This window comes from Amblyomma americanum, chromosome 1, assembly GCF_052857255.1.
Source record: "Amblyomma americanum isolate KBUSLIRL-KWMA chromosome 1, ASM5285725v1, whole genome shotgun sequence".
NCBI lineage: Eukaryota > Metazoa > Arthropoda > Arachnida > Ixodida > Ixodidae > Amblyomma > Amblyomma americanum.
In genome coordinates, this window is record NC_135497.1 from 33,824,703 (window position 1) to 33,896,791 (window position 72,089).

Here is a 72,089-nt window from a genome sequence, read left to right on the forward strand (position 1 = left end):
GCAAGAGTTATGTCGCTACTGGGCCGCCTATCTTCTTGATGATGATGAGAATGATGGTGTCCTCAGGCTGAATACCATCATGCATATGCGTTCTTCTTCTTTGTCCTCTTAAGACATGGCACATATCCACATAGGGGGATAGGACAAGGAAGTGCCTGCTCCTTTTTTCTTCTTATCGTTTACATTTTTTCTCATCTGGTACCTGCAACATTTGCGCTTCGCACGACTGTGTTGTTCAAAGCACACTATGATTGTTTCGCTTGCCTAGCCTGCCAGGCGCGATGTCGTGTTTATAAGTTAGGTTTCGCACTCATGCATTGGCTGCGAGATCGCGGAATTTTTGTGCCAAGATCGTGAAAGCGCGCCTTGTGATATATACCAACGCTGATGGCCTGCATTACAAAAAAAAAAATCGGCCAAATTGACAACTGTCAGGAGACCGTGTTCACACCCCGCATAATTTTCCTCCATTTTTCTGTCGCGTTCCATCGCTTGATTACTGTCGCGTCAGCACGCAGTGCAGCTGGTGCACACGTCGATGATGGGCATGCACGCGTGCAGCAAAATGGAATAGGAAGCCGATGATAAATGACTTGCAAGTTTTAACTGCTCGTCAAAAGTTTTTATACGTGTTGTCTCGTCGGGGAAGATCAGGCGGCCTTGCTGAAGAAAGGCAAGCGATAAGCAAGGCTGGTCGGTCGGACAAGTATGACATTTAGCGCAGCAATAGCATTCTTAAGCAGTTGCTAAATGTTTCTCTGATGGATGGAAAACTCTAACCGGCTAGGCGTTGGTTAAAATATGCACGTATACTCCATAGCGAATTACCAAATGTTTCATCTGGTTCAGCATCAGGCGCGCAAAATGTTTGATGCGTTGCTTTTAAACTTTGTTACCTCGCCGCATGTGGCACGAAATAAATACGCCAGATAGACTGTGCTGGACGCTTGAAGAACGGCGATTGAAGTCCGAATTCTATGAATGATTCATAGATGTTGCTAAGACGTTCTTGGGATGCGAAAGGAATATACAAAATGTTAAACTCTAAATGCGAAGCACTGTTGTAAATCTATGTTGCTAAGGTCGAAAATGTTGTGGCATCTTTAGTGCCACATGGAAAGCGGACGCAACGGATTTGCCTTTTACCTTCGGCTTATAAAATGTCGTCTATGAAGGATTGGTTGGAGGAACCCCTGCCGGAGTTTTTTTGGCGAGGATGAACTTCCATGCTTTGCGACAAGTTGCACTATGCACCAATGGTATGACCAGTCTGCACTTCATTGGTACCAACTCTTGCCAAAATGCATCCTGTCTGCCTGTTCTGGAAAAAAAAACGAAGCACGTGATGCGCTGTGTCTACGGCTAAAACTGCATGCACTAATAATACGTCAACGACTCCAACCTACAAAGCTCTTGCTTCCAACGCCACGTGGTAAGAAGATTGTACAAAATTACCGGTTGTAAACCGTACATATAATCTAATAAATCTCGCGTGTCCGAAAAGAATGGATAATAATTTTTGTGGAGGGGCATATGGCTATGTTCAGTGTCATTTTCACATGCGCGTATTTATAAATAATTCACTCCTTGTGTCCGCAGATGTGCTGTATGAGGCTCTCAGTGCTTGGACACATGAATGAACATAGTTTTTAGTGAAAGCTCTCAGGTCTTGAATGTGTAAGCATGTGACTGTCTAACGTTTCCTTCCGAGCCGCTGAATAAGAACACACTTCACATTTGTGGGGCCTTTCTCCTGTGTGCTTACGCATGTGCCGAGCTAGGTGGCCCCTTTTAGGCGCTGCATAAATGCACTTGTCGCACTTGTAGGGTGTTTCGCCTGTGTGCGTACGCTTGTGCTCATCTAGCTTGCTAAGTGAAACAGCTGCAAAAGGACACAGGTCACACTTGTAGGGTTTTTCACCCATGTGCGTACGCTTGTGCTGGACTAGGTTGCTAAGTGAGACAGTTGTAAAAGGGCAATTTTCGCACTCGTAGGGCTTTTCTCCTTTGTGGGAGGTCATATGCCTCTTAAGGTTGGAGGACGTAGAAAACGAATTCGAGCACAGGAAGCATTTAAATTTCTCTGCCGGGGCATGGGATTTGATGTGTCTCTTAACATCGGCATATTTCGTAGAAGTGTACGGGCAGTGGTTGCACCACAACAGCCATACTGCTCTGTCAGGGTTCTGATACGTAACAGTATTTTCTTCATTCGTAGCCAGCGAAGACCCGTGGTGCTGCCGGTTTCCATGGATCACACATCCGGTCCGAGATGTAGACGATGATTGTAGAACGGAACTCGCGAGAGAGTATTCAGGACTGGATACAACATCTGGAATCAACGTTGATAAAAAGTGTACTTTAGGGAATATCAGTTATCTTCGTACATCCACATTCGGCAACGTTGGCGAGCAAAGGTGAAAAAATGCCACACCATTTGGCACATTGCACTTAAAGTGGTGATAAAAAACAATCACTGTGGAGACACACCGAGAAAATGCACCACATCGACGAGTACTCAAATTATCGTAATAATTTTCAAGCGAGGACATCGAATCTGAAGCCGTGCTACGCGCACAATCGATAATGCGGTTTGGGCTGCCCGGCTTTCAAACGACACTCCGATAGCCCTCGAAAGTGGACAGCTTTCGTCCCATTGCGCATAACGCGACCACGATATTTCCGCCGCCGTTTTATGTTTTGGCACTGTATGTAGTCCTAGGCTGCGTATATGCCCATTAAAGCGCGCTGAGTATTTTCTGGCCTCACTTCAAATTTAGACCTTACACTGGTTACGTCGTATGGAAGCCCATCTGTTCCCTTTGGTATTAAGGGGTTTACATGCCGATGCGTCTTGGGTTATGAGGGACGCCGTAGTGAGGGGTCCGGATAAATTCGATCACCTCGGTCTCATTGCCGTGCACTGCCATTACACAGTCCAAGGGCCTGCACCGTTCGCCTCCATCGAAATGCAACCGGCGCTTGCGCGATCGAAGCCGCAGCCGAGCTCCACAACTACTGTGCAACCGCCGTGGCACACTTGCATGATAACATAGAACTTCATTCTAAATAAACACCACTTAATTCATATTCCCACTTTGTAAATCAGTATTGTACCTCAGCACATCAATATGTCTAGGCACTTGACACAAAACCTAGAGACGTCAGAAATTTGTATGAAATGCTGTAATGTACGATCTCGGAAAAAAAAATTACAGCCAAGGCATTCATAAATGAAAATCTGTACACTGTCAATATAAGTGACAGCCGAAAAATAGTGTAGTAGTGGTTATAAGAAATGTGCAAATTATCACCAATCATGCAAGGAAAAATTAGGAAGAATACACGAGATTTATATGATTTCGAAATCACATGCGTTTCAGCGAACACTTTCAAAAATCTTCAGAAACAGGCTTTTTCTGGTAGAATAGGGATTTTCGGGCATATATTACCAGTCTTGGCAGACACGGGAACAGTGGTCAATCGTCTTAAGTACTAAGCTGGTTAACTAATTGTTAATAATGATCTTTTTATCTAGTAGAGTTACGCGCCCAGTTGCAATTGGATATTTGTTGGCGGTCGTTAGTAGTAGCTATATCAGTTTTTAGGACTTTGAAAACGCGGTTACTCCCACCGCTGTGGCTCAAAAATTTGGCTGCATCGGGCGAGAATACATGTGCTTTCGAAAGCATGCATGCAAAGCAACCCCTCCAGTGCGAGCAGTTATTCGGAAAAGCCGATTTTTTCCTTCAGGGTGTCCCGTGAAGAGAAAAGTCACAGCGCCAAGGGTAGTCGCGTTTTCAAATATCTGAAAACTGATATGGCTGTTACTAGCGACCGGCTACATATCTCGAATTGCAACTGGGGACTTCACCTTACTATTTAAAAAGCTAAATATTAAAATTTGTTGTCCTTCTTACTGCCTTAAACGATTGTCCACTTTTCTGGTGTACGCCAGCACTGGTAATACCATGCCGCAGAAGTCATATTTTTGCGCCAGACTAGATTTTTGAAAAGTTTTGAATGTGTTCGCTGAAGCACACGGTATACATCCATATCATTTAAGTGTCAACGAGCGAATAAAGTACGAGCTTAAGAGAAAGGATATGTTTTCTGCGTAAACAGGAGAGCTGCTTCAGAAGTATTTACACAACAGCATCTCATAAAACAGCTGTGAAGTTTGCGTTTTAGCAACAAATGCAGGCCTCTGCTTCGTATACATATGCACGAATCGACGACGCCAGGGTGAATGGATTGGCATATAGGACTAGACTGGATAGACGTATTCATACCCGATGTCTAATCTTCGAAAAAGTACGATATATTCTGAGAAGCCATATTATCCATGGTCGCAATTTCTCGTGAGGTTATGAACATTCTTAAGACTTCTATAATGCACTGAAGGCACCGCACAAAGGCACATTTAAGAGTGACGAATTCAGAGACATTTTGTATAATATTACAGTACAGCCTCCACGGCTCAGATGGTTGAATGTGGCAAGACCAGCTACATATCCATAAAAAAACAGCGAAAATTTCAATATGTGAACAAAACAAGAGTTTCTAAGCGAGATGTTCCTGTGATGTTCCTGTACGTGACAGTGCTAAAAATTATACCTCTAAGAAAAATCATTATATACACATAAGCTCAGTATACACGTAGTTGTGGTGCTTAGAACAAAGCTCTAGCACACGACTTCCGCAGAGAAAACTGTCCGCGAGACAAGAATGAGCCAGGGATTGGAAGCTAGTCTTCGGGACGGCCACTCCCGCGAACATTGGGTAGCCGGAATGTCGCAGAGCGTGGTTAAAAATTTGTCTTTTCTTTTTCTACGCCTCACTGATTTACAGGTGCACTGTTGCACAATCTCTTCGTACTCTAGTTTTCTCAAGTACTGGTTTGCGTGCGTCACTCCGTTTTGCAGAAATTTGAGCGATTTGTAATATATCTAAGTCGCGTCCCTTTTGTAAGTGTGGTTCAGTGAACTTTTAGATCACTGCGACCCATTCTCAAAGCCGAAAGAGGCGAAAGCGACTTCGCCCCAAAATTCTCGTCACCGTTTGTGACTTGGGGGTTAGTTTTGGGCTGATATTTCATGGTAGTTCTTGTTAGGGCTTATGGGAGCCCAATGGTTACTGGTTAATTACACCACCCCTGCGTATGGTGAAAATCCGTGATGATCTCTCGTCTTCTGGTTGCGGCCCGTGAATACCTGAAAAACATGGAAATGGAATATTCTCAGCGATGAGATTTTTGCGAAGTACAATTGGCGCGATATGTTGAAGCACCGCACGAATGGGTGAAAAACATTTTCTCGCGTTGCCTGTGAGGCTGCTTGAAAGGCAGCTGGTCGCGTTACGTCTGAGAAAGCGGTTTCGTTTCATGGTTACACGCCATTGTTGAGGTAATAATAATCTTTTTCAGGTCCGGGGCACCCGCAAATTTGTGACACCTGGAGTACTTAGTCACAATAAAACACCACTCCGTTTTCACGGGAGCAACTTTCTCTATACTTAACACACAAACATGGGTCCATCGCAACCGTAGCAGAGCAGCAGTCAATGTACTGTTCATCTGTGGAGATGCTATAAAGAGAACACGTCATTCTTCAAAAGGAAAGCCCACCGTTGTGGGCAAAACATAAACGCTCTTTCAAGAACTGCAAGTGGCACCGCATTGAAAACATCCGCAGGGGCACTGTTGCCAAGAGCGCGCTAGCCCATGAACGTATCCAAAAGATGTAAACGCCATCAGCTTCTCACAAGTAGCCTCCACATTCTCTAGTTCTACACAGTTGCGCTGGTGGTGAATCGAGTCAATAACTATTTTCAGAGAATGCAAAAGAGCCTTATCACTGATAGAGCAGCAGTGGGAAGACATAAACAGTTAAGCACTTGCATAGCGAATTACAACATGCGAAGCTAGAACTGATTACGTTTGATGTTAACATTGCTGCCGTTCTCTTAGAGAACCGTAAGAAGATTCAGCATTAGTTTTGAGCCACGTTTGTTTCTTGCGTACCTCTTGCAGTGGTCGTTTTCAGAAAGATCTAATTCAGGCATGTAAGGCATTGCCCACTCCCAGGCACATTTGCAAGGCACTCCTTAAACAAACAATAAAAAACTTTTCTTTTTGCATATAGTTAGCTATGGCGGTTTTGTCGGGACAACAGTACTTCCGTGATGGATTAAGAATGTGACAACGAGGGATAAACATAGGTAGCAGGAGCTTATATTTCCCGGATCTCCTCGAGAGTAGGCTTCACAAGACTACAGTCCTGGTTTCGAAGCTTCTACAGCCAAGTCAGTTGCTTTCCCTTGATTGGAAATGAGATGTAATAATTCACTTATATTTCAACAACTGCCGCGTTTTTCTTCTGTGTTTTTTATATAAGATTCATTTCGGTTCAATGGCGCACAACACTTTCAATTCAATTTCAGAGTTGGGAAATGACACGAAACGTGTCCTCTTTCGCTGCAAGTTTAGGTTGCAGATGTTAGTGCTCAAGGATATATCGCTGATAACATCAGGAGAAACAAGTTATCTTTCTCCGAAGCGCTGCGCCACTTTCAATTCCCTATAATACGCCCACCTACAATATGAGCATAAAAGGCGTATACCGCGTGTTGGGTGTTTTTTTGCGAGCTAAAGAACATGGTTGATAAATTGGTACCTCAAAATATCAACCATCATTCATCTAGGTACTATCGGCAAAGGAATCAAAATCTGCGCTCATTAATCCCACAAATGGGTTGGCGCTTGAGAGGGCATGTGCTAGCGTTACCCCCCACCCTCTTATCAAATCCAGCACTCTCAAATAAAGATGGCGCCGCTGGAGGAATTATATAAAGGTGATCATACAGCGACAATTCTGTGATTCTGAGAAATACCAACTGGAAAGTTCAAGCACGTCGTTCGATGTGACCTTCTAATGAGATGAGCGCATCTCGCCAGATTCGCTCCAGGACAAAAAATGAGATGCTACCGGCGCTGCGTATGTGCCACTAAATGCACCATATTCCATAGGAAGCGCAGGGCCTGCAATCATAGAATAGTGCTGAAAGCGATGTGTCGGAAATACTAAGGTCGAAAGAGCATGAAAGGAGCAAACTAAGAAGTGCTTTTTCATCGCCCTCCGCACTTTCAAAGATACAGGCATGAAATGATTTTGCCAGAGAAAGCGTGTGGAAGGATTTCTGCGTGTAAAAGATGCATGCTGGTCGTAAGAAAGAAAAGCTCATACCAAGCTAATGTTTTATTTTGCAGTGCGATGGTATACCTTGACCTGCGTAAAGGTCTTTCCGGAGTGGCATAATGTGACGCCGGACAGGAATCATCAAAGAGACACCAGTTGCAGAATCTTTTGACCTCGAAGAAATGTTTTCGGCACTCTCCTACTCTCGATGCCTTAAAATATCTGCAGGCGTGGGCGTCTCTACGAAGCCCGGCGTTGACAGAACGGGCATCTATGTGGACGTGTATTTTGTTTTCATCGCCCACGTGCTCTTCTACATCTGACAGTTTCGTGTGAGGTGTTCATCGCCTGTTACATTTTCCTTCTGCTAAAAGGGACCCCCTCTCTTATATCCTTGACTGCGCATATCTCTGGTATTCGAGGCGGATCGGCTTAGCAGCCTTTGAATACCTGGCAAGGTGTCTCATGAAAGAGAAGCGGACCTGTTACTGATGCTTATGAAGTACGATAAGTTCGCTTCGATCAGAAATTAGCATATAGAAGTATCGGATACGAAAATACGTTTTTAGACATGGTAATGTTACTGAAGCGGAGAAGAGTGTGTTGATCCGTGGGAAAATTTTTGGCATCTCAAGATAAGCTGGAATGTACGGATTCTTGATTCCATGGCTGACATGCCTCAGCTACACTGGATATTTCCCGTTACGTGAACCAAGGTTTCTTAAGTTCCTGGAAGTCGTATTGCGCAATACATAATGTTTTTCAATTTCGGGGAATTATTTACTAGCCAAAAATAAACATGCACATATTGTATCACTTATTTTTGCGCCACTCGTGTTTAGTGAAGTTCTAGTGGGTTAGTTATATTGAGTGTAATGGCGCCACAGCAACTAAGGCTATGATACGCCCAATAAAAGGTTAGAGATTTCTGCTAAAGGTGAAGCTTTTTATACCTACAGTTTGTTTAAAACATGCTTTTCGAGCAACTGAAAAATGTACAAGTCAACAAGTGCCTGATTACCTAAAAACAACTAGGTATGTCTACTGAAGTTCTATACGAGATCCACTCAGTTTTTTTCTTTTTGCTGCAGTTAGATGAACCTAAAAAATATGAAGAAAAAACCGAAGTCAATGGGCTCCATTCGAGGACCGCTATAGCACTGTCAACCGTATCTTGGAAGTGCACGCGCTGCGCCAAAATGAGCAGCGGATACCATAAGCATAGCCATCAATGTGCTTCAGCAGCTTCCTCAGAAACATTGACAAGAACGCGTGCCGTCGCTTCTGATTAGTGATAATTAGGAGACCTAATTTTTTTAATCCAGGGAATTCAAGTTTCCGGAAGAAATTCAGCCGCTTTTATCGTCTTTGTATTTCCTGTGATCGTGTCCTTCACTCCGTTCAAATTTGCATGAACCAACTATCCCTACAGCAAGAAATACTGCGAGGCAATCTGAAGCGGGCTGAAATTAGATTTTATTCGGTCATCACATATAAAAAAAGAAAGAACTTAAATGGGTGCACTGCAGTTCTTCAAGGCAGCTGTAGTAATTCTTTTTGTGTACACCACTGCGCAAATCTTCGAATTCGGTGGCGGTCGCTCTCATCGATTTGGTTAGCCCACCAGCTTGGTTCGGTAAAAAAGTCAGTTGTCTTGGCTACAATACTGCAACGCAGACAACATGAGACTTCGTCCATATTTTGCAAGATTTTATTTAAAATCTCGCGAAAAAAACACAGATAGAGTCCGTCGGTGCGAAAAAATGAAGTCGACTGGTCCGCAACCTCTTCCACTGTATTAGTAAACGCAGTCGGGCGTGTATAAACAGAGTTGAACCTCTGTACAACGAGGTTCATGGGGTGCGGCGAATAATTCTTTAAAGCCGTTGCGTCGTCATAGCACGGCTAAGCCGAGCTTCTAAGGAGAATCATCAAGCCTTCGTTATTTGCACTATTTCGTTTGAAGCCATTTCGTTGTAACGAAATTTCAGTGCAGTGCTATCATCGCAGTGGTATTACCTAATTTCAAGAGTGCAGGTTGTTGGGCGAGTCGGTTGTGCATCGCTGAGCAAAGGTACTGCGCAAAAAAATACAAACACTGACGAGGAGGGCACAATGACGGGCGCAGATTCACGACTCGGTTTATTCAGAAGAACAGCGCATACTTATAACTTCCACACAGCCGTGTCAATCACTAAGCCCAAGCCATAAATCTGCTTTCTGTCTGACAAAGTCTGATCGAGGTATCACTCACGCAAACATCTATTTTGTTCCTTATGAAGAACGCCTCGGCAAGTTCACACGCCATCTGGTCACGGCTACGCCTCAAAATCCTCGTTTTCGGCAGCAAAGGCAGTGTTAGAAGTGGGGCTTCTATCCCGCCTGCTATCGGGATGGCGCGTGAACATGCCCAGGCTTTTCATAAGGAATAAAAGAGACGATCGCGTGAGTGATACATAGATAAGACTATCAGGTAGAAAGCCGATTTTTGGCTTGCGCTTAGTGATTGACATGACTCTGTGGAAGATATGAGTATGCGCTGTTCTTCTGAACATATCCAGTCGCGTGTCTGCGCGCGTCCTTGAGCCGTCCTCGTCCGTGTTTGTATCATTTTGCGCAGTACTTTTACTCAACAGTATTACTGAATGACACGACTGGCGGGATTTAATATTATCTTGGATTGCGCATGTGGAAGGAAAACAAATCTAGATAAGGCGTATCTCTTTTTTTATAACTTTGGTCCAAGCCATGTGTAGTCACTGAGTTCCTACCTGTCTCAACTTTTATTCGTACAATTTTTGCGTAAGCTGGTACACTATTGCTGGAACTTTTGGCTTTGGATTTGCGAATATTAACACCCTATTCAGTGCTTACATACTCATTATCAATACTGACAGGCTCCTCTGCACTTACTTTGATCTAGTATATTATATAAAAATAGAAACGTCTTTGTAAACACGTTACTCGCCAAGAAAGCGAAAGGCTCTTCTGCTAATGGTTTGGTCCAGTACAATATAAATGCAAGGAAGGCCTGTATAGCGTGAGATTTGCTCGTGTCCAGCCTCTGCCACAAGGAAACAGCAGGCGCTTTTGTCTAAAAAAAGAGAAATTTGTCCTTTAATGCGGCTCACTGAACACCAGCGTCAGTTATTGTAACACACTAAAGATTTTTCACTTTCACACGTTCAAACAATGCTGTTTTTTCGTGCACATTTATCACTGAAAAACTGTGCGCGTTCTCGACCCTTTTCTTGTAACGACTTGATACTCGTAAAGCTTTAATTTCGGTCGCACACTATTCCCGTAAGGTGAAATGATGCAGATAGAAAATTGCTTATGGCTTCTACTTGCCAAATGCGCATTTCAGAACGCTATGAAGCGAGAGTTTTTACACGCTTCGGCTTTGAAAAATTGCGGCTTTAAACTTTTTATTAGTAGCGTGTGCACGCGAAATAGCGTTAAGAATTTTTTTTCACTAGCCGCTGAAGGTTTATAGAAATGAATCCCAGGTATGAACTTGTATGTATTGCGTTTGCGGTAGAATACCTGAAAAACGAGTCATAAAGAAAAGATGTCGCATGTTTCCGGACGCTTGTTCCGCTTTTTGCAGCCTCTCGCAGTCGGAGCGGTTGGAAGGAAACCGTAACTGTGGATGCAATTACTTCATACACCTGTACGCAGCACCTCGCACCTACTCGACCGCAAGCAGACAACAAACAACGCGAAGCAAGTGAGCTGTGAAGAGCTGTGGTACTCACACGTGGTCTTCCTGGAATTTCGTCCTTGGGGTTCTGGTCCCGCCTGGTCCTTCAAAGTGAAGTGAGTTCTTCAAGAAGCGTAAAGGCTGCGCGTGTGCAAAGCGACCATGGAGCGGCTGGGCACTCCGGCAAAAGCCAGCCGTTCAAATGCCCCACCCTTATTTCGAATGACCTCTTCATATCGCCACTCCCATGATGCTTTGGATTTCATGTATCGCCACCTGGCGTGATCCAGGCGAACCGAAAGGTGACGGTTCATGTATGCCATCCTTAATCTGACTATTTCCGAAATGTACTAAAAGACCGATTGCTGAAAATCCAGCTCCCTGATTTCTTCAGAAGTATCTCATATCTGTGCCAGAATTAGCTTTCATGCTCGGATGAGAATTCCGACGGAAACAGTTTCCAGCGACATTAGCCTTGAAAATGCTAGCGAAGAGCAACTGGTAGCAGGATGGCCAAAGAGCCATGCTATAAATTTGTTGAACGAAAAAATCTGTTGCTTTGCACGTTTTACAAAGAAAGAAACATTAAGAAAACATGCTTTTATAAGCTGAAGTGAAGAGGTTTATTGGAATTTATATTTTGATATTTGTAACTTTATAGAAAATCAGTTTTCGGGCTCCTATTAATTACTTTCTGTGGCTGCCGTCAGTTTGCAGATATTCTTTAATAGCTGCGGTATTCCTACGCTATATCAATTGTGTGGCTCTGAACAAGCGCAGAATATTTTCTCTGTTGATAAAATGCGCTGCTTGGGATGCATTAATTCAGGGCACGCATTTCTTGAATGCAAAGTTGATCACGACACTGAATAAAAGATGACTGCCTTCAACACCGACAGCCGATCCCTTCCGGAATTGTATCTCCGATGCAGGTATTAGACAGAGAACCAAATTTGATTTCTGTTTTATGAAGTTAACGCAACATTATGGATTCTTTTACACATCATTGTGTTCATCAGTAGGCCTATGCATCACAATTTCATTCACTGAGTTGGAAGCTAGCCTTTAATGGAGAACGTGACTACATAATAAACTTCAAGCTGTTTTCGTGTATTACTTCAGTAATTATTGGGTTGCCTTGGCTTTTTTCCTGCAATCAATGGTAGAAGGTAGATGCGCTTTGGAAAGCGACTTGTTCCACAATCACAGTGACTAACAGACGTTCGAAACCCCACTTCCTCCGTCGGAACATCGAAGAAATCCAACAAAAACAAAAGGGGCGTTAGATTTTATTGCACTGCAGAAGTCTTGATAATCACCGTTATTTCTATATTACGTTTTTTTAATGGTATTAGGCAAAAGCATGTGCTGACACCGCCGTTTCGGAAGAGCCCCGCGGTGCAGCAGTGTTATAAGCTAAGCAAATAAAAAGATCCTGCCTACAGGAGCAGGCGAACTTTTGGATGTGTTGCATTTTCATAAAGAAGTAGAGCGTCTCGTTTGATCGAAGCATATTTAAGTTCATTAGGAAAATTGAAGTTGCCCTAGGGCCTCTGGAGAACAGGTTGATGAAGCGGTTGCTTCTCCAAACGAAAGTCATGCATGGACTATGACATTTGACGATGCCGCAGAACATGGCCGCATACAAAGTGAAAAACAAATGTTCTCTAAGGTCATGAGCTTTATGGCGGAAATATCATTATGGTTGGCAACTGCCGCAAACCGAAATCGGTGTAATAAGTTGTTGGTTCTGTACCACAGTGATGAGGCCGTGTCCTCGTCCCTTCAGGCAACGAATGTGATGAAGGGCAATGCATGCCTCGTCTATCTACCTAACAACGAACGCATGCAAAAGGAATAAAGACGGGCAAACAGCCTTCGCGTCATTTTTTCTTAGTTGCATTCCACACCTTTTTTCTGCGGACTACCGCTTGAGCGAACGCTGCCGGGCGAAAATGTTGCCCACAGCCGCTTGAAAATGTGCGACACACTGTGCTTTGAAGACTGAGTATCCTCAAGGTTACTTTACTTTTGATAAGGATACTCCGACTCATTTTTGGCAAGCGATACATAAAGCAATGAACAAAACTAACCAAAATCTATTTTCGAAGCTGCGGTAGCTTCGATGCTCTCTATGCCCGGTTGTGTGTCTGTTGTGCTGCGTACTTAATATACCAAGCGGCAAAAATATGTGCGACGTTCTGTTTTTCGCTGCAACTTGGCCATGCTGCAGTTCCACGGTGAAGGGTTTCCAGTTATTGCGACTCCGCTTAAAATTTCCAGCAACCTTTTTCTGGAAAGGGTGTTTGGACTTGCAGTCCGATTTGCTGCTGTTGAACGTGTGAGAGCATTACCTCTGCATTACCTCTGTGAGCCTCTGTGAGCCTCTGCAATACCCTCGAATATTGGCGTATCCTGGTGATAAGGAAAAGAATCGATTCTAAATCGTTGTATCATCAGTTCACGTTAAATGGGTTATGCTGTACTACGTTAGGACCAGCAAACTGCTCAGGTGAATTTCTCGACAGGCCTATAGCAGCGAAACTGAAATATCCACTTAACCTAAACTCACCAGCGGGTGCTTAGACACGAACGGTTCGTCGCGTCGCCGGCGTTCTGCTTTCAGCTGAAATGCTGTTGAATTATTTCCGACAAGCTATTATTTCCAGTTCCATAAATCCATCAATAAGGCCTACAAATTAAAGTAGGCAATTCAGATACCTCAAATACCTCTTTTTTTTAATTACACTCTTGCGTAGACAGTGAACATGTACACTTAAGATCAACAAACAAGAGCAGCAACAACAAATAAAGAAGACGACAGTGTCAACGCAGAGAATATATACACATTACTGTTTTGTTATCATTTTGTGTGGTTCTCTAATTATGAACATGTTGAAAATTACTGGGAGTCCGCGACAGTTGAATAATACACCTTACCTTCCGGCTTAAATAGTATCTTGATGCAAATCATGAGGCACGTGCCATTCCTCAGCAGCAGAACCGTGATCGAATTCCAGATTCCATCAAATATTCATAGAGGTTGCTAACATTTTCTTGGAATGGAAAAGGAATATAGAAATTGTTCAATTGTAAATGCGAAGCACCGCTGTATTTCCATGATCTCAGAAGAACCAGAAGAACTTTATTTTGCAAAAATTTTTTTAACGTATTTATGCAGTATCCTGTCAGAGTCAATGACGCACAAGCAGAGCAAAACAATCTATTGATACGACAATGACTCAGCATCTAAATGAAGTGGCAGTGGCAACAAGCAAGCAATAACCAAATCAGCTCCTTAGTATAAAATATCAAGGAAAGAAAAGAAATAAATGAATAAAAAGGAATGTGAGGATGAATTGCCAACAAAGAACGCGCCATAAACAAGCGGAGATAAAAACATGGTCTTGTAAGTCAAAACCGATAAAAAGAATAACAGGCATAAAAGTATAACGAGTTTAAAGGCTAAAAAATACAAGGCAAAAATAAAAACCAGCATATAGAACCAGGTAAACTATAAGATGTGCTCAAAGGTGATGAAAGTTCTAAAAACAGTACACATGGTGGGAGGGTTGCAAAGGTAATGCTTGGAATTTCGTGTTAGATGATAAATTGCCGTGTCGCCCACCTTGTTTCTGGTCCTTTATGCTTTTTTCGCTGGTTCTTTTGAGATCATGGCTTACCAACAAGCCCAACAACAAGTTTTGCTGTAATTCCATGTAGCTCAGGTCAAAAATGTTGCGGCAAATTTAGTGCCACACGTAAAGAGGTAGCAACAGATTTGCCTTTAAGCTGCGGCTTTTAAAAGGTCGTCTGTACAAGAATGGTTTGAGGCAACCCTGCTGGCGTTTTTGGCTGGGATGAAATTCGCGCTTTGCCAGAAGTTGCACTCTGAAGCAATGAAAGAGCTTACGCTAAACGACCGCGGTATTCAGAGTCTCCACTTTATTGGTACCAACTTTGGCCACAGTGCAAACTCTGGCTGTTGTGAAAAAAAAACAAGAAAACGAGGCACTTGATGCGTTGTGTCTGCTGCTAAAATAACATGCAGTATTCATACGCCAATGGCTCGAACCTACAATGTTCTGGCGTCCAACATCTTGTGGTAAGGATTTTGTACAAAAATGCCGGGTGTAAAATGTACATATAACCTAATACGTCTCGCGTGTCCGCAAAGAATTGACAATTATTTCTGTGGAGGGGTATATGCCACTGGTTCACCGTCATCATCACACGCACATATTTTTGAGGAATTCAGTTTGAGTGTCCAATTAAGTGCTGATTGAGGCTCTTTGTTTGAACACACGAATGGACGTAGAGTACAGTTAAAGCCCTCAGCTCTTGGATGCTTAAGCATGTGACGGTTTAAAATCTATTTCTGAGTCGCCGAATAAGAACACACTTCACATTTGTAGGGCTTTTCACCTGTGTGTGTACGCCTGTGCAGAACTAGGTTGCTACCTGTAGCCGCTGCAAACGGGCACTTGTCGCACTTGTAGGGTTTTTCACCTGTGTGCGTACGCTTGTGCACAACTAGGCGGCTACTTGCAACAACTGCAAACGGGCAGTTGTCGCACTTGTAGGGTTTCTCGCCTGTGTGTGTATGCTTGTGCACAACTAGTGTGCCTCTTGTAGCCGCTGCAAACGGGCAGTTGTCGCACTTGTATGGTTTTTCGCCTGTGTGCGTACGCTTGTGCATAACTTGGTGGCTAGATGAAACAGTTGCATAACGGCACTGGTCGCACTTGTATGGTTTTTCCCCAGTGTGGGAGGACATATGCCTCTTAAGGGGTGAGGACGTAACAAATTACTTTGAGCAGAGGAAGCATTTAAATTTCTCACCAGGGGCTTGCGATTTGTTGTGTCTCTTAACATCGGCAGATTTCGTAGAAGTGTACGGGCAGTGGTGGCACCACAACGGCTCTCGTGTTATGTCAAGGATCTGATACCGAACAGAAGTTCCTTCATTCGCAGCCGGCGAAGGCCCCTGGTCCACCCAGTTTCTATGGATCACACATCCGAGCCTTGCGCTAGATGTCAGTTGTTGAACATAATTTTCTGGCAGGTACTCGGGACTGGATACAGCATCTGGAATCAAAGGTTGTAACAAGAGTGCGTTAGTGAAAATCGGAAACTTTTTGCCTAATTGCTTGGAAACGCTTTTCTTCTGCAATGAGTTAAGAATGCCATATCAATTATCTCATTCGCTAATTTGCCTCTGGGGCTGATTAACGTGCACGGACATTGCGCAGTCTAAGGGCCTCCATCATTCCGCCTCCATTGAAATGCGACCTGCGCCTCCGTGATCGAAGCCACAGCTGAGAACCCCAGCTACTGAGCCGAACACCACAATTGTGGCGGCGCATTTATAAAGAGAGGCAATGGCTCCTGATTCTACGTAAACACCTCACAATTCATATTGCGACTTTCCAAGTCAGTATTTTTCATGAACAGGCGTCTAGGTACTTAGCATGAAACAAAGAGACGGCCGAAATTCGCATGAAATGTAACTTATGGTCGAGCACGTAAATGAAAAAATTTGATAGCAAAAACACCCAAAGCAGCAAATATACACTCTCAATTGTCAATATAAGTACAGGGCAGAAAGTACAGAGTAGGTGTAGATATAAATACTGCATATCATCACCATTAACGCGAGACAAAATAAAGACAAAACCGTACTAAAAGAACACACGTGATTTATATCAGTTCCAAATATGCATCCACTTGATTTGCGTCAACCAGCGAACGGTACGCTGCAAACTGGGAAAGAGACCACCCCCCGAAGCTCCTCACCGTCTGTCACTTGGTAGTCGCAGACCGGCTGAAAGTCCATGACGTTTCCTGTTTGGGCTTGTGGGAATAGCTATTCTGGTGTATGGGCGCCTGGTCAGGAACAGCACCCGTAGGTATGGTGAAAATCCCCGATAATCTCTTATGTTCAGGTTACCCACTGTGCACGCCTGCGAAGAATTAAAATAGAAATTCTGGAAAAGCACACTTTTTGGGAGGCACACCTCACGTGAAAGGTTTACGCGGAACACAAGCTGAATATAATGTTCTCGTGTTCCCTCTGAGACTGCCTGAAAAGCAGCTGGCCGTGTTCGCGTGTATATGTCTGAGCTAGCGGTTTCCATTCCCGCATAAATGGAATAGTTGAGGGAAAATAATCATTTTCGGGTCAGGTGTTTTGTGGCACCTGGACCAATAAAACAGCGCTCTGTTTTCACGTGACTACCTTTCTCTAAGTTGCGTTAACACGTTTTGGCGGGCTAGTTGGTTAAGCATCTTGAACAAACAGCGCGAACAAAGACGAGCACAAAAGACAAGAAAGCGAACGACAGCGCCGTGTCGTTCGCTTTCTTGTCTTTTGTGCTCGTCTTTGTTCGCGCTGTTTGTTCAAGATACCTTTCTCTGTTCTTAACGCACAATCATGATTCCAGCGAAAACGCAAGAGAAGCAGCTGCCATAGTACTTCTTTGTGGGGAGTCTTTAAAAAGAGCGCGCCCTTGTCTAAACGGAAAGCTCATCATTGTAAGAAACAAAGAAACGCTGCTTCATGAACTGGGAGTGGCGCCTTTCTGAAAGCATTCAAGGGGCACTCTTACCAAGAGTGTGCTAGTCCATTATTTTATCCAAAAGATGCAAACACCTTCAGTCTCTCTCATGTAGCATCTGCATTCACCAATTCTACACAGTTGCGCTGGTGGTGAATCGCATCAAAAAATATTTTCGGAGAACGGAAAAGAGCCTTATCACAGATATAGCAACAGTGGGAAGAAAGGAATATTTAAGCGCTAGCATAGTGAATTACAACCCGCTCTGCTGGAACTGATTCTGGTCTTTCCGGGAGCACATGGCTGAGGAGAGGGCATGCGCTGGCGTGATGGCTTTTTAACCGAGTTTGCACTCTCAGAATTAGGATCGGCCGGCTAGAGAAATTACTTAAAGGTGATCGTACACTGACAATTCCTGTAATGACGAGAAATGCACACTCAAAACTGGAAGCAGGTTGTTTGACATAAGCTTCTAATAACATGAGCACCCCTCACCAGATTATCTGGTGGAAACAAAATGGGACATTATAGGCGCAGCCTGTGTTCTGCTCACTAGACTATCTTGCACAGGAAGCATTGAACCTAGAAGAATAGAATAGTGCTTAAAGTATTGCACCAATAAAAGTACGTTCATGTTACAGAAGCGCAGAAGGGTGTGTTGATGTGTGGGGAAAAAGTTGGAAACAAGAGATAAGCTGTACTATATACGAATTCCAGATTTCGCTCTCGTCACGCCTAAGATAAGCTGGGCATCGCGCGTGACATGAGCGAAGGGTTTTGAAGAAGTCTTTGAACCTAGTTTTGCGTTCGTAGAGGCTTCTTTATTTTCTTGTAGATATTTGCTAGCTAAGCAAAACTATGCGCTCTTTGTTATTGGTGTTTGTGCAACGCGTGTTTAGTAAATGTCTAGCAAGGCACAGTCAGTATTTTTTATGCAATTAGCAGACGCCTTATAAATATATTTAAAAAAACGACGCCGCTATACTTGTGTCCAGCACAGTTATAGCGCTGCCAATCGTATCTTGCAAGAACCGTACGCGCAAACTGTGTCTAAATGAGCAGCCGACACCAGAAGCATTGCCGACAAAGTGGTTCAGCACATTCCTCAGGAACAATGACAACACGTGTTGGTGCAGCTGATAAGCGATAAGTAGGCAACCTGTAAATTGGAACGGCGAGAAGCACACGACCACAGGAAATGCAAGGCGGACAAAAAGAGGTGCGCTTTCATAGAGTGACCTGAGCAGCCCTACAATACGCTCTTGCGCAAGACAACGTAAAACTGCCTGAAATATAGATTTTATTCCGTATTTGCATAAACACACAACAGAACGAAGACGGCAAATGGGTGAAGTAAAGATGTTCAAGCCTCTGGTATTATCTTTTGTCTATAGCACAGCGCAGGTCTTCAAAGGAGTGGCGGCCTCTCACATCGCCGCGGTTAACACACCTGCTTCCTTCATTCAGAACTCAATTGCGCAGGCTACACTACTTTAGCGCAGAGTACTCGAGCTTTCCTACGTATTTTGCAAGCTTTTTAAATTGCTGTGGAAAATAGAGAGTACGTTGCCGCGAGAAGCTTAATCGGCTTGTCGGGAACCAGCTCTATATTATTAAAGTAAACGCGCATAAAGAAAATAGAGTTGAACATTGTTATGACGATGCTGTAGCTAACCGGTGATTCCGTCATTATAGCCATAGCTTCGTTATAGCCAGTGTTGGCTGTGTTTCCAATCAGAAAAATTATTCCTTGGTTGTTTCCATAATTTAATTATGAGCCGTTTCGTTATAATGAGGGTTGAACGTACTACTATTTTCGCATAGGTATTCTTGGCTGATGACAGGATTAGGTGGGATAAAAATTTTCTTGCATTGCGCATTGTGAATGAAAACCATATCAGGATACGGCGTATATCTTACTCTGTGGATTTGCTCCAAGTTACGTGCTAACACCGCGCATTTCAAAATGCGTTGCTGTAAAGACATTCATGCGGACCATTCTTCCGTAAGCTGGAAACGCTATTGTTGGATCATTTGTTTGGCATTATCTTCTGTTATCACCTCATAGAGTGCTTCTGTGCCCTTTAACAAAACCGCAAGGCTCCTCTTGTCTTTGTTTGATTCAGTGCAATGCAGATAAATGAAACGCCTGTTTAGCATTACGCTTGCTTCTGTCCATCCGAAGCCAGAAGAAATGACAATGTGCGGTTTTAACAAAATTAAAAAAAAAGTTCTTTGTTGCGACACGCTGAAAACAGTGTTTAGTTATTGTAACACAACATAAATGCGTTTGTGCTTTCATGCTTTTCGGAAAACCAAGTTTTAAGTACTCATTTGTTCACTTATATCGATGCAATTGGGATGCACTCAACCATGAGCTGCAAGATTTTCTGCCCTAGTTTCGCTCTGGACTGCACAGTCGTTCTGTTAATAACAGGTTTATTTTTAGCAATAGGCTCACCGAGCTAACGAATATATACTTCTGATGACCATCCGTGCCAGTAACGAACAGACGTGGTTCACATACGGATCGAAACGGTTGGAATGAAAGAAAAACCGCCTTTTTCAACCGGCAAAATAACCAAATCACCTGCGCTTGGAACATATATGTAGCCGAGGACGCCTACTATGTTGCTATTCGAGACACTAAACAATCATTCTTTAATCTTGAAGAGCCCCAAATCCTAAACAATGACCCCAAAAAATTCTAGAAAATAATAAACCCGTCGCACACTCATGCTGTTACCCTTACCGACAAAGTGGGAGAGGAGGTCAGTGCGGCTTTATGTGCTGAAATTTTTAATGTTGCCTTTTCCTCTGTTTTTATTGATGAAGCTGGCACCTTACCACCTCCACTGCGTTATACCACAGGTCCCACTTTACTCTGTCTATCCTTCTCCTATGATTATATTTTGTCTATAACAGAGAATATGAAGCTCTCGTCATGAGCTGGAATTGAAGAAATTATTTCGGAACTGTTAAAAAATCCTAATTGCATCACTGTTGAATACCCGTCATTGTGGTTCACACAATCCTTGATACGGGAACCCTACCGGATGAATGGAAAGTGGAGAAGGTCGTTCCAGTGCAGAAATCAGGTGACAAACAATTTGCCCTGAATTATCGCCCCATTTATCTAACCAGTGTCTCTTGTAAAATTATGAAACATGTAATTTACTCCCAAATTTTGAAGTCTTCATAGTAACAAGTTTTTTCTTCTTTCACAGCGCCGCTTCCGCAAGTGTTTTTCTTGCGAAACCCAGCTCGCACTTTTCGTTAATGATCTGCATAATAATTATGATCGTAATATCAAAAAGCCCTTGCCGCCGTACCTCATGCACGTTTGCTACAAAGATAGAGCAGATAAATTTAGATCCTAAAATTCTTGCTGGTATCAAGGAATTTCTAAAAAACCGCTTCCAGATTGTTTTCCTTAACAACCAAAATTCTACCTCTCTCGCAGTAACATCAGGCGTCCCACAATGATCTGTCCCTGGTCCAGGGCTGTTTATAAAATATATAAACGATCTACCAACACCTCTAACATGTAACGTTCGCATGTTTGCCGACGAATGTGTAATCTATAGCACAATAACCAAAATATCCCATCAAGCAGCTCTTCAAAATGTTATTATTCACGTTCATCGCTGGTGCTACCAATGGCTCATCAAGCTAAATGCTAACAAATGTAAACCTGTCTCCTTCCATCGAAGCCAACAGCCTTTCGTTTTTAACTAAGCTTTCCTCAGTTCTGCTATCGAACTTGAACAATGTTATAAATGAGTTGGCGTAAGCTTAAGCAGTGATCTTTCCTGGCGCACTGATATCACTAACGTCATATCATCAGCAAACCGATCTGATTTGTGAAACGTCTGCAAAGTCATGCTACACCGCACATGAAGCTACTGGCCTAAAGTCGCTCGTCCGGTCTAGGCTAGAATATGCATCTCCTATCTGGCATCCGCATCAAACTTACCTAGCTTACGCCATTGAAGCTTGGAAAAATCGCGCTGTAAGATTCATTCACTCCGATTGCTCTTTCAATACCAGCGTAACAGCATTCAAACTTCAGTCCGAAGTTTAGAAACTTAGCACTCGTCGTCATATAGCTAGCCTTTGCCTTTTCTGTAAGATATTTTGCAGTTTGCTTAATCATCCGCCATACCTATAGCACCACCTTCACACATATACCACCGCAACATGCATCCATTTTATGTTGCTCGACCGCTCACTAGAACCGCTACTTTTGCTGGCTAATTTTTTCCCGAACCGCTGCCATCTGGAACGGCCTTCCCCACATCACTCCTGTCATCACCTGCCCATCGACGTTTGAGACGAGTGTTCCTCCGCCCATTCAATAAGTGTAATCTCACCCATGATACGTAACCCACCGAATATTTAATACCCAGAAAGGGGTCTTTAAGGTTAGAAAACGAAACGAAATCTCCGAGTCACTGATACGCTACTAATCTGTAATTATTCCTCTCTGTCTTGTGTTTTGCGGAGTTTGATAATTGCCAGCTTTTAATTTCAGTCGAACACCATTTCCGAAAATGGAACTTAAGGAGATAGTAAATTGGTAACGTGTGTCCTGCTCGCGAATAACGCGTTTCACAACTTTACGGAGGGTAAGTTTATGCTGGACTGGACGCTGGTAGACTGCGGCTTTGTACTTTCTAAATATAGTGTGTGTACTCGCATAAATTGTCGCGGCAAGTTTAGAGCGAGCGCACCTTAGACTATGTTTTATGCATTGGATAGGCCTTAGAGTTCCTGGAACACGAGTTATGAAATAAAAACGGCTGTATGTTCCTGGACGGTTAAAACGTTTTGAGCAGCCTCTCGAAGCAGGAGCAGTTGCAAGGAAATTGCGACTGCGGACGAAATATCTTCGTACAACAGTACGGAGCAACGCGACGGTACCCGTCCGCAAGTGGAAAGCAAACGACTCGAGGAAAGTAGCTGTGAATAGCTCCGATACTCACAGGTGGTCTCCTTGGAATTTCGTCCTTGGGGTACGAGTCTGTCTTAGTCGTTCAACATGAAATGAGCGCTTCACGAAGTGTAAAAGGTAAGCGGGTGCAAAACATTTATGCACGGCTGTGCACTCAGGCAAAAGCGAACCGTTCGAATAGGCACCGTCGAGGCATTTCAGATGGCCACGCCCACGCTTGATAATCTTTATTTCCACGTTACCTTTTCTTGATTATATTCGGTAACAGGTCGTGTTGGAACCGCTTGTTCGGAAAAGCCACGCAATAAGGCTGTGTATCAGCGAAGCTTATAAAAGAAGCCCGCCAAAAGGACCCGCTGAGCACGTTGACGTGTTGCGTTCAATGGCGATGCATCTTTAAATATTTAGAGTGAAGCATTGCTGTGTCAGATCGAGGATCCTGAGAAGCAAATTTGCACTAGCGCCTCTTGAGAATGGCTTGTTCTTCTGCAGTATCGCAGTGGTTCAACGCAAAAGCGCCGCTATGCACTGGGCGCACTTGAACAGTTTTTCTCCAGGGCGAGTTGGCCCAATCTTCGTAACGTCTGAAGAGGAGGCTGACGAGCGGAGTTGTCGGGCTTACAGCAGCAGCTCCCGCGGTTTGTCTGCTGGCGACGGCCAGTCTGATGCTCTTCACACGATAAGTGTGGCATTTGCTAGTTGTATTTAATCACCTGCCATGACCATTCTCTTCCGCCTGCTCCATTAAATGCAATGCTTCATGCATTCCAAATAACAAGCGTTCGAGCAGGTGCCTGTCTAAGCATCGTCAAGTCTGCTCCTTTCTTCCGATAGCTCAACGCATACATTACCAGACAAATGCTCTGCACAGACCGCTCATGAATATGTTCGATGAACTGAGTTTGAAAACTAAATTTAGGTAAATGGTGAGACGCTGCTGCTAAGATATTTTTGAGACCGAGAATTAATCGACATGTCTTCACCCTGGTTGAATGCCGGACTGTAAATGAGGAGCGTAGTGTCAGTACAAGGTGACAAATTTCGATGACAAAGCACATGCATCGTGGGCAAACTTTTTCAGCTTGCTTGCGACATGTATACAGGAAGCAGGAAAGTTGCTCAACACCGTCAACTTATATTAGACAGTTTATGGCGATACGTTGTGGAGAAAAATTTCCTGTCTTCCCGGGTGCCATGGTATTGTTTGATTTGCGACACGTGACACTCTGAGGCCAACAGGAACGCAAGTTGAACGACCATGACACTCGCAGTATCCACATCATATGAGTAGACATCATTAGCCATGCAAACTAGGCCCTTTGAAGAAAATCGAAGCAATTTATTGAGATTGTAAGCAAGCCTAATATAACGGGTATATATAAATTATGAGTTGGTAGCAATGGGCTTTAATGATGGAAAGCTGCAAATGTCTTCCACTGAGCATTAGGCAGCAAGACGTTAGTTCTAAAAGACAGATGTTGACTTAATTAGACATAAAACTACCGCATGTTGACTAAGACAGGATGGTTATTTGTAGAGAGTCTGAACCCTATTGTCAGTATCATCACCCTCATCACATATTTTTAACCTATGAGAAATTCAGTGCCAGTGTACGCAGATGTGCTGTTAGAGGCCTTTGAGTACTTGAACCTACGAGTGCTCGCGCAAGTTACAGCAGGGGCCCACTGCACTTGCAAGTCTTCTCATCATTGGCCTTTGAGGACGCCTTCCGACCAGTCACAAGTGGACACATGTTACACATGAAGGGCCTTTAATCACTATGCGCCACCATTTGACGAGTTTGTACCTCGGCTTAAGCGGTGCATACGGGATCATGTCGGACCTATAAGGTCTCTTTCGACTGTGGCGGCGCATATGTATCTCAATCACTTTTCGCCTAAAATTAGAATGTGCAGTCGAGGAAAATCAATGGTTCTTCTGGTGTGTGAAATTAAATGCGTCTCGTAACATCGGCACGATTCGGAGATAGCAGTGGCAAAGAAAGCCGACAAAATGAGGACGGTGTCCTTATTGACGCGATAAGGCTCCTGGATCTGTAGAGCATCTAGGGCGCTTTTGCTTGGCGATGGGTGCCGCTGAATTTAATGTTCGGACTTCCCTGTAATATTTGCGGAAGCCGGCGCGTCGAATCGAGTTGGCGAGTCGGGTCAATTTTTTCCCATATCACAGTGGCTTGATCGCTGACGACTCGCATTTAAGGGATCTTGACCTCCCGCTTGGTAAATGAACTAAGGCCGTTTTTTATTGTGTTAAATGTTTTGGTTTTCGTATTGGTTTCTGTACCTTCTATTTGTAACATATAAACCTGGAATTAAAAAAATGAGGCCACCGCTACCACGAATTCATCCTTCATAAAATTTAGGTCATATATCTAGAGCATGGAATATAGAGAGGTAGCTATCACCTGAATAATTTCGGGTATCTATATAGCACGTGTATTATACAGATTTATTTTTTTTTATCCTTCTGCAGCCGCATTTCACAATCTTTAAAATCCTTGAAGACGCGTGTATGCCAGATATCGTCCAACGTATGTGACTGAGCTGTATGTTTATTGACGCACTGTGGTTATCAGCGGACGCTGCCAAATTGATCCAACATTCTGAAACTCAATCGCTCCCGTCACCATGTCAGCAGTGTTTTCTTTCTTCGCCATCGTCACTTGAGTATGCTTTCCTTTTTCCGCCGAGCATCCTGGTAGAATAAATCACTGTCCCGGGAGCTGTCGATTGCGGGATGTCCTGACGATTATCGGTCATCTTAGCATGAGAGCGTTGCTTCGGCTGCAGAAAGTGAAAAATATACTTGCAACCAAGAAAATGAAGTTGAATTTATTGGCTGCCCGCTGCATGCGTCTTGCCATCATACACGTTTCGAAAAAACGTCCAATTCATATCGCCGCCTGCTCTCACTACTGAGCACCCCGATTCTATTAAGCCTTTCTGATTAGAGCACCCTTGGCCTCCTCTGATAAAAATCTCCTCTGTAGGGAGTCCGCTTTTTATATAAATTAGATGAAAACGGTGTCCTGTCAGGATATTTGTTTAATTCAAGTTTACGGTACGAAAGCACTTATTACACTTCTCCCGACGCTACAGCACCACAGAGCAGGATGAACAGATAAAACTAAATAAATAAAACACCAAGGCTGTAGAACAATGCGGAGTGCTAGGTGAAGCCGTTAAAGATCAGGTGACGATAGGTTTTGGGGGAGGGGGTATAAAAGCTGACGCTGGAGAGTTTTTGACTGCTTGCCCACTCCAACTGCTTCCGTTCTTATCCAGCAGATGGACGGGTGTGGGGAGGGGACGAAAAGATATAGGCTGCTAGTTAGCCGCCTATCTGCTGTCCTGCAAATTGGTTGGAAGCGCCCGCTTCTATTTTGTTTATATTTTGATCTTTTTTATGCTTCGACATGTCCAGATTGTGTTACAAGCCGGAGCTACTGGGCTTTTATATCGATCGGCTTGTTCGTGATTTATGTGTGAAAGGTTTTCCATTAGTATTGTTATAAAACAAATGATCGGGCACAATTGCGCCACGCACCAGATTCCTCAATATGTTGCGCTGCTGCTCTGCCCAGACCATGATTCGTTTTAATTCAATATTCCAAGCGGCCAGGTCCAATGTCATGTGCTTATAAGTTACGTTACAAATATATGAACTCTCTGCGAGCTCGCAGAATATACGTACCATGCTCAAGAAAGCTTCTTTTGATATATAAATTTTGATGACCTTGAATACAACAAAAGCGGACGAATTCACAATTTGCACGCGTTCATGTTCACTCCCCACGCAAGTGTCGACCATTTTTCCGTCGCTTTCCTTTCCTCGATTAGAGCCTCCTCAGCACACTGCACCTGCTGCACTTGCCAGTGATACACACACATGCGCCCAGCATTATGGAAAAAGATGCCGATGCTCAATGACTTCGAAGTTTCAATTATTCGAACAAAAGCTTTTATACGTATTGTCGCGTCATCGATCATGAGGCCTTGCTGAAAAAAGGCATGCGATGAACAAGGCCGGTCTGAAAAGTATATTTCGGGCATCAATACCATTTTTTGCACATGCGAAATAATGTTTCCTTCGAGAGACGAGAAATTCTAACCAGGCTTGGCGGCGGCTCAAAGATCCACGTCTCCTCCGTAGCGGCTTGTCAAACATTTCAACTGGTTGAACATGATGAGCGCAAATTGTTTGATGCCTTGCACGTTACCTCCCCGCATGTGGTAAGCAATAAATGTACCGGATAGATCGTGGTGGACGCTTGAACAACAGCGATTGAAGTCCTGATTCTATGAAAGACTCAAAGAAGTTGCTAACATTTTCTTGGAATGGGAAAGCAATATACAAAATGTTGAATTGTATATGCGAAGTACTGATGCAAATCCAAGTAGCTCAGGTCAAAAATGTTGTGGCAGCTTTAGTGCGACACGTAAAGAGGGCGCAACGGATTTGTCTTTCACCTGCGGTTTATGCCTTCTTTGAAGATACGGTTTGAGGCACCATTGCTGGGGTAATTGGCTGGGATAAAATTTCATATTTTGCGACAAGTACCACTCTTAAGCAATGAAAGAGCTCACGCTGAACGCCCATAGTATTCGCAGTCTCCATTTTATTGGTCTCGAGTTTTTCCACAATGCACGTCACCTGGCTGTTCGGGAAAAAATCAGCACTTGATGCGCTGTGTCTGCTGCTAAAATACAGCCAATTGCTAAGATTTCAGCGAATTGAACCTACACAGCTCAAGCTCCCGCCGCCTCATGGTAAGAAATTTGCTAAAAAATGGCGATATAAACTGTACATAGGATCTATTACATGTCGCCTGTGTATGTAACCAAATATGTCTCGTGTGTCTGCAAACAAGATAATTATTTCTGTTGAGGGGCCTATGCCACGGTTCAGCGTCATTATCACACGCACGTATTTATGAAGAATTCAATCCCGGTGTCCGCAGATGTGGTGTTTGAGGCTCTCAGTGCTTGAGCACACGAATGAACATAGAGTACAGTGAAAGCCCTCAGCTCTTCGATGCGTACGCATGTGACGGTCAAAATGACCTTTCTTTGTCGCCCAATAGGAACACGCTTCACATTTGAAGCGCTTTTCTCCTGTGTGCATACGCCTGTGCTGAACTAGAGTGTCCCTTCTAGCCGCTGCATAAACGCACTTGTCACACTTGTAGGGTTTTTCACCTGTGTGCGTACGCTTGTGCTTTTCTAGGTCGCTACGTGAAACAGTTGCTAAGGGGCACCGGTCACACTTGTATCTTTTCTTCCGAGCGTGACATGACATATGCATTTCAAGGTCGTGGGACGTCTCAAACGCCGTTGTGCACAGGTGGCATTCAAATTTCGCTATTGCATCGTGCGAGTCGATGTGTCTCACAAATTCGTCATAATTCGTAGAATTGTAGGGACAGAAGACGCATCTGAACGGCTTTTCTGTCAAGTCAGGGCTCATACACCCGACAGAATTTTAATCATTGGTAGCCAGCGAAGGACCCAGGTGCTCCCAATTTGTGTGGTTTACATTTCCGAGTTCCGTAGTCGACGGCGATGGTAGAACAGAATGAACGGGAATGTCCTCGGGACTGGGTAGAGCCTCTGGAATGAAAGTTGATAACAAGAGCGCGTTAAGGAAAATCAGATATTTTCGTTCCTCCGCGTTCGGCAACATTTTAGTGCAACGGTTGACAAATGCCATACCTTTCAGAACATTTTTCTAAAGCAAACTGATGCTAAATAACAAACAGTACATGGACAATGAGAAAATTCACCACATCGATGACTAGTTAAACTAAGAGAAGACTTTTTAAGCGAGGACATTGAACCTTAATACGTAGTGTGCGCACGGTCATTGCTGCAATTTGTGCTGCCTTTCTTGCAAATGAAGGTCTGACAGCACTCCGAAGTGGCCAACGTGTATCGCCACTATGTGCAAAAATAAAAATATGATGTTTGCGGCGGTGTCTGATGTTTGTGGTGTTTTGAATCTGTATGCAGCAGATATGTCCATCACAACGCGCTAATCCCGTTCTGTGGCCACCCTTAGCTTTAAACAGCACACTTGCTACATTGTTTTGAAGCACATAAGTTTTGTTTTGTTCTATGGGGCTTACGTTTCGAAGCAAGTCGCGTGATGAGGAACGCCATAAAGGTACTCTCCGGATAATGGCGATCGCATGGGCTTCTTTACTCTTTATCGTGCACTGACATCGCGCAATCCAAGGGCCACCATTATTCTGGAACCGTCGAAATCACACCGCCACCACCGAGATGGAAGCCGCAGCCGATCACCCTAACTAATATGCAAGCGAGGCGGCTTACTTAAGAGAAAGGCACTCGCACTTCAGTCTACTTGAACACTTCAATTATCAGAGCACCACTTTCTATTTAATTAATGAAATCAGAATTGTATCTGAGCAGATCCATATTTCTAGGCACTTCACACAAAACTAAGGGACGTCCGAAATTCGTATGAAATGCGACGAATACACAAGATGAAGAAATGGTTTTAAGCTGTGCATTTAATGCGATCGAAAGATAGCCGCTGCTCTTTAAGGGCAACAGAGTGGATTCTAAGAGAAGGCAAGCGGCAGAGGGGGCGGCATTAATTTAGGTGAACGGATAAGATTAAAAACCTTGCAAGCATTGAGTGGCCGCAGTTGCCATAGGGTTAATTTGGGAAGCACGAGAGAGAATTTATCCTTCAGTTGGCATAGTCAGGCTAATTATGCTGATAAATATACAACGTCAAAAAGATAAAAAAAATCATTGGCAGTCAAGGCCCCGTAAAAGCAAACTTGCACGCTGTCAATATGAGTAATATTCAGAATAATAGTGTTTGTGTACATTTAAATTTTATGCAAATCATCACCAATCATTCAAGAAAAAGTAAACAGAAGAGTACAGAAAGAATACAGGCGATTTATGTGAGTTCTAAATATACATCCGCCTCATTTAAGTGTCAAATAACAAAGGGTGTGCAAGCTAAAGGTCAAGCATAAGTTTTCTGCGTAAACAGGACAATTAAATTTAATGTATTCTGACAACGTTATTTGCAGATACAACTTTTCTGAAATTTGTGTTTTGTCGACAAATGCAGGCCTCAATCGAGAACGTAAGCGAGGATGGCGTGGCTGGTTCAACTTAACAGGATGAACGTACATGTCTGATCTGTAATTTTCGTAAATCATGGATATGACCACAGAAGATATATTATCAGTGGCCGTCATTTCGGATCAGTGAAACTTTCTATTAAAATTGGTTTTTAAGAGAAATGAAGGAATGACTCTCTCACACACCTTGGTGGATACCCAAACCACGCCGTAAAGGAAGGCGATAAATGACGCAGTGAAAGAGCAAAAGAAGCAAGATGTGCCATTGTGGAGGCCTCTGGAATATATGCCGCCACCTGGGCATCTTTAACTTGCACTGACATCGACTCCACGTTGAGTACAACCGATTCTCTAGGCTCGTAACGGCTATAGATCTGCCTCTCCCCTCTCTAACTTCTCCTCGCAGTTTGTCACTTGGAGGTCGCAGTCCGGGTGATAGTCCATGGCGTTTCTCTTCTCACACGTGAGGGTCACTATTCTGGTGAAGGGCGGTTTGTTACGTACGCCACCAGTGCGTATGATGGAATTCGGCGATGATTCGTTGTATCCAGGTTATGCCTAGTGGACACCTGCAAACAACCGAAATCACACCAGCAAGAAACACCATCAGGCTTTCACATGTAGCCTCCACACTCTCCAGTTTTTCACAGTAGTGCTGGTGGTGAATCCTGCCAAACAAGTTTTTATGAAAACTAACACAGCCTTTTGACGGATATACGAACAAAGATTAAAAAAATAGTTAGCACCTGCATAGGTAATTACAACCTGTTCTGCTAATCTGAACTTGTCTTTACATACCATTACTTCCGTTCTCTCTCTGGAAGCTCGTAAGTTTTATCATTAGTTTAGAGCCAGATTTTTTGTCCCCTCGGATTTATTACAGAGGGCTTTTTCCAACTCAGGTCTGCGCTGCGCAGCTAAGGAACGGCCCACTCTAATGCACCGCCGGAACGCACTTCTGTTCCAGAGACTACCTTCACAAAAATGCAATCAAAATGTATATAGTTAGCACGAACGCTAATCTCGGGACAGGAGTACTTCCGTAGAGACGTTTAGGATGAGACAACGGCGGATAAGAATAAAAACGAGGAGCTTATAAAAGCCGGCTCTACTAGCGAGTAGTCTTCACAAGACTGCTGCCGTCGTTTGGGTGTGTGTTCCAACCAGCTCAATTGCTGCTTCTTGATTTCAAAACAAATGCAATATTTCGCTTCCATTTCGCCAACAGCCGCTGTGATTTTCTGTATATTATTATATACGATCTCTGTGTTGGACGGCGCACATTATCAATAAAATAGAAGATTTAGGAAATTAAAGGAAATATATTCTCTTTTGTTCCAAATTTTAGTAGCATATATTAGATCAGGTAGGATATTTTGCAAAAGGATCAGGAGGAAGAAATGAATTTGTTCGGAAGCGCTGCCCCACATAAAACTCCCTACAATGCGTTCGGCTATGATTTGAGCTCGTAAACATTTTGTTTGCCAGCTAACTACATGGCTGGAAACAATTTTGATAAGATCAATCATCATTCCTTACTGCATTAACCGGAAATAAATGATCATGTCCTCTCGTGCCTTGCCGAAATAGGGTAGACGAAGCAGACGTCAAGTCCTGTTGTTACGCTCTTTCTACAGAGTGCACACCCTGGGGGAAGAAAAATGCCGGCGCTTGAAGAAACACTTAAAGGTTATGCTGATTGCGAATTTTTTGTAGCGTAAGGATTTTCTGGCCAATGATCGCCATGATACCCAGTTTTTTTCTTTGTACTCAATGTGGGGTGAAAGGACTATTTCTCAAGCATTTCAAGGTAAAGGACCCGGGCACCAGGCAGGCGAAAGCTTGTACCCGTTCTATCACCAAAATGTACCCTGCGGCATCGGGTACCCATTAGGGACCTCCGGGGTGTGCAAATGTATTGGTATTTGCCATTTTCAAGCGTGCTGTTCATCGCCAGTTATAAATTCTTTCTGCTAACAAGTACCTTATATCTGATGTACGTCACTGCTCATATCACCGACTTTCGGTGCCGACTGGATGGGCAATGTTTCTAAATTTCGGCGAACTATTTATTAGATAACAGTAATTATATGAATATTTTTTATAATTTATATATGCGCCACGCCGGTTTACTGATGGTCAATTGGGGCCGACTTAGATTTTTTTTTTGTGCAGCAGTTGGAAGAAGACGAAATAAAAAAAAGGCGTGACTGTACTGTTGTGAAGCCCCGCTGTAGCGTCGCACCCGTGTCTTGGAATAAGTACGCGCTGACTGTGTCGAAATGAGCAGCCGATTCCATAAGCACCAGCATCAAAGTGTTTCCGCACCTTCGTAAGGAACAGTGAGAACGCGTGAAATCGTCCCTGATAAGTGATAAACAGGCAACCGAAAAATTTGAACCCAGTAAATTCAAGGTGGGCAAAAAGAGGCGCTCTTTCTGTCGTTATTCTATTTCCTGCGATCGGAATTTCCGCTGTTGAAATTTATAGCTTGAAGAATCAAACTCTGCAGCAAGAATTATTTGAAGGCAACCTAAACCTGGTTGAAACGTAAGATTTTGTTCTGCCTTCCAAAATGCAAAAAACGAAAGGCGAAGGTAAATTAGTTATCTGAAATTAATAAAGGCTGCCTTAGTAATTTTCAGTTGTGTATAGCACCGCGCACATCTTGAAAGTCGGTGGCGCCCGCAGACATTGATGCGGTCAGCACAAATGATTAGTTTATCGAAATCTCAGTTGGGATGGTTACAATACTGTAGCGCAGACTGCACGAGATTTATTTTGTATTTTGAAAGCTTTCTGAAATTTCTGTGAACAAAAAACCAGAAAGGTTATTGCCATCGTAAATACTGAATCGATCGTTTCGAAAACACTTCTACAAATTCAATGAACACACTTGGGCATAAAGAAAATACGGTTGGACTTTGTTAAAACAAAGTTGAAGGGAACGAGAAGTATCATCGTTATAACCAGTGTTTGCAGACCTTCCAAGGACAATCGTCTTTTCTTTGTTATATAATTTCGTGGTAGGCTGTTAGGTTACATGAGGATCGACTGTAGCACCATCCTCGCGCAGATTTTCTAAGGTAATGATACGACCAAGCGTAATATAAAATTATCTTGGATTGCGTAAGTGGAAGGAATACCACAACCAGAGACAGCGTATCTCATTTTATAACACTAGTTCAAGTTACCTGTTAACACGGCACATTTTGTACTGGGGTCTTATCTGTCTAAACGTTTATTCCTACTCTGCTAAGCGGTCACGCTTTTGCTGAATCACTTGGCTTTGGATCTGCCAATGCTAGTAGCCCACCGGGTGTTTACGTACCCATAAACACCAGGCTCCTCTAATCGTGGTTTGTTTCAGTACAATTTAGGCAAAAGACAGGTCTGCATAGCATGAAATTCGCACCTGTCCAACCGCAGCCAAAAGAAAAAAGCACGCGCGGTTAGGAAAGGGGAAAAAAATTCGTCGCTTGATGCAGATCACTGAACACCAGCGTCAGTAAATGTAATACAAACAAACGCTTTTTTTTACTTTCACACTTTGAAACAATGCTGTTGTCAGGTACACATTGATCACTTATGTTCGAGGGACTGGTGCACTAGAATAATGTAGGCGTTCTTCTCAATCCTTTTTTTTTTGTACAAGACTTAAATTTGTCAGCTTTTAAATCTGGTCGCACACTATTCCCGAAAGATGAAATGAATAAGACAGGAAGCTGCTCACGTATCCCACTTGCGAATTAAGCGCTTCACAGTAGTAGGCCAGCTTTTACTAGTTTGGACGTTGGGAGAGGGAGGTTTGAACTTTCTAATAATAGCGTGTACATGCGAAAAAGCGTAAAGACGTTTTTCTTTCACTTGCCACTGCAGGTTCAAAGTATGCACGCCTATTAATCTGCTTGCATGCATAGGTCTGGCGGCAGAATACCTCGAACACGAATCAGAACCTCAAACGGGCCGAATTTTTCAGGAGGCTTCCACCGTTTTGTGCAGTCTTTGTCAGGAGCTGTTGCACAGAAATCGTAACTGTGGATGAAATTTCTTGGCACACCAGTGCGGAGCAAAAAGAATGTAGTCGGCCGCAAGTGGAAAACAACCGACGCGAAGGATGTGAGCTGTGAATAGCTGCGGTACTCACACGTGGGCTCCTCAAAATTTCTTCCTCGGTGTCCTGATGCCGCCTGGTCTTTAAACGACAAATGAGCGCTGCACGACACGTAAAAGCTGCGCGAGTACGTAGTGGCTATCGAGCGGATGGACACTGCTGCAAAAGCGAACGGTTCGAATGTGCCACCCTCCTGACATGGCAAGGTCACGCCCATGCGGCGTCGCATTTCATGTGTCGCCACCTAGTGGGGTCTATGTAAGCCGAAAGGCGGCGCTGCATGTGTGCCAATTGTACACGGGGGTACAGGGTGATATGGGATGGGCGTCTTTCGAGAGCAGAGAGGCTAGCAGTAAGATAGCCTTTGAGGAACGATTGAGAAGGATGGAGGAAAAGCGGTGGGCTAGGAAAGTTTTCAGATACCTGTATCTAAAGAATGTTGACACGAAATGGAGAAAGCGAACTAGAAAATTGACAAGCAAATATCTGGACAGCAGTAAGGGGGCAAATCAGCACTTATCGGTTAAGAGAAAGGTTAAAGGAACAGAGAGAGCTTTGTGGAAAACAGGGATGCTGACGAAATCGCCACTGGAAACATACCGGACCTTTAAACAGGAAATTGTCAAAGAAAATATCTATGATAATTGTAGGGGAAGTTCTTTGTTGTTTGAGGCCAGGACTGGAGTTTTGCGGACTAAGACGTATAGAGTCAGGTACCAGGAGATAGACACTTTGTGCATTGCGTGCGGAGAGGAGGAGGAAACAGCTGAACACTTGATACTTTTCTGTAAAGGGCTTCACCCTACAGTGGAAGGCAGCGGGGCTGACTTACCCAAGGCATTGGGGTTTAGGGATAGTGAAGGGAAAGTGGATTTTAAGAGGGTAGAAGTAACCAAGGGAAGGTTATCCGACTGGTTGCTGAAATCAAGACAAGAGTAAAATTTCACAAGTCGTGGCTAGGTGGCTTGAACCATCGCCATATTTGAAGGGTTCAGCCATATCCACACATCCATTCATCCATCTGAATCACACTATTTCCGAAATTGAACAAAATGCCCATCTCGGAAAATCTATCGCCTCAGTGTGTTCAAAAAACATACATTAGCTGCATCCGTATTGTTAGAAATGTTGGTTTATATGCTGAGCCGTGATTTCTGTCGAAAAATAGTTAACAATACTAGCCTTGAAAATCCTAGTGAAGCGCAATTCAGAGTCGCTTGCCGATTGGGATATGCTGTAAATTTGTTTGAACGAAAAGCCTGTTGCGTTGCACCTTCCACAGAAAAAAAAGAAACTTTATGCTAAATCGCTTTTATAAGCTAGAGTAATGTGGTGTATTGAAACGATTATACTGATTTCTTCAACAGTAATGGAAACCAATTTTCGGGCAACTGGCTTCATGTTCTTAGAGTGAGTGTAATTTCTTTTCATATCTGCGGTATTCTCGCGATGTATATTCTAAATGCCTCGGCACAAGTGCAAAGTAAGCTCTCTCTTGATAAAATGTGAGACTTGCGACGCTTTTATGTAGAACACATATACCTTGAGTGCAACACTGAGCACAATACATAAAAAAAACTTTTCAATACCATCAGCTAATCCCATAAAAAATTGTATTCCTGATAAAGACATAAGCTGCTAACCAAAAGATACTCGATACTGTAGCGTGCATGTATTTATACCTAATTGAAGTTACCGATATTAATACCACTGGAAACATCGTTACCTAAGAGCGAACCCTGAGAGAGATCCTGACTTCATAACATTAAACCCAAAGCTGTTCATAATTGTTTTCGTTTCTTGCGGCAGAATTTAGTCGGCTGCCTCTGTTTTTGTCCTCTACTAAATGATAGAAGCTAATGCGGTTTGGAGAACTGTTTATTTCCCAAGCACAGGGATTAACAGGACGTTTGAAGCCGAAATTCCTGCGTTCGAAGCGGGAAGATATCCAACAAAAACAAGAGATGTTAGTTTTCATTGAACTGAAATAACCTTTATGATCTTTGTTATTTTAATGTTACCTTTTCAGGACTATATTAAATTACAGCACGTATTGAAACCGCTGGTCCAGAAGAGGCACGCGATACGGCCGCGTATCAGCGAAGCTGGTACCAAGAGCCCGTCAACACGAGCTGTCGAGCACGTGTACCTGTTGCCTTGACGGTGCATTTTCCAAACGAATTAGAATGAAGCTTTGCTGAGTCGGATCGAGGATCTTGCGAAGTGGAGTTGCCCTAGTGCCTCACGAGAATAGCTTGTACTTCAGCAGTATCGCAGTGCGTTTTCCGCTTTAACATGTGGTTCAACGCAAGAAGAGGCCGCTATGTACTGGGCACATTTTTACAGTCTTTCTCGCGCGTGAGTGCGGCCATCCTTCGTAACGTCTGAAAAGGAGGCTGACGAGCAGAGTTTCCAGGCGAACGGCTGTAGGTTCCTTGGGTGGTCTGTTGGCGACGGCCAGTCTGGTACTCACCAGATGGTAAGGATGGCATTTGGTTGTTCTATTATCTCCCCAGCTACGCCCGTCTTCTACCGTCTGCTTCATAAAATGCAATGACCTAGTTTTGGCCTCCTCACACATAGCGGCAGTTCCCTCTTTGTGAACAGTTTTTCCGGATTACATATTGCCGCGAATATTTCCAGTGTTTGTTCGTTTTTCAAATCTGCCGCGACACCACCTTATCGCTTTGTTTGCGACGCAAGACGCGACTAGATTTATCTCGATTGATCGCAGCCAGGCAAAGCTGATTCTACGTTGTTCCGGAATGTTCTAGTAACTTTGCGCCCTTTATCTCGAATGTTCGCTATCAGCTTTAAATTGAGCACGGCCGACAGCGGCGGGCATTCTGTTCGACCACCGCCGAGCACGCTTGTCGCTTCGCCGCCGCCGAGTGATTCAGTCCATTTTGGGTGCAAGTCAGCCCAATAAACAGTTCTTTTAGAAGACCCTTTCGTCCGTCTTCATCGCTGCTTCGACTGGATGGATGGATGGATGGATGGATGGATGGATACGGCTGAACCCTTTACATCGGGCGGTGGCTCAAGCCACCTAGCCATGTCTTGTGAAATTTTACTGCCGTCACCACTACGTGACATCTGGTGGAGGTGCTGGGTAGCAGCGTCTTATCGCTGTCTGGTGCGGTCCGGCAGTTTCCCGAACTCAGGCTGCTCTACCTGGAGACGTCGGCTGGCTCGCTGAGCTGCTGGTTCGTCCTCGGGTGTGAAGCGCTCAGGGCTGGGTTCACGACTTGAAGGGGGCGTCCGGAACATGGAAGTTACCCCGCGCGTCACTCGCGCTGTGCATCGTCCTGATGGCGTAATGAGGTGGCCCCCAGCGGTGCTAAATTGTGGGCCGTCCCAAGCCGTTGTGACTTTTCTGAGCTGCGCAGCGAATGTTCCATTCATCACCGAGTAATCGGCTCCTGTATCGCCTAGAGCGGTAACTTTCCGGCCGTCGATAGTCACTTCCAGGTCGGAGGTCCTGGCTCTTGCATTGCATGTCGCTCTAGGCGTCGGGTCACGGCTTCGTCGCGTATGCAAGTCACGGGTTGGGCGTGTGGTCGAAGCTCCTCTGGGTGGCGGCGTCGATTTCAAGGTAGCTTGCGTCGTGGTCGAGGTTCTCATTGTGTGCGGCGTCGGTGCAGCGAGTGTCGGTTCTTCATGCGGCGTCGCGGGTGCAGCGTCTTCATGGGGCGTGGTCGGTGGAGGATCTTCGGCGTTTAGCTCGTGAGCAACCTCACCTCCAGAGGTTGCTGCCTTTAGTTTCCCCTACGGGGGCTGGGCGACCTTCCTCGTACCGCGGCTGCGTAGCTGCGGCGTGGCGACGCAAAGCGCGAGGTTGACGGCGATGGTGAGCGCGAAAAGCGGTTCGGCGTGTACTCTTCTCGACGCAGGTACTCATCGATTTCCTGCGGACGTTGTCCGAAGCGTGGTCGTGGGGCGTTAACGGCAAATCCTCGAAGACCGATACGTCGGTACGGGCAGTGACGAACAATATGGCCGGCCTCACCGCAATGGAAGCACAACGGCCGGTTGTCGGAAGTCCTCCAGGCGTCGCATTTCCTGGGGCTTGAGCGTCGGTCATAGGCTGGGCGGGCGGGGGCTGGGAGGCGGCGTTGTGGAACAATTGGCTCATCTCGGGGAGGACGTGGGGGTTGTCGCTGGGGCTGAGCAGTACTTACTGCAGCGGCGTAGGTCATGGCCTGGGGTTCTGTGGCCGTCGGGGTGCCAAGTGCCTGTTGCACTTCTTCCCGTACCACATCCATCAGAGTCGCTGCTTGTGGCTGTGGGGAAGATGGCAGTAATCGGCGTAGCTCCTCTCGGACGATTTCGCGGATAACTTCCCGCAAGCTGTCGCTGGTGGTGGCCGGCGTGTCCGAACGGATTGCACAGGCAGAGGAAGGGCGATTGTACTGCCGAGCTCGAACGTCGAGGGTATTCTCAATCGTGCGTGCTTCTTGCATGAACTCCTCGACTGTTTTTGGCGGCTGGCGGACGAGGCTTGCAAAGAGTTGTTCTTTTACGCCGCGCATTAAAAACTGAACTTTCTTTTCCTCGGTCATCCCGGGATCGGCGCGCCGAAATAGGCGCTTCATCTCCTCGACGTAACTGCGGACGGGCTCATTCGGAAGCTGGATCCTGGACTCGAGGAGTCGTTCGGCTCTTTCTTTCCTCACGACACTGGTGAATACCTTCAATAGTTCTCTCTTGAATAGCTCCCATGTCGTAAGGGACGACTCGTAGTTTTCGTACCACGTGCGTGCGGAGCCATCCAATGAGAAAAAAACGTGTCCAATCTTTGCCGCATCATCCCACTTGTTGAATGACGCCAAGCGCTCAAATTGGTCCAACTATTCTTCAGGGTCTTCGCCTAGGGATCCATTGAAAGTTGGCGGCACCCGCGGCTGCTGCAGTATGATCGGTGTCGACATCTTTGGCGAGGTTGCAGTGCTGGCAGGCCTGAAGTGGAAAATTTGTCTGGTATATTTAGATGACGTCGTTGTCTCCGCCTCGAACTTTGAAGAGCACCTCAAAAGACTTCGAACAGTACTAGACGCAATCAAGTCGTCTGGCCTAACCTTGAAAGCAGAGAAATGCCACTTTGCCTACGAAGAGCTGCTGTTTCTAGGCCACATCGTTAGCAAGGAAGGAGTACGCCCAGACCCGCAGAAAACAGCTGCTATTGAACAGTTTCAACCGCCGGCCGATAAGAAAGCAGTGCGCAGATTTCTCGGACAATGCGCATATTACCGACGATTTGTGAAAAACTTTTCGCGCATCGCCGAGCCTCTGACCCAACTGACGAAGGCAGACGTGCCGTTTAAATGGGAAGCGCCGCAAGCAGAAGCCTTCAAGGAACTTCAGCGTCGTTTACAGTCCCCACCGATCCTTGCGCATTTTGATGAAAACGCCGATACTGAAGTTCATACCGACGCAAGCAGCGTGGGACTAGGCGCCGTTCTCGTTCAAAAAAGTGACGGGCTGGAGAAGGTCATCGCATACGCTAGCCGTTCCCTTTCCAAGGCCGAGGCTAACTATTCGACCACTGAGAAGGAGTGCCTTGCCATCATCTGGGCTACGTCGAAATTCCGCCCCTACCTCTACGGACGGCCGTTCAAGGTGGTCAGCGACCACCACGCGCTCTGCTGGCTTGCCAATTTGAAGGATCCCTCTGGCCGACTCGCTCGATGGAGTCTGCGTCTCCAGGAGTTTGACGTCACCGTCGTTTACAAGTCCGGACGCAAGCACACTGACGCCGATTGCCTCTCACGAGCCCCTGTAGATGCACCGCCGCTGGACGACGATGAGGACGCCTTCCTGGGACCCATCAGCGCAAGCTCTTTTGCTCAGCAGCAACGCTCGGACCCCAACCTAAAAGGCCTCATCGAGTACCTGGAAGGCAAGGTTTCTTCACCCTCCGCTTCATTCAAGCGAGGACTGTCTTCTTTCTGTGTGCAGAATGAGGTCCTTGTGAAGAAGAACTTTACAGCGAACAAAACAGCCTACGTCCTTGTTGTACCTACTTGTCTCCGCGAAGAAGTTCTACAGGCTTCACACGACGAGCCGACAGCTGGACATCTCGGGTTTACTCGCACCCTCCGCCGCATTCAAGACAAGTATTACTGGCCCCGACTGTCTGCCGATGTCGCACACTATGTGAAAACATGCCGAGATTGTCAGCGACGAAAGGCTCCTCCCACACGACCAGCAGGATTTCTGAACCCCATTGAACCTCCCTCAAGACCCTTTCAGCAGATTGGCATGGACTTGCTTGGCCCTTTTCCAACGTCAACATCTGGAAATAAGTGGATCATCATAGCGACCGACTACCTGACCCGCTACGCCGAGGCGAAAGCCCTACCGAACGGAACAGCAGCAGAAGTGGCCAAATTTTTCGTGGAGTGCATTCTTCTTCGACACGGCGCCCCCGATGTGCTCATCACGGACAGAGGAACAGCATTTACGGCGGAACTCACGCAAGCCATCCTGCGCTACAGCCAGACCAGCCACCGGAGGACAACTGCATACCATCCGCAGACCAACGGACTGACCGAGCGCCTGAACAAAACCATTGCCGATATGCTCGCTATGTATGTCGATGCCGAACATAAAACCTGGGATGTCATCCTGCTTTACGTCGTCTTCGCCTACAACACCGCAGTGCAGGAGACCACCCAGATGACGCCTTTTAGGCTCGTCCATGGCAGGGATGCCACGACCACGCTAGACGCCATGCTGCCCAACGTTACAGAAGAGAACGTCGATGTTGCCGCCTACCTTCAACGCGCAGAAGAAGCTCGAAGGCTTGCCCGATTACGGATCAAAGATCAGCAGCGGTCCGACGCCAGACGCTACGACCTACGAAGACGCAACGCGGAATACAAGCCAGGAGACCAAGTCTGGGTGTGGACGCCCATTCGCCGCCGTGGATTGAGTGAAAAGCTTTTGCGCCGCTATTTCGGCCCGTACAAGGTTCTTCGTCGGCTGGGTGAACTGGATTATGAAGTCATCCCTGACGCAATGACTGCATCCCAGCGACGCCGCGTACGACCAGAAGTTGTCCATGTAGTCCGTCTGAAGCCGTATTATGCTCGCTAAAGGCCGCTGCATTTCCATGCTCTTTCCATTTCCATTTCCATGCTCGCAAGATCCGTTTTTTTTCCCTTACTAGTCGCATTATTTGTTTTAATGCATCGGGTCGATGCTTCTTTGAGAGGGGAGTAATGCCGCCAATATTTGCAGTGTTTGTTCGTTTTTCAAATCTGCCGCGACACCACCTTATCGCTTTGTTTGCGACGAAAGACGCGACTAGATTTATCTCGATTGATCGCAGCCAGGCAAAGCTGATTCTACGTTGTTCCGGAATGTTCTAGTAACTTTGCGCCCTTTATCTCGAATGTTCGCTATCAGCTTTAAATTGAGCACGGCCGACAGCGGCGGGCATTCTGTTCGACGACCGCCGAGCACGCTTGTCGCTTCGCCGCCGCCGAGTGATTCAGTCCATTTTGGGTGCAAGTCAGCCCAATAAACAGTTCTTTTAGAAGATCCTTTCGTCCGTCTTCATCGCTGCTTCGACTGCCGTCACCACTACGTGACAATATGATGGCGTTACTGGAAGGAGACGGCACTGGTCGCCTACAAGCACCGCAGCTTCGAGGGGACAACGACGCAGCGAGGAGAAGGCTGCTTACAGTGGAAAATCAAGTTGATCGCGGGCTAGACTTCAGTCACAGGATTCCGTAGCGGAGTTGAAACTCTGGCCAACTTGTATTTTGGACGCTGTGGCATGTCAGAATAGGTTCCAAACTTGCCGCGAAAATTTGAAAACACTGGATTGCCTAACTTTGCATGGCGGATAAACTTGGGCTTGGACGCAAGCGGCGATAACAGTGAGCGAATACTGTTTCTCTCTGGTTCCATTGTTTCATTCAAACAAGTGCAAAGGGGAGGTACATTGGGTCAAAAATGGAGTATATATCTTTATTAGAGAACTGGAATGCTCAGCACTCTGAAAACACGACGCGAATGGCAATGCGGAAAACTGAAGTGGAGACGCACAGGTTGCGTGCACCAAGCACGAATAGCCCCCCCCCCCCCCCCTCCCCGAAAAAAATGCTGGCTACGTGCCTGCACAGAGCCTAACTCGGCTGTACAGTACGGCAGTGACATTATTGCGGTGGGACCATGACCGAGTCTGCTGATGGTCGCACAATGCGCACACGTCACTTGCGGAGCAGCGCACGAAATACCAACAGCCCAGCTTGCATTCGTGCTGAACAAGACTGAAGTCGACCCACCTGCGGTGCAATTAAAGGGCTGACACAGGATACCTTCGCAGAGGTCAGCACTCAGCACTCAAGTGGCGTACATGCTCAGTTTACTCACGTGAAGGACATCCCCGCAAAGGACGAATTCGGACAGTGGAAAAGCACGAAGCAAATCACGAGCCAGGTGAACATGCTGGCGAAGACAGACATGCGAATGATGTTGGCGCAGGTCAGGTCAAGCTTGTCAATGAGGTAGCCCCCCAGGAGGGTCCCACCACAGGCGCTCGGAATGGCGATCATTCCTGCGTGCCCAACCGCGCTCTGGGGCTACTTCCTTCTCACGATACTGTCGCCACGCAAAAATATGCGCCGTGGCCCATAAAAGAGAAGGCCACCGGCTGGTGTCGACCTCTCCTCTCACTGTGCGAAGAGGCAGGGCACCACCCCGTACCTCATCGCATGAAGAATTTACCATGGTGCACTGGCGTTCTACTTCGCACCGGTTGCACGTAGGCTAGAGTTGTGCCAAAGAAAATTGACACGCGATCATAAAGCGTGATGCGGCATTTCTGTGTCAGCGTAACGGTTTCTTGTTTCGTCATTTAAAATTCGCTTTTAAGGTGGCCCTGCAACACCTTTTAAGCAGAGTATACGTACAAACTCGCTCATTCGCTAGATAGCATCGTAATAAACATAAGAGCCAAATAAAAAGCAGCAGAGAGCCCACAGTCGCGCTAGAAAGTTGTCGAGCCTTTTCTGGCAACTTTTCAAACTTGCTCGCTCCTCCACGTTACGCGTGCACATATCTAGGTATAGAAATGACGCTTGGTCAGGTCCTTTCAGTCGTCTACACAAGCCTCAACCAGACAGCCCCGTCGTTTCTCCCGGGGATTCCTGCGCGCCCGCTGGAAGCCCGGCGGGGTAGGTTGGTCCAGCGCAGGAGCGCCAAGACACTGATATTCAAATTTTGACTGTTACATAACTCTGCTTCTACCTAATGCATTAAAAAAATTCTTGGTGTACTCGATATTCGTGAAGAGGCGTCGGTTAACATCGCAAGGGTACCAGCTAAATTGTGTTGAAGCGCCCCTTTAATATTCGGCTTTTAATTCCGTCTTTCCATTCCTTCGCCCCGCTATAGGGCACTATTTCCAAGGTCGATCAACTGACATCGAAAGTCCCATAGGGCACCTGCATGACGACCGAGGGAGGCACGATTTTCGTGGCGCGTGCTGGTAGTGGAGGTGAATTAAAAAGCTTTCCATCATGACGACGTTTCGGGCGGGCATTTTGCATTTTTTTCCTATGTATAAACGACAGAAGACAAGGCCAGGGGCGACGAAGATACAACGGTGCTTGTGAAAGCAAGTCTGCAGATAAACACCACCGTTACTCTCAAAGCGACTCAACAGAAATTTGCACTGCTATGTCGACTTAAAGTAGCGGCTGTGAATTGTGTTCTCAGCCGACTCATTAGAGCACCGTTCCACCTCCGTAGCCCTTGACCTCGTCTTTCATCGCGTGCGCCATGTAAAGGCAGAAAGCGGTTATTTTCTGAAAGCAATTTCTTAAATGAAAAGAGCCCAAAAGTGAATGCCACAGCCCGAAAAAAGTGAATCGCATTGATTGAGCGACTTCACCAGAGACACAAATGAGTGCTCAAATGGAAGTTGTCTTACATCCAAAGCCGTGTTTTATTTACTGACGACTACACCATGAGGCACGTCACGGAATTAATAGAAACAAAATCTTGAACGGTAGGAAGGTTACCCCTCATTCAGCTGTCGTGGAGTCTTCAAACGTATACCCTGGAGATGGTAAAACGATCTTAGCGCAGCGTATGCAAACGAGACGTGGGGAGACTGTAAAAGTGTCACTCTCGGAAATGTACCATCAGCGCCATAAGAAACGCGAGAAAAGATAATGCGAGCGCGAGAACGCTGACACAGTTCAGTTTCGAGCTGTGGTGGTCGCGCATCCCGCCGCCCCCTGTTATTTTGTTCCCTTATCTAACCACCTTGGTTACCATGTTAACCACTGGGTTACGATTTGCTTTATAATTAACGCATAATGCTGAGATCAGAAATGCGAGAAATAGAGCTTAACGCTCTAATAGGATGGAGGCCGCCATCTTGGATCCATCCATGGAATCAGCCTGACTCGGAGGCTCGAAACGCGACAAGTAGAGGTGACGCTCGCAAATATTTCAGCGTGGATCTTGTTTCATACAGGCGCTGCTCATGCGCTCAGCGGGTGGCGAGTCAACAAGACTGTGGCAGGGATCTAAAAACAAGCTACAACATTAGTACAAGAAAAAAATGTCACGCATCCTCTTTTATAAGAAAAAAGAAGAATTATATTTACTTATGCATGGTATGCTTTTTTGAAATTTAATATAGATTTCAGTGCCACTCCAGTTAACTATAGTTTCGCCTCCATTCCCAGGGGTCCTTACAGTCGCACTTTTACATTTGATGTCGCTGGCAATAGCTTCTGGCAAGCGTTTGGCCCCTTCTTGCGCGACCATTTGATGGACCTTGCCCAGCGCCTCTTCTGTTTTTACAAAATAAAAAATGTAAAATAAAAATGTAAAAATAGAGCGGCTTTGCCTTGCCATTTCTGCGCGCCTCCTTCTCTTCCTTCCCTTCTCGCGCTCCTTCGCTCGCTCTGACGACCAGAGCGCTAGTTCCTCGCGATCTCACTAGGCGCGCTATTGCAGCGGATTTATTCCTTTATCTCTAGAGATTCTAAAGATAATGCGAATTTCAATGACATGTAGGGTAGTGCGAAATGCTGATGCCAGGAGTGTTTAGTAACTCTAGGCAGGGATGTAGGGTAGGCGTGATGAGTGATGCGCGATCATCTGTCACACTCATCTATCTAGTGGGAGGCGTTCAGCGTGACCGTATAGTTTCATGCTGTACACTAGAGGGAAAGCTGGCTGCTTTTCACTTCATCCACCATGGACGCCCGAGGCATGCCGGGAAGACAGCACACCGGATTGACATCTAATGGCTTGTTTACTGTGCTACGGATTGCATTTTTTGGTTGTTCAGTTTCGCTTTCACCATTGTAGTTTTTACTCATGTTTTGTGCGCTTTGTGGTTGTGTACTGCAACGACGGACGCAGTTCATTTGAGATCCTAAGCGTCTGAAGGCGCTTGGCTTGAAGTGAGCTGAGCACAGTGTCTGGTGCCTCGTAGGTCTAAAGTCCGTTTGCCCCCTCACTGGGAGCATTTACGCAGCAAGCTGGGTTTTGCTCTGCGGGAACCTGTGCTACCTGTGCATTGAAATTTGAAAGAAGGGAAAAAAAGTTTCTTGTGAACTGAGAACTGCGTGGCCACTCTGCACATTTCTCGTAGAAGTCTCGGAGACACTTGTCTTTTACAAGCGTAGAGTGCTTCGACAAGCGCAGCTTATGTTAACCGCGTACTAGCCGAGGATTGCGTTTGGTTCACTTCGAAGCTGGCGGTGGCCGCGCATTGCATGCAGGAACGACTTCCATTTCACGAATTAATTCACGCAAATACCCGCATGTTGCACTTGTGCGCATGAATACGGCTGTAACTCACTTCTGGTAGGAGAGGTTTCGCTTCCTAATTCATGTTTTTCTTGGCAAAATCTGTAAGCGCAGCGCCAGGACACGCCCGAGCCGGCACTAAGTGCGCGCAAACTATTTTCTCATAGAAAAGCAGGGGAAGTTTCTCACGGCGTGAACACAGCCTATGCACGGACCTTGGGCGCGTTTGTGTGCTGTGCGTACCATCTGACCTGCGCCTGCACCGGCTGGCTCAGTAATACGCTCAATAATACAAATTTTCTAACCGGTTTATTCGCGGGGGACTTTTGAGCAGCACGCTATAGGCTCGACATCGGTACCAACCGCCAGCAGATTTTATAGTTCAACTCTAGCAGCATGGTGACCAGTGGAAAGTCTTTCGTGCTCTTTGCGGCTTCGGCTTGTGTCAGAATAATAGGGTGCGTTGAACAAACGCTGCCATTCAGAACTAATGCATGCATTCAGAAAAACGTGCACTTCCTCGCAGCGTCCCACCGCTAAAATATATCCAAGTTTTTACTTTTGCATATCACCTTGAAACAATTACTGCTGTTTTCACGTTTGGCATTACGTTAAAACGCAGCGTTATACTCACCGGCATTAAGTGCAACCACCTTCGTGTAGCCTGCGAACGTATTTGCGCACACTCGCAAACTAATTAAGGCTCCTGATTACAACGAAAAAAAAGCTCAGATTTTTTTTTGTGTCCGAAATTTTTAAAAACAGCTGTTTTTTTCTCACCACATTACGAACTACGTGTGATATTCACTGAGGTACTATCGCGCTCAATATGAGCTACACCGCGCGAGCGCATGGCCGAGCGCTCGGCACGGTTGTACAGTGTCGTCGATCGCGCCGTTTTTTCGAACTATCTGGAGAGGGTGGTAGCTGTTCCAGCAAGCGCGCTGTAACCCCTTGGCCCCGTTTATCTGAAGGGCACATCATTTTTTTCTTGTTCACTTTGTTTTCACTGGGGAAGAAACTGCAAGTTTATGCAGCGCCTTTTCCATCGACGAGGCACTGCGTGCGGAAGTTGGTTATCACAGACTGAGTGCTTCCATCATCCGCGAATGGCTGTGCGTATAGACATGATATCAGCACTGACAGAGCACGTTAGCGTCCAGCGGAAGGGCGGAAGCAGCCGCGACGTGGGCAACGCAGTGTTTTCAACAGAGAGTTTGCATGGTCCGGGTACTAATGCGACAAAGCGTTGCCATTGCTACCACCGCCATTCTCTGTTGTAGCAACATTTCGCATTTGGCCATAGCAGCCTACTTTGTTCACTTGCGGCAACTCCTGGAACCACGCGTCGGGTCGCCTTCACAAACTTCCCTCAAGTGTAATTGCTCCAGAACACACCGCTCCTTCTTAAGGTGTGTTGAATGACATCGAAATTTTACAGTGCTCTATAACTAAGGCCCCAAACCCCGATTTTGCCGATCATTACACACATTACGAGAATACATTATTCCACAGTCAGGTCATACAAAAGTAGGACCAGGAAAGACGTTTCCAAGAAACGTGATCGCAAGATCTTGTGCATAGAATTTTTTAATATGGTACTTAATTGGCGTTCCGAAGGGTCGTGTGTTCCCTGAGAGATATATTCAGTCTCAATGAAAAACTTTTGGATGTCACTAGGACAGCTTGCTTGCCGTGAATACGAAAGCCTGAGATGAATTAAGAAGTCGATTATTGTGAGAATAGGAGGTGTATCAGGAGGTTAAATTGGATCAGCAGTAATCACGTGTATATACTGCCTTGTATACCTTATGACCAATAACCGTTGACATCACGGCAATTTTCGGGGAGCAGTTTTCCTGGACAACCCCACCGATGCTGACAGCTTCGGTGGAAATAAGGCTTTCTCATTCAAATAGATTTTTGGTATTTGAGTGAACTCCGAAGCTGCGTCACTTTTTGTTTCTTTTATTTTTGTGCGACTAAGAATTTAAGCTACAGTCAGAGATGGGGTAGTTAAAGAAGTTATCAAATAACATTGACAACTGTTATATTTCTTCATCGAAATAGAAAGCAAACTACCATAAAATAAAAATTCTTCCTAAAGTAAATGTATTATACAATACGAATACTGCCTACCATTCCTTTAATATCACAATAGAATTAGGAAGAAACGCACGAGTTGTGCACCAAAATAAAAGCTAACAAATTGTAAATAATTATTTGATTAGAAGGAAGTAGACGAGAACTGCAACGCACACGTAAAGGGATGTAGCAAATTCAATACAGCTAGCTGTTGGCGCCGAGAACTGCACTTTGAAAATGAAATCTGAAACTGCAAAACCGCCCCGCCGCGGTGGCTCAGTGGTTAGGGCGCTCGACTACTGATCCGGAGTTCCCGGGTTCGAACCCGACCGCGGCGGCTGCGTTTTTATGGAGGAAAAACGCTAAGGCGCCCGTGTGCTGTGCGATGTCAGTGCACGTTAAAGATCCCCAGGTGGTCGAAATTATTCCGGAGCCCTCCACTACGGCACCTATTCTTCCTTTCTTCTTTCACTCCCTCCTTTATTCCTTCCCTTAGGGCGCGGTTCAGGTGTCCAAAGATATATGAGACAGATACTGCGCCATTTCCTTTCCCCAAAAAACCAATTATATATATAACTACAAAACCACGAACACCCAGAAAGGAAAAAAAAAAGTGGTCGTCACTATTTAGTATCGTGTCATCGCCCCTTGAACGGCGACCACTTTCTGCATCCTCGACGGAAGCGACGCGTACAGATTCTCGATAAAATCTGCTTCATTTTTGATGCGCATCCATTCCTCTTCTACCGCGTTCCATAGCTCATCAGCGGATGATCGGTGCAGTCCTCTTTTGCAGAGCCCGACTTTCATCGTTCCCCATACATTTTCAATGATGTTGAGGTCGGCTGCTTTGGGCGCCCAATGTAGACATCGCACTCCTCGCTCGTTAAGGAGTTCCTCGACAATTTTTGCGGTGTGCACAGGTGAGAGATCATGCTGGAAGAGGAAATCTCCTTCAGGAAAAGGGCCATCCAACGCGTAGGGAATCATGACATAATCAATTATGTCACAATAGCTTGCCGATGTCAGGTGTCCGTCAATACGATATAGGACACCAAGTCCATCTCGGGACACAGCTCCCCACACATTGACCGTAGTGCGGCCACTTGATGCCACTTCCTGGACGTAACGGGGTTCGTGGCGGGTATAGACAGGGCGCCAAACTCTTTGTTTTTGGTCCCAGCGTGTTGTGAATGTTGATTCGTGGAAAATATTACCGTTTTCCAGTCGTCGGTGGTCCAGTCGACGTGTTCACTTGCGAATTTAAGTCGCGCCGTCTTGTTCACATCTGTCAGGAGCGGCTTCTGAGCTACCGGATGGCTCCTCAGACCTCCTTCCGCCAGCCTGCGTTTAACTGTAGACACGCTCGCCGACACACCAGCAGCAGCACCTATCTCCTTGGCGGTGCTGAAGGGGCTCGAGCGCGGCCTCGAGAATGCTCTTGTCCTGAGCTGCAGTCGTTGCTCGAGGGTGCCGTTTATGTGGAGCGTCGCCGATGCGGTCTTTATCCCTATAAGCCTGGATGATGCGGTTCACAGTCTTATTTGACCTTCCAGTAATATCCGCTATTTGACGTTGGGTATACTGCTTTAAGGACAGTTCAAATATCCGCAATTGCTCACTGTTGGGCACCCGGGACATCTTGCGAGCTGACAAACGTATTGCCGTTTATTCTCGGCTCTACAAACAGCCACTTTCCAGCGTATTAGTCTGCGGCGCTTCTGTCCACATTTCCTTGTTCAGTAAAATGATGAAACGAAAAGCAGCCAACCAGATAAGAGCGAATGGGCGGACCGAGAGGGCCCCGATCACGAAGTTTGGGCGTCGACGGACGGCTACAGTTATCATTTTCGAAACTGATGTCAAAACAAGAATAAACAAGGGGGAAGGGGGAAGTGAGCAAGTGGAGGTGATGCGAGATGGCTGGAACAGCTACACCCTCTCCAGATAGTTCGAAAAAGCGGCGCGATCGACGCCACTGTACAACCGTGCCGAGCGCTCGGCCATGCGCTCGCGCGGTGTAGCTCATACTGAGCGCGATAGCACATAACAGTAATATTGGAATGCCTATGTCGATCTGCCCCCTGGAGCCTCTTGTTTAGACTTTTAGAGATAATGTTTGTTTCGCCTTAGTAATTAAGAGATCTCCGCGTAGTCAGGGTTCAAGTATACATCAGCAAGGCTGGCAGGTGGGTGAGTTGGCACTGATTCAGCTCCTGAGTACCTCACCTGAATACCTACTTCTTGGCACGAACATACTGCAAGAGAGGAACCACAATGGGATGTTTGTAATCAGTTGGCATGACGCCGGAGCGTCGCACTTCAAGGCGCTAACCTGAACATGCTGGTGAAAGAGTTGGTCTACGTTTCACAGAGATTAGCTCGTCGCACCGTGCTTTCCTGAGGCTTCTGGGCTCTTGGAACGATTCAGTACTGACGCAGCATTTGTGGAGCTACTCGGCATGATCTATCAAAAAAATTACACACAGAGATTAAGCTTCATTGCTGCTAGAGTGGATACAATCTGTTATAGAATCTGGATGTCGACGAACAATAAAAAGTAGCCACGCTCAATGCAGCGGTTGAATGATGTAAACGGTAAACGGAAGGATCTTAGCCAGAATCTCGTGAATCCATAGCCACTTGCAGATCACTGTGCCGACCAACTCTTACTGCGATGTTTCTTTGCTTTCTGCTTGCTGGCGGAGTGCAGACGCTTATGATTTGAATGCGTCCGCTTGAGCGTAGCGCGCAGGCGCGAGCTGGCACAGCAGGACTTCGAAGCGTTGCGTCTTTGTCAGACAGTGGCCCGCTCCAGTCGGCGGCGCCGAAGAAACCACGATAACATGGCATGAGCCGGCGAAACACGCTCGTGACGTAGCGGGGGTGAGTTTGACGCGTCTCGCCGTTCTTAGGTAGAAGCCAGATTGATCTATTATCATGAGCGTTAGTTGCACAACCAAGATAGGGTCGCGTCCCGCGTAGATCTATAGTCGAGTGCGTCGGCTAAGTGCCTTCAAACGTTTATTTACAAGCAACCTCACTAATCTCCAAAGAGCGCCGGTCTGATACCGACGTTCCTTGAAGCCACCGCATCGCTTAGCGTAAGCGCCGACATATCTGTCGACGCTGTATGAGTGCAGGGACCAACAGCACTCGCGAAATATCTCCGCACCAAAGGCTACAAACCCGTAAGCAGTGTCATTAGCAGCCAAGTCACATAGATATTGGCGCAACCTGCAGTCGCGAGACCGTTGCTGAACCTAACCAAGTCAGGAAATCGCATGCGGAAAAGTTTTGAGCTGACGATTTCCCTGAACCTTCTCGTGACGCGCAGCATCTCGGTGAAGGAAAGACTCGAAGCAAATTACCTTGTCGGCGGGATGGAACATTGCTCCGGAGAAATATAGTGCGGCGTCGGCGGGCATATATAGAACACGCAGGCGGCTGAGAGCTTTTTCGGACCGGAACGCCCCCCCCCCCCCCCCCCTCCCCCGAGTCTATTCAGTGTCCCGTGTGCTGCTTTCTCTGCTAAATGGGGCTAGAATCGTCGAAGGCGATGCCCAGACAACCGCGCTAATCGACTTTTTGGCAGCACTTTCTCTGCTCTGGTCCGATCCTGTGCGACTTCACAACTAGCGAGAAATTTGACTTTTGTAGCGATAGCTACATTACGCTATCATTTCGAGCCTTCAGCGCGGCGGCGTCGTGGCTGGTCACGTGGTGCAGAGCAGCTGCCGGCTGCGCAGCGCGCCGGCGAAACCGAGTGGGTGAGGGTGGGGAGTGGAGAGGGGGAGAGAGCGAATCCACGTCCAGGGACGAAGATGAAGAAGGAACGCCCAGAGAAACGGAGCGGCGAAAGTCTGACTTTGCAATTCAACTGAGCAAGCTACACTCGGCCAGCTGTAGCTATCTCGTCACTCCAGGTTTAACCAGAGCTAAACCACAGCCATTTTTATCGAGCCCTGTTTAGCGCGATATTAACCCACGCTAGCCTTGCGAAGACTGTTGTTAGCCATGAGTCATGCTTTTGCTTGTTAAACTGCCAGACACCATGATGCCGCCTAGGTGGTTTACGACACCCGGAAGACCATCCGACGCTGCCTTTTGGAGGCTTAGAGTACTCCGCTGGCGACGTAGCGAAGAAGGGCAGTGATAAGTACGTGCGGTCGATTGCAACAGAAGGACGGAAGACAAAGCGTGTTTAGTCATATGCTATTTATTGCAACTTGCAAATAGTGAACAGATTGGGCCAGCTAGGTAGAAAATTTCCACGTGGCATTCCTCAGATGTAGAAGGCTATCCGTAAGACGGCTTAACGGCTGGGGCGAGTCTTCGGCGGTATAGGAGGCGAACGTTTGCACGCACCGAGAATGCGGCGGGGTCTTCCTGTGCGCGCCGCGTTCGTGGGGCAGAGCCATATTTGCGCGGAGAAGGGGAAAGAGTGCGCGTTTGCTGCGCGCGCTTCGCTGGCCCCACAATTTTATGCAGAATGAATTTGTTGTGAGCACTGGGAACAGAGTTTAACAGAGAGGCCAGAAAAGGTTTTTAATGACAGGTCTCGCTTTTGGCAGTGCTACAAAAGTTTAGGAGTTACCTTTTCGCAGCGTAGGCAATTAAGTAGTAGAGCTTGGATTTTTTCACGGATCCTCGTTCCTGGTGAACTCTGTAGAAATCTGAAAATATCATTTCGCAACACATTCTTGCAATGCTGACCAATGCTCATGCTTTTCACATGGCCTTGATGTGAGAAAACAATATTTCCTACATATATGACAGATGGTTAAAAGAGCGATTATGCCACGGTAAGTTGAGATGAGCGGCGACTATTTTTTAGGAATGTAACAGTCAAGAGAACGCCAGTCTGGTTCTCTGATCAGTTGCGAAATGATATTTTGAAATTGTTTTTCAACTTCGCCAGAAACTCATCGAAGAAGTGTTCTTGCATTACTAACTAGAGTAATTGCGCCTAACTTATTTATACTAATTTTGTGTTGTTAGTTGGTGTTCTTACAGGTAAGATCAACACAGAATGTTATATGAATGGTTGCTTTTTCCTAATAAATAGTTAATATGTTACAAGTTCTCAGGGCGGTGTATGAAAAGCCTGGCGTACTGGATGCCGAGCATATTATGTTAGTGGGCTGAGTTCAAGAATAGTTAAACCAAGCAGTTAAGAAATCCGACACTTCAGAAGCACTCTTAGTTGCGGTAAAGTGAACAATATAGGCCTGGCATTATGTGAAAAATTAAACGTCACCGCACTGAATAATAGGAAGAATAGGGAGCGTAATACAAAAAGCGTTAGGGGCTTCTCGCAGTTCCCCGAAAACTTGAAGGCACGTAAAACGCTTTTTGTATCGTTGTAGTTAAACCGAAGCGGTGGCATAGTGGTTTGAGCATCCGTCTCGTATGCCGGGTGTGCAGCCCCGGAGCCATCGGTTGCCCATCGGCTTTGCCAGGTGTACAAGCTGTAATCGGCCTGGTACGTGATTGTGAAATAAGATCCTGGAGACGAAACGTATTAGCCATGCATGGCGTCCTATGTCCAGGCTTCTCTTGCGCGATTAAAGCCAAATCACAATGAACGTGAAAAATTGGATACGGACAGACGGACCGCAGACAGGAATGGGGATTTATACGTCTCATACCCCTGTCACACGGGCACCGCAAAGGCCTTTGAGAATCAGGTCCTGATATCCAAAGGCGTAAGGAGTGCAGCTACACGGCACAAATGTTGCGCCTTTGCCGCTAAGGGCCTTGGAGGCGTGGGCGCCCGTCAGAGGCCTTTGGAGCCCAAAGGCGCGGCCTTCGAAAACCGGCGATCGCAGTGCCTCCCAACGTCAAAAAGTAAAAGCAATAAAAAATACATACAGCCAACAATGTTTGAAAACATTTTTTTTTAAATACGAAAGGTGTGTCTAGCTTAGCTTTTTGTACGGATGTTTATATCTTATGCCCAGATTTCAAGACAGTCTTGCACCAACACCCAGTGCCCTTGGTGGCCAAGGCAATCCACAAAACCTGCTGCTGCTGATGAGAGATTGCCTGTTGCAGTTCTTTTAAGGACGCAGTTAGAATGAAAAAATTGTCTGAGCTCAACGAATGAACAGAATACAGCACTTTAATTTTAACACACTCACTTCAGCCGCCTCGAGCATAGCAGCTGGTGCTAATCCTGAACGACTGTTTCACCTGTGTGCTGCACCGTGTAGCTGCGTCGCTGCTCCTTTAAGCCTTCGCTCCTTTGGTGAAAAATGGTGCCTTTGCTGGAAAGGCCTTCGAGGAATGCCGTGTGACAGTGGTGTCAGTCGTCATGCCCAGCCTCGTCCTTTGCAGCGCGGCGGCCACCGGATCACGTTCACCCAGCGTCGAGCCGGCTCCACGTTGGCCGGTTGCCTTCGCGCCTTCGCGCCGCGGCGGGAGTCTACTACGGCGGTGAGCTGCTGGGCTACTCCGCCCTGAAGCCCGTGCCGGGGCCACAGTGTACTGCACAGGGGCACCCCGTGCACCGGCTGTGCTGTGTATGTCATAGGGTTGTGGCGAGAGGAAAAGCTCCACCATGGACAGGCGGCGCAGGAATGCCGGGTAGAGGAGGTTTCCTGCTTGACTCGGCTATATTTGGGCGTAAAACGTGGATTCGGCCGCAAGAATACGAACCTTCTCGATGCAAACCTCGAAAAAATGTCGTGAAAGTTTCCATACCAGCCCAACACCGAACTTTCACTTGCGTTACCTACACTGAAGAATTGAAAAACGCAGTATCGAAATATCTTAAACTGCGCCCAGAAGAGACCGTCGAGGCGCAGCTACCAATTTCGAGATATGTGTAATATACGCATTCATCCTAACAGTAGCCAAACCAAACAAGAAACCTCGTCTTCCCTGCATTCTCGCGGTGGAAGAAGTGCTTTTTAAAAAACTCGCATACACGGTGGCGCAAGCTTTCCCTCTGGGTAATACCTGGAAACTCTGTGCTGTAGGTCGTATACGTGAGTCGCGGTTCCGGGAAGCGCATGTCGTGCTAAAGCGGCTTCTCTCGTGTGGTGGCGGAAACACTCGCAGTTCGTCGTTGCTTTTCAAAGGGGACACAACCCACCAGATCTGCGCGGCGAGCCTCCAGCTTTTGATGCAAGAGCATCGTACGGCTCACCGTCAACGAAACCCGATTTCCGTAAAATTTGGCAGACCAACACCCATGTGACCAGGAAAAGAAAATTAAAATTTCTCCCGAAGGTTTGGAGAATTGAACCCAGGTCTTTGATTGCGAGAGGCGCCCGCAATCCATTAGGCCGCGTTGCTTCTTGGCGAATAACAGAAATGAACCTAGCATATGAGCCATCTTACGACTGTATGCTAATAAATAGGTGTGTCATTAAAAAGGAAGTAAAAACAAAAATAAAAATTAAAATTAGAAGGAAATAAAAAGTAAAAATAACGCTTTCACATTTACAGCACGAAAGTAGTTTTGAGCGGCCACCGTGATTTTTCAAGAATGGCCATAGGTTACGTTTTATGTTTCTGGCGACTTTATTATGCCGACTGGTTAGCAGCAAGGAAGCTTGTTATCTTGTAGGGTCAAGTAGTGTCGACTATGTGCTAAAAGCTAGCGCAGCCGTCTGTCAAGCAGCACATTTCGGACGCGTTCATCGCACCAGCCATGCTACATAAGATCGCTGACGATGGCTCACCGAAAGACATGTAGAAGGGGCACCGAACTATATTAAATTCTCACTTTGTGCTGCAAAACAGGTTCCACAAAGCGCACTTTTGGCTGAGTTCCAGTTTTTATTAGCTACATGAAATAAACAGCACGGGTCTGATGTCCGAAAGGAAGGAACGCTGCTCTCAAGAAATACAACTGATCTCAGGCGCCGCATCCACGTTCTTCTGATGTGATTTATAACTTGCTTGTGCCATTATCCGGTGTTGCGGGTAGAGAATGTGCCAGAAAACTACAACTGTCATCATGGCTGTCCCGTGCTTGCGCCACCATCTGGCGCAAATCATGCTTTGTGTGCAGTTTTGTACCCGTGTGCTGTTCCTCGTCCTGAGGCTTTCTCGTCACGTATACGCCGTAGCTTCTGTCGTTTTCCAATTCGCACCAAAGCATTAATGTTCACCATCACTTCTTACATATCATGCGCATGTTTCACCTCCGATCTCCGCTCGGGTTTTCATGACCTGATATCTTCCTCTTACAGTTCACTTTCTGGAAAGACAGCGGACAGCAGGTACGTAGATACCTCTTGCACCTAAAGTATAGCGCGGCGCCTCATCTGGCGGTCTCCACTGATTGCCGCTCAGCCTAAGAAAGCGGCCCCGGTAAATGCCGCCGCTCAGTGGCAGGAATGACGGTGTCCGCTTGAGCGCGAAGGGCCTATAGCCATGCGCGCATAAATAAATGCGGGACAACTGTTGAGTGGCGTATCGAAGAAGCAATTTTTCCACTTGTCGAGCAGAACATGCTAGTTGGTGCATTTGATACATGGAAAGGTTGCGCGAGACGCACAAGACAAGACATGGGACGAGCGTGAATTACAACTTAGCTTACTGTAGAGTGCCATCTACATATTTCCGGGAAAAAAATGAAGCATGCGGAACAAGGACCACGGGGGAAAAACCGTAACACTATCAAGAAAACGGGCATTATCTTAGAGCAACTTAAAACGTTAGACAGTTTTAGCTGTGCGTACGCAACGGCTTAGCGTACGCAAGGAGTTTGCGGGGACGGTAGTGCGCATGCGCAGAACGCAAGCGCAAGCCCTGCGTCTTGCATGCGTACGCTAGCCAGCGGACTTTGCGTTGCGGCGCTTGCGTGGGTTGCGTACGCTAACTTTGACAAGATGGCGGCGCCCAGCTCGCCCGCTTCGGAATTAATACATGTCGCCGCTGGATTCTCCGACGCAATAGCTCGCTCAAATGGTAGCGGTTCGCCTTTATTTCGCCTACTCTTGCCCACACCTAGCGGTATAAGTGATAACAAGCCCCTGTTTTTCAGATAATTTGGCGATTTTCAAGCTCCTAGGACTAGCTGAATGCAGTGTGTTTTCCTCGTAGCAACGACACCTGGCGAAGCAGTTTTCTAGCTTTTAGCCAGTTCTTACATTTTCTTCGGTTTGCATAGTTTTTCTTCTTGGAACCAAAAAAGGCTCTCAATGCACTCGCACTAGTTATCAGTAATCACGGATGAAATTTTCTTCAACCGAGCGTTGATGTGCTTTGACGTCTTGTCACTAGATGGCGCTACGTGCGCCTAAGGGACGCTACCGCTCGGTCAGCTAAAACTATACTTCGGAGCGGACAGCATAACGCAAGCAGCGCCGTAGCGCTTTGCGTACGCAAGCACTTGCGTACGCACAGCTAAAACTGTCTGTTAACTCGCACTTGCTCTTCGTGAGTTGTCACGAAATGGAGATGCAGTCGCCGGCCGACTCAAAAAGAGAATTTGTCCCCCAGACAAAATCTGTTTGAATGGGAAACAAGTGGCGAGTTGACTACACGCAGGTTCTTGTTCCACACCTTCGCGGGTGTACCCTCTCTTAGTGGTGTACCTATCTGGTCTCTCCACTTTGCCGCGGCACTCTCCCAGCCGATGTGTTTTGTTTATTCATCGTGGCATTACTTCACTTTGCACAGGACCTAGTGTAAACAACGCCAGGGAGCTTCAGCGCCCTCTTTGCATCCAGTAACTGGAATGAAATGGGGCAGAGAACATATTATTCTAAGTGCTTTTTGCTTTAACCTTTTTTTTTATTGTACATGTAACCAGTGTACAATTTCTGTTGGGAAAATTTTATTCTAATCTGACTTCATTTTAAATCAATGTTATTTTAAGTGCATTTTATTTTTGACCTTTTTTATTGTTTATATGTAACTATTGTAAAATTTCTGTTGGAAGAAATGTATTCAGAGACTGCCGCGCTTTTTTTCCTGTCTTATTGCATGGAACCAAGTCTAGCCAAGAAGGCTAAGAGCCCACATGTTTAACATGTATGTTCTTAATAATAATAAATAAATATTAATAATAATCTTTATTTCTCTCTTTCGAGAGAATACAGAATGAGAGCGGACGTAAGGGTAAAAGCCGCATGCTGCGGCTTGAAAAAGCCCCATTACGCCCCACATGAGAGTATGACGAGGAAACAGCTTAGTCATGACAAATGCAGAGAAATACTGCAAACTTTGGAATACATTGCGAATTTTGTGAACGTACAAGGGCAAATATACAGTAGGGATAAGTAAGAAAATATACGCACAAAATTGACAACAGACAAAATTGACAATTGACAAAATTGACACCATTCATTAATGCAGGAGTGGCAAAACACTAATTAACTTATTTTTGGATATTTCTTCCAGTGAGATATTATTACGTTCAAGTGTGTTAAGGTAACAGGGAAGTTTATAGGCGCTTGATTGAAGTCTGTACACAGTCCGACAAAACGGTGTAGACCAGGCGGTGCAACGGCGTACATTGTACATGGGCACATGGCTTTGAAGGTTGAATAGTATCAACATATCTGCGTTGTTTGTTCTAATAGCATTCTTGAACATAAGAATTAGTTTGAAGGCATAAAGATTAGGCACTTGAATGATGTTAAACTCGGAATAATAGCTTTCTGTGTGGGCATACCAACAAATAAAAATTCAATTGAAAAAAATTGAAAGAAAAACCATAATCGAGCGTGCCCAGAGGTGGCCAAATGCCCTCACTTTTACTTTTAATCCCTCAGCCTAAATTTCTAATCTATGGCCCGCCCTCACCCTCGCTCTGATTTTGAAAAGCTATCCGGCCCTCCGTCACCCTCATCCTCACTTCGAAAAATTTGCTGGCCCTCCCTCGCCCTCGTACTTACAGCGTCGGCCCTGCCTCACCCTCACCCTCATGAACCGTCGTTTTAAATTAGAGTGTAACGTTAAGAGACCGGAAGCGGGCAGAGTGGGTGAGGGAACAAACGCGTGTAATGTCATCCTAATCGAAATGAAGAGGAAGAAATGGGCTTGGGCAGGGCACGTAAAGCGCAGGCAAGACAACAGCCGGTCCTTAAGGGTAACGGAGTGGATTCCAAGAGAAGGCAAGCGTAGCAGGGGAGGCAGATTGTTAGGTGGGCGGATGAGATTAAGAAGTTTGCAGGCAAAGGGTGGGCGCCGCTGGCAAAGGGCAGGGTTAATTGGAGAGACATGGGAGAGGCCTTTGCCACGCAGTGCGTGTAGTCAGCGTGATGATGATGATGATGACCTTCTGGCGATATTACTGAGTAATAAACATACAAGAAAAGCTTCAAGTCACTACTGGACGAGAGGCTAGATCCTTAAATTGTGTGTGTATTGTTTGAGCTAATACGTGAGATAAAACCGAGACATTGAGCACCAAAATATCACTCTGCCTTTAATTATGGCACGCACTGCGTGCATACATGCGCCCTGCACATATAGCATTTAATTTTTATCTATATGCACCGCTCAAATAAATCAGCGCGTTGTTGTGTGTGTGTATACAAAAACTAATGTACGGCAAGAATATTTATAAAACAATGCACTAGCCATTACCTCAACAATTAGAATAAGCGCTAAGCACAGAATAGACTCACAACAAGGAAAGTTTGTAGGTCGTTCAGCTACCATTACCCGATCACATTGATATATAACTGAGCCTTCTGAATTTCACTGCTTCTAATCTAACGTCAGTTCGTGCGGTTTTCTGCATGCTCATTTGATGACGCTTTCACGCACACGCACGGAAGACAATGAAGACCACACTTTCAACCTACAGCATGAGGGACTGGCAGTTTAACACGCGTGAACGTGGGTACGTGACAAAGGCGACGACACTGCATGCACAGCTTGAGCGCTTCGCAGTTCGTTCAGGCAGAATGTTAAGATTTTTCCCAAATGATTGTTCATCTAAGGGAAGTGTATGAACCGGCCGACTATAAACCGAAGTGGTACTCCCTTTTGATGATGTGCTCAGCTTTACCTAGCGTCTACTACCCTGCTGTTTTGTGTTTTTGCGATGCGTTTCGTGGCATTTCCTAAAAGATTTGTAAATAATTTAGTTAATGAAAACAGAATATATTTCCAATGTAATAAATAGATGATGAAAAATGATGTGGCGATGGCGTAGTAGTATAAAGCAGCAGCCAGCAGAACAGATTTTTTAGCGCCGCCGCGGGTTCGGATCCTGCCCCCTGCTATGAATTTTTTTTTATTTCTTTAGTGTCTTCCCCAAGTGAAATGACGGCTTTCGGATGCTGTGAGGCTCTTATGCTGTCGCTTAAAATAAAACATTATTCATTCCAGTTGAAAATCAAACGGGTCGCTCAAATACAGCATTTGGGCTGAATAACGGTAATCACTGAAATAATGCACTATCACGCAAGCTTACACAATGGCGACCTTCAAATTTGGCTCAAGTCATTCCCAAAATTTGGCACAGGGCGACTCCCGAAATATGAGCTTGGCCGATTTGGACCAAAATCAATGGCCAACCATAATTGACCGCGCCCGGCTCAATTACGACCTCCAAATTTGGAACAGGTCATTTCTTAAAATTTCGCACTCGCGACCCCCGAAAAAGTCGTTCACAGCTTTGATGCTAGCGTCATATCATTGCTATGGTGTCGCTTGTGGCGTCACCAATTACGTCACCGCGCTTTCGCATGTCACACATCGCATTAAGCGGAGTTAATACCAGGCTAACTTTTTACTTTCATTATCAAGATTGGCAGAGGAAGGCAGTCCCTGCGCTGCTGTGACATGAAGGTAACAACGCGCTCCCGAAGGAATTTCCATTCTCTCTAAATCGTTGAGAATATGACACATCTGTCTTTTGTTAACTGCAAAAAAAAAAATCTGAAAAGATTGCCTCAAAGTGACCCAGCAAGCTTGGAATGAAACATCATGGGTCTTCGGCCGCCAGGAACAGAAAACCTAAATGGCTCGAATGGAAGGCTCGCACTTAGACACGGAGCGGATAGTAAGAGTGTCAAAAGCATTAAATCTAGCGAGTTTAAGCCCCCACCGGATAAAAACGGGTTCTGATGAGGCATTCACTGTCCACCGTTGAGCGCAGCCGTCAACTACGGCGATAATAGGCCGCGGCACGAGAACATTCTGTTTCGCAGCGTTGCGCACATCTGGCTCAACAAGCAGGTGGCAGGTGCCCGTGAACAGGAACGAACATTGCTGTCATGGCTAGTAAGATCACTTCTTACGTGACCCCGAAGGCACCGTTTCTTTATTGACAAGAACATACGAACAAACTAAACAGGCACAGAAATTGCACCTTGTGCGCATGGCAGAGCTGCAGGTAAGCAAATCGAAGAAATGAAAAATAAAAAACACAGTATAAGAATCTTTTGCACCAGGCACAGCTCGAAATAAACAATGAACAAAATATGAAAACATGGTACATGTATCTTCTGCACCTGGAAGAGCTCAGAATAAATACAGCAGAAAAAAATTAAAAATAGATAGCGCACGAAGCCTTTCGCACCTGGCAGAGAAGTGCATCACAAAAAATGAAAATAGTACCTGGAGCTTCTGCATCTGGCAGAACTTAAAAATAAACAAAAAATAAAAAAATGGCATATGAAGCTTCTGCACCTGGCAGAGCTTAAAATACCTAATTGTAAAAAATAAACAGTGTATAACGCTGCTGCACTTGCAAAGCTTAAAACGAATTTCAAAAACAGAAATGACGCTTCTGCACCAGACTGATAATAAATAAATACAAAAACACAAACTAAATATGGTATAACGTCTCTGCACATGGCAGAGGAGCAAATGTATAAAAAAATAAATACATGCAACAAATATTCAAAGTGGTGCTGACGGCTCCAGCGGGTTTCTTAGGATGTTTCCCAGCATGCCGACCGTCTGGACGAGCAGCTCTTGCTGCGCATTTGTACTCCGCACAGCAGTTGCCACCTCCAGCATTGCCTGCACATAAAAGAACTACGGTTACAAATTTTTACTGCCCAACACTACTGAGAGCTTGCTTAACTTTTGTAAAAAAGGTTAGGTACTGAGATATTTTGGGCAAAATATGGTATTAGAAGACTCGTGGCAGTTTCATAGACGGAGCACAAGAGATGCCAAACAGAAGTAGATGTGTTCAGAAGTGAGCATGGGTAGTTATGCTGAAGGTGACGGTTCCTGCTTAGCAAATTCTGCTGAAAGGCAGCGTTCTGGTGGTTCCGGGCCTCAGTAAGGTCCGCCAAACGCCGTGTTTCATGTAGAGTCTGCCGCAGCAACTCATCCCCCTCATCATCTCGTCGTCTCTTCTTTGGCCAGCGTGGTGTGGGATGCGGTGAGGGCTGCAGTGGGGCTCCGGTGCGGGCTGCTGTGGGGGCTGCGGCGGGGGCTGTGGTGTAGCTACCAGCAAAGAAAATGTGCTCATATCACGCAGTTGGCATGCGGTGGAGTAAGGAAAGCGTTTTGTGCAATGTCTTAGTGGACTTGACGTGCATACGTTGACAGCAATAACAGAGGGCACAGTGATGCGACACGGGCAGCATTGTTGTAGCATATTTCATGTGCACATTCGTCAGACTACTAGGAGATATCTCAACCTGACTGCAAGAAAAATAAACATTCTGCACAAAGTGGCGAGGCCACACACACAGTTTTGTGGATAGTGTAAAATTACTGTAGTTATATGTCTACTGCTTCAAATGCTATTACTTTGAAGCAGCTGCAAGAATGGGTAATGTCACCTGTGCCGACTGGCGACGTGCTGCTGAAAGAGACTGGCGAGGTGCTGCTGGAGACGATCGGCGTCGGGCTGCTGGTCCTCCTGTTGCAAGAAGCCATAGCGCCGCACGTTCGTGCACGAGTGGATAAACGTTCTTCCCCGCAGAAAATGTCTCAATTGCCCATAACGTCATCGCGGTTTACAAGCGACGGTGCATACCCACCTCAATAGACTGATCCGCGAAGAACGACGGCCCGTGGCGCTGGCCGTGCCTATAAGAGCGATAATACTGCCTACTTGCCCCCCCCCCCCCACCCCCCAGCAAACCCACTCCGGTGTGCCTGCGGTAGGATGCGACAAGGCATGTTCAAGCGGCATTTGACATAATGGTGCTGATAGACTCACCTGCCCCCTTGATTTAAACGGGCCAATTCTGCCCTCTTCCTGCAGCACAGAACATGCCAAAGGTGCCGCTAACCGTCGGCGGTCTTGGCGGCCGGCCCCTCCTTGTTCAGCATTGAGGCGAGCTCGCCCTGCAGCTTGCGCTTTTCAACTGCTGTGTATGTGTTAAGTCGGCTGAAGTTCAAGCCAAGAGCGGATGGCTCTCCATAAACTCTATTAGCATGAGCTGCCGCTCGCTCGACATCCTTCTTTTAAGCGCTATTTAGAGAGTAGGATTCCCGCGCGGAGACTCGCCGCAGCGAACAGCGGGTAAAGCAGGCAAGAGTTTCTGTTTCGTTTTTGAAAACAGCGAATAGCAAGGAAGAATCATTGCCTGCATCTTGGGTTGGGGCTGGTACGTTTACAGGGACATGTGCGTGCGCTGCGTTGTAGCAACACAAATTAAGAACGAACGAAAACTAGCAGGGTTGTTAGTGGGCGCCCAACCGCTTTGCTTGTTTGTTGCTCTTTACCAACTGAATCATTTGTGTGCCAGACGTTTATGTGGCCAAACAAAGTTTAATTTGAACAACAGTGCACCGTGGTGGTCTTGTAATTCCTGAACCAAAATAAACAGAACCAAAATCACATATCCATGTTCCTCCCACCTACAGAAAAGTGTTCATATACCTTGAGCCTGGCGCATGATAGCCTTAGCTGCTTATGTGTCATTAAACCCAACACAACACAACACAACACAAAACACAACAAAGTCACATACTTGGCATTTGTCACCCTTAAACCACTTTTGTCAAGCGCCGATCGATAACACAGACTTACCTCGGCAAGATGTCTTCGTCAATTTTCAGACCCGGCATTCTTTGCAAGTTTTTTTCTGGAGATCCGTGGCCTTCACTGGCTTCGATCAAATTTTTCCGTGCACTTGGTACAACCACACAGTACCTTGATTTTAGACGGCGAGTAAAAAAGTAGAAACTAGCCGCGGGATCAGCTGTTTTCCCGAAAGCCGCCATGTTCACTGTTTATTTCTGCCAGCGTGCCCTCATGGCGACAAAAGTTACCCATGAAACAATTTAATTGCAAAACTATAAGTACTTCTTGTTTTGCTTCATGCTGCTGAAAGTGAAATACAGTTTCTTCAAAAAATAAAGCATTATTAATATTATTGACTGCGTGTTTTCAAGAAACGTTAACATACGGCCCATCGACGTGTAAATAAGTTGCTTGACGTGCAAATAAATGCTTCCGGGGTGGCACCTTGCTAGTCATTGGTTGATTCGGCGTTTCGTCACGCGTTGACGTTTGACCATGACATCGTGGTGTCGTCATTATGACGTCACGCTCTATAACTTTAGAGTGAGTTCCGTATTTCGGGCCCAGGTTCTTTGCGTGCATGGGTCCAACCCAATAAAACAATAAAAAATACGGCCAGAGCAGAACTCTACAATGAACACGCCATGGCAGAGGAAAAACCTAAGCGTCCACTGCAGTATTGGATATCCCACCTTACGCTTGCCGAGAAGCGGACAGTCGTTGTTTCTGCAGCAAGCATTTGAACGCTGCGTATACCTATGAGCTCGAACCGTATAGGAAGCGCGACAAGGGACACCTACTTTCTGGCAGTGGCAATGCGAAATTCGATCGAGGGGTCTGATACAACTTGTAGCGGCTCATTGCATCGCGAAGGGCCTGCGCCCACGCCAAAGGTGAACTAGCAAGGAGAGCAGCAACGAAGGATTGCCGTTCCCGCGCCAGCGTAATGCTCTGCTTCGGTTGTAAAAAAATATACACCGGAATGATGCTGTATGCTGTCTCGAGCGCCCTCGGCAGTGAATATTTGCTTCCTTCAACTGTCAGCAACATGAAAATAGCTAAACAGACGCGACAAACTTCGCTGCCACGTCTACTCACAGCTCACGTCCAATCACGTCCGCTCACGTCCGCTCACAACCACTCTCCTCGACTTATCACTCACGTCCGCTCACGACTCGTCTCTATTCACGCTCACATCCGCTCCTTGATGCTCATTTCCACTCACATCCACTAACATTCATGGCCACTCACACTCACATCCACTCACTCGGACTCACACTCATGACCACCCACACTCACAGTCACTAACTCGCCCCCACACTAACCTCCACTCACACTCACATTCACAACCACTCACCCACACTCACAGGCGTGAGTGTAAGTGAGGCGATATGAGTGCACTCTTGAGTGGGTGTGCCGACGTATGCCCTAAACATTGCATGATGAACTTACTGGCATATTGGTTTTGGGGCGAGGGAAAGGTGACTATTAGTAGCAGCCGATACAGCGCGGCTTCCGATCTCTACAGTGCGCGGTAAGGCCGAGGGCGCACGCGGCGGCTCTCCTGGCGCCCGCAGAAATGCCCTGCATAGGAGGAATGCCCAACTGGCTTTTCGTAAAAAGATCAAGGCCAAAACAGACAGCATACAAGGAAGTGAGGACTCCATGCGCTTCGTCTTTTCACGAATCCCTGCAGTAACTAGACCCCCTCAGCGTGCCCAAATGATATAAGACTCAGGAAAAACCTCCTATACGCGGCACAGTGAAGGAGCAGGTGGTCTAGTGTTTCCACTGCACCGCACCCGTCACACGCATTAATCGTGGCGATTCCGTGACGCTCCCGTCGTTCCCCGGGCCACGCGCAGCCAATGCGCACGCGGAGGATCATTGCACGTTGCGACCGCGTAAGTGCACGACAGCCGTTGATGTTGTCGATGCGCTCACCTCCTGCGATGCGTGGGTCGGGGTGCTGCTTTCGAAGATGGTCGTGGATGACCGCACGCACGTCCTCCAGCGCATGGGGCAGATCGCTGACAAATAGTTGACGTGCGGTGGTCTCGAGGTCACCAGCTTCTTCGTTGCCGGCGATGACGCAGTGACCGGGCACCCACTGTGCACGCACGGCACATTCTCTCTGCGCAAGGCGCTCGATGCGCGAGCGAATGTTCCGCACTAGTGGGGTACCGCGGCCGGTGGATTGCAGCCGGCTGAGGACGGCAATAGCAGTTTTGAAGCCAAAAGCTTCACTAGGCTAGTCAACACCACGCATCGCGCGAGCCGGCGTATGTCGGAGCACGAGTGACGTCACGCACGGCGCAGGTTGCCGCCGCCGACCCCATCGCCGGACCTTTCGCCGCTGCCGCGTTTCTCTCTCTCTCACTCCTTAGTTACTAGTGCGCATGCGCCGCTAGTAGCACCGAGCCACAGGTGCTCCGCCGCTGCGCAGCGCCGTGCCTTTCCTCAAAATCCTACTTTCAATTATCAGTTTTCTCTTTCTTCTTTGCCTCCCTCCTTTGTCTCTTCCTTTACGACGCGGTTCGGGCGTCCGCCGAGATATGTGAGACGGTTACTGCGCCATTTCCTTTCCTCAAAAACCAAACAAATGATCCGACGGCGTTCACAGAGTTCATTGGCGTTGACAACTTTGCAAACGCCGTGCAATTTCATGAAAGCAAAGGCGCACAATCTGCTCCGCTGGTAAGTGGAGACCTCAATCTCACGTTCATGTGCACGTGGCGTTCATGTCCAACAGCAAAAGCCTGCCTTGATTGCGCGCCGCACATTCTATAAGCAGCGCGCCCTCCCTGCCGCCCTGGGAGGTGGCAGGCAGTTAATGGTTGATCGCGAGTGATTGATCACCAAATGAACACTGCGGCATAGCTACAGCTGCAGTGCAGCATGCCAGCCACAACTCTGTCCGCGCTAATGAATTCAGACGACATCTCTCTCATCACCGCCACATGAATCGAAGCCCGAATGAGGCGTTCGCATACCCAGGGTGCCAGTTATGCGCCCTTCCTTTGCTCAAATCCATCGCCATCTAGAAAATTGTCAACGCCAACGCCAATAAACAGAGTGAACGGCATCTTTCGCTTTGTATATCCTGGATTAGCTGAGCTTATCCACATAACTTTCTTTTTTTTTCACAAATATTTACTATTTTCCTGCGTCAGAGGCAAAACGATAAGGCGCCCGTGTGCTGTGCGATGTCAGTGCACGTTAAAGATCCCCAGGTAGTCGAAAATATTCCGGAGCCCTCCAATTACGGCACCTCGCTCTTGCTTTCTTCTTTCACTCCCTCCTTTATCCCTTCCCTTACGGCGCGGTTCACGTGTCCAACGAGACAGATACTGCGCCACTTCCTTTCCTCAAAAACCAATTATTATTATTATTATTATTATTATTATTATTATTATTATTATTATTATTATTATTATTATTATTATTATTATTATTATTTTTATTATTATTATTATTATTATGCTTAAGTAATCCGCAGCTGGTCTCTCAATTACGACGTAGGAATGGGATGCTGTAACCTCCCCTTGCAATGTTGGCTCTTTTCCAATGAAGGTCAAGTATATATGCAAATATTAATTTGAAGATTAAAGCTGCATGAGAGATACAGGGACATTTCTTGCAGCTTACACTCAAGCGCTCACGAAGTGGAGCAAAAAGTTCTGCATTTCTTTAGAATACTAGTGCACTTTTGAGCGTTCTGTGTAGTAAAGAGATCCGCATAGTCGACAGGAATGTTTGACTCCATTGTGCGGTTGCCTGAAGTGACTACACCATTTTGAATAGAAACATTGTCTAAGGTTTAACTACTGCTCAACCTGGTTCGAAATCGATTCACGTGACCCACGGCTTGCTTCTGCGAGCGAGAGATGGCGCTGGCGAGCGTCACAGCTTCCATATCACGGTTTCGGCGGTGGCGATGCGCCGGTGCGTGGGTGCGCGGGCGCAAAAGAAGTACGCCCCCCCCCCCCTTTTTATTTTATTTTCTCCGTCGGGAGATGCACGCGTCTTGCGCCCTGAAAAGCGCCCGCTACCAAGAAACAGAACGAATGACGGTGTTTTATTTTATTTGGCAATATACGAGGCGTTCGAGGTAAACGAGTCTCCGATGAGTTTTGTGTTTCCACTGGCCGAGGGATATACGATAATTAAATATGCATCTGTTGCGCTCAAGTAGCACCACTGCTGTGTATTTGGATTTCTCGCGCTATCTTTTAGAGCTTGAAGAAAAAAAATTACTCGGACGGTACCTTGCTGCAATCAAGAAGTTAATATTTAAAAAGCTAGCTAGTCATTATAAACTAAATAATCGACTGTGCAGTGAGAAAAAGAAAGCTAGGCAAGGTTTAATCATGGTTATACCAAAGGTCAAGCGAAAGTATTTTAGCAATGGCCCGGACCAGATTTGGACGTCTTCATCGTGTCGGGCACGCTCAGTTATGGTTGCACGCTCACTAAGGTTGAACGTTCAGTTATGGTTGGTCCAAATCGGCCGAAGTCAAATTTCGAGGCTTGCCCAGATAAAATTTAGAGACTGCCATCGTGTCGAGCACATTTAAATTAGCCTGAAAATAGATTTCGGTCCAAATCAATGAAGGTCAAATTTCGGGGGTGGGATGGGCAACATTTCGGAAATGACCCGGGTCTAATTTAGAGACACCATCGCATTGGGCATAGTCCAAATATGCTTATCATCTGACTTAAAGCTGTTGCTATGAGAGCAGAAAGTTGGGCTAGTTGGTTGATGTTGATACTGAAGACGTGGGCGCGGAAAAACAAGGACAAGCGAGACAATCGCTCTTCTTTGTTTGTCTCGCTTGTCCTCGCTGTTCCCGCGTCAACTTCTTCAGTGTGTTGCTATGAAATCGCTTAGTGCGAAGGTCACTTCAATGCCATATACGCACACCGGACTGAAACTCAAGTTTTGCCTTGAATAGATACTGCAGTGTAGGTTACACGACTCTCAGCAGTACTGAACCCATTTTACGCGCCTAGGACACTCCTTCAACTGTTAAAAACGTGGTTACATTTAGCTGGGAACCTGTTCTATTTACAAGGAGAGAGAGAGTGAGAAACGTAGGTGAAAAATTCATCCCTTTACTCAACAAAACATTGGCTAAGTCCAACCACATACGGTAAATACACAACTGTAAAATACAAGCATTTGCGATAGACATGGTTGTACACAAAGATGCATATCAGAATTGAATGCATAAAACCGACAGGAATGTCAGCAAAACGATCCGGTATTGAATGTTACTAGCATGAAGGATTTATCTCTTTCAGACACTCATTAAGTTCTGCTATCTAGAAAAATCTGAAAATTTGCATGTGTATTAGCCGATACAGGTAAAATATTCTCCAAACTGTTTTGCTAGCCCAATTCTCGACCGTTGCTATAAAGACCAATTAGCAAGCCCCAGAAAATTATTCCTGTATTGATAATTGAGTTCATTACCCCCTACATATTTTCGATTTCGTTCATATTGGCCAGAATAAAGTGACTGCAGTCCGCGCGGCGCTTTAATAGTAGCTTGCTATATTCGTATAAATATGTTTTGGTGCTGAACGAGTGGTGTTTCGCTGTAAAAACTGCGGAGTTGCGCAAAGTTATTCAACTAACTTCAAACTTTTTCCACCGCTTGCGAGATCGCATTGTTTTTTCTGCGATAATAGCCAAGCAAAGCAACGCAAGCAGACGACTGACGACTTTCTCCGCACCTTCGGCAACTCCTTCGGACTCCACCGCCGCCGCCGCTGTTTTTTTTCTTCCACGCGGGAGTAAGAAAAGGCACTGGTATAGAGTCACGTGGGAGAAGCGAGCGCCCGCCAACTGGTTTGGCGGTGTCCGGCGGCTCTTTCGATTAGAACACCGCGCCGCTCCGTTGCTGCCGCGGTTTTCGGCTCCGTCGCCGCCGCGCCATAGAGGATGCCGGCTGTGAGAATGTGGTGCGGTTCCGTGACGTTCCCGTCGTTCCCCGTGCCACACGCAGCCAATGCGCGCGCGGCGGATCATTGCACGTTGTGACCGCGTAAGAGCGCGACAGCCGTTGATGCTGTCGATGCGCTCACCTGCGATGCATGGGTTGGGATGCTGCTTTCGGAGATGGTCGTGGATGACCGCACGCACGTCCTCAAGCGCGAGGGGCAGATCACTGGCGGGTAGTTGATGTGCGGCAGTCGCGAGTTCGTCAGCTTCTTCGTTGCCGGCGATACCGCAGTGACCGGGCGCCCACTGTGCTCGTACGGCGGATCCCATCTGCGCAAGGCGCTCGATGCGCGAGCGAATGTCCTGCACTAGTGGGGTACCGCGGCCGGTGGATTGCAGGTGGTGGTGGTGAAAACATTTATTCAGAACGGACAGGAGGTGTTTGGATCAGCCCGTAAGGGACCGATCCTTACAAACACTAGGCGGAGGTCCCTAGTTTGGGACCCCAGTGGCGGTAGCCGCCGAACGGGCGCGCCCGACTAAGGCTTGTTGGGCCTGTAAGTCCTGGAAGCCGAGCAGGGTCGCCTCCCAGTCATCCCGGGTTGGGTTGGGGATGGGGGGAATGGCCGGGTTGGAGGGGCAGGCCCACTCCATGTGATAGGTGTCCGAAGACACCGCGCTACAGTGCGGCCAGTTGCCGCTAAAGGAGGGGTCGAAATGTTTTAGGGCTGCCGGGCACAGCAATGTATTGGCTGAGGGCGGCGCAGGAGTCGCACATCAGAGCACTCCTGGGCGGAGGGGGGGGGGGGGGTCAGAGGGTCAGCAGCAGGTCCAGCCCGAGCCGGATCACCATCAACTCCGCCGTGGTGGAGGAGCCCAGGAGCCCAGCAGCGCCGCGCCCATTCGTGAGCGCGGGTGCGAGCGCATACGCTGCAGCAGCGAACCGCCGTCCGGTGCGCGGTGAAGCAGGTCGATGTGATTCAGTGCCCTGCGTGCTGCTTGCAGCTCAAGTGGCCACGCTCCTGCCTCGGACAACGTTGCGGCGGACTGCGGCTTTTTGGGCACGCTTAGGCACACGCGCAGGGAATTGAGGGGCTATAGCTCGAGCTGCTTCCAGCACGGCTTGCACCGTGACGTACCGTGACGAGCGGCAACGCATAGAGCACCGCCCCCAAAGCTGCGGCGTTGTATAGCCGCAGCGCGGCTTGCTGGGAGATGCCCTGGCCTCGAGCGCTGAGCTTGTGCGCGGCGGCGGTGGTCCTCTTAATCTGCAGACAGGCCTTGGTCGCCGCGGGGCGGAAGGAAAGGCGCCAGTCGATGTCCAGGCCAAGGTACTGCACCGATTTAAGGCAAGGAATCGGAGCCCCGTCCAGTGACAGTGGCGCAAGGTGCGCGCGCCAGCGCGGAACGCAGGCCATGGCCACCGATTTGTCCGCGCTCAGCGACAGACCAAGGCTGCGCTAGCTGGCGTCGATTGCGGTCAGAGCTCCCTGAAGGCACCCCGCACGTGGAGCGCCTCGCCCGGTGGTCTCCGGGCTCTTGCGAGTATAAGTTTGCGCCCGGGGATTGAGCATAAGCTTATTCCGAGTGGGCGCAAACATGCACCAGAAAGTGAAGCATATGTTTACACTTTCATGGCCTAAGCATTAGCCTTTCTGAGGAGGGGTAACGTTAGTCATCAAAGGGTTATACTTACACTTGGCCAGAAAGAATAACATTACACCAATAACAGCCTAATCATTACACTGTGCGCACTTAGTCCCCCGACGAAGGTGTAACGTTACACCCAAAGGGGGTCGCCACAGCGTCAGTGGATTTACCCCCTCAAAGGGCTAAGACCACTCCTTTTTTTCTTAGAGTGTACACATGGTGTCGGCCGCTCGTGCGGAGGGAGTCCGGCACCACCGACATGGCCACATTAAACAGAAATGGTGTTAATACAGAGCCCTGCGGCACGCCAAAGTCCACCGGACGAGGCTCAGAGAACTTACCCCCTACTCGTACGCGCATGGTGTGCCCGCTCAGGAAGCCGTGAACACATCGCAAAAGGGGCCGGTCACACCGGCCCCCTCAAGCACCGCCAGAATTGGTGCGCGGTGAGCGTTGTGGAAAGCTCCCGAGACGCCCAGTTGCAGCAGCAGCGCAACCTGGCCTGCCGCCCTGGCGTGCTCCAGCGCTGTAACAACGTCCGATATAGAATCAGCCATGCACTGCATCCCACGGGGACCCGTCTGCCGCTCGTCAAACAAATCAGCCTCAGCAGCCCGCTCGTTCAGACGCTGCAACGCCATATGCTCCATGAGCTTACCGGCCGCCGATGTTAATGTTCACTCCCCGGTGGCCGCTCAGCTCCGTGAATGGGCGGCCTGCCTTTCGTATGGTACAAACGTCCACGGTTCGCCAATCGTCCGGTAGCTCCCCGCATTCCCACACAAGGTCAATCTGCTGCAGAAAGATCTGTTGTTGCTCCGCATCCAGGTTTCGTAGCATCAGGTGTGTCCCCCCATCCGGTCCGGGCGCCGAGCGGCGGCGGCAGCACTGCAGCGCATTGCTCAGTTGCCCCGCGGTGAACGGCGCATCACATGGACCTTCCGAGGCGACGGGAGAAGGACTGGCGTCGCTTCTGGGGCTCTCAGGAGCAGCTATGTTAGCTGCGTTTGCGGGGCTGGGCGGCGCGAACCGGTCGGCA